This window comes from Sus scrofa, chromosome 14, assembly GCF_000003025.6.
Source record: "Sus scrofa isolate TJ Tabasco breed Duroc chromosome 14, Sscrofa11.1, whole genome shotgun sequence".
Lineage (NCBI taxonomy): Eukaryota > Metazoa > Chordata > Mammalia > Artiodactyla > Suidae > Sus > Sus scrofa.
Window position 1 is genome coordinate 127,621,317 of NC_010456.5, and position 70,568 is coordinate 127,691,884.

The following is a 70,568-nucleotide window of genomic DNA, read 5'->3' on the forward strand; positions in this document are numbered from 1 at the left end:
ATTAAATATCCCACAACAGGGGATTTGTTCAATATATTTTAATATATCCATACTTTGGACTATTTTGTAGCCATTATAAACATGGTTTTTGAAGAACACCTTCTGACACAGAAAAGTGCATAGTTCATGTATTCACTCAACAAACATTAGCTGAACACCTCCTCCATGCTGGGCTGTATCCTGGGCCAGACAGAGCAAGGAGCAGCAGAGGCAAGCTCCAACAGGCTCCCTGCTGTTCTGGAGCTACATCCTATTCAGGGGAATAGTTAATAAGCAAGTGGAAAAATACCCAAACAGAGGAATTCCCATCATGGCACAGCAGAAATGAATCTGACTAGGAACCATGAGGTTGTGGGTTTGATCCCTGGCCTCACTCAGTGGGTTAAGGATCCGGCATTGCTGTGAGCTGTGGTGTAGGTTGCAGACGCAGCTCGGATCTGGCATTGCTGTGGCTCTGGCTTAGGCTGGCGGCTACAGCTCTGATTCAACCCCTAGCCTGGGAACCTCCATATGCCGCGGGTGCAGCACTAAAAAGACTGAAAAAAGAAAGAAAAAAGAAAAAAATCCAAAAGGAAAAAGTCAAGCGGAGACAATGAAGTTGACATAGTAAAAGTTGTCTGGAGAGGGGAGGGGGCTGCTGTAGCCTGAGTGGTCAGGAAGGGCCTCTCATAGGAGATGACCCAGAACAGGGGCCACAGGAGAAGATGTGGAAGCATGTGGAAACCTTAGGAGAGTCAGCTTCTCTTTAGTGTCACAGATGGGGAAACTGAGGGGACATGACTTGTTTGGGAAGTCAGTGGCAAAGCCAGGATAGGACTTTGGGTCTGAACTCCCCTGGCCAGTGCTCTTCCTACGCTGTGGACCCCTTTAGCTCTCACTGAATGTTCCTTTTGAGCACTTTCATGGACCTAGGACTATACGAAGGATGGGTCGCTCCATCAGGCTGGTCCCCAGGATTCCTGGAAATCCCCCAGTCTGTATGGTGCTGTGCCCAGAGCCACAAAAAAGCGTCACAGACCCAAACACCAGGGAGCCACACCCATTTTCTGTGCAGGAAAATGAAAACAGCTATGCCCAGGAACGTGGGTGTGGGGGTCCCTGAGGTGTTGCCGGCAACAGAGTTGAAGGAGAGGTCACTGAGACCAGGCTGAACCCTCATTTACCCACAGACAACTTTCTCAGCCCCCATTTTATTGGGCCCCCAGCCCCTGAAAGGGAACCCGGGGAGCCTTGCATCCAGGGATGGGGCGGGGTGGGGGTGGGGGTGGGGGTTGTTCCAGACCTTCAAAGAAGTCTCAGCCCTACAATGCAGCCACAGGAATGATATGGGACCAGATTCGCTTGCCCTTGCTCATTTCTGTTCTTTGTTGCTCTGCCACCCCCCGCTGGCTTTGATCTCAGTCCCTTGGAGCTTGGCCTGAGCTTTGAGGTCCCCCGCTGGGCTGCCCCAGGCTGTAACTCCAGTGCACAGGGACGCAGTCTCACAATATCACAGTCTGGATCTGGCCTCCTGCCTGCTGGGCTATGGATTCCCCCCACCTCCACCCCCCGCCCCCGCTGAGGGACACAGGGGGAGGTAACAAAGGAAAAAGGTGACTTTGGGCCAGACCGGGGAGAGGTTTGCAGGCCGAGGGCAGCTAGGCAGACACACTTTGATGGGCAAAGAGAGCCACACATCCTGGCCTTCTGAGTGGCGTGGAAGACCTGAGGGGGTGGTGGGAGGTCATGGTCAGGAATCCAGGCTCTGGGTGGGAAGACCTGTTCACATTCCAGCCTAAGCCATTTATTCCCTGTGCAGCCATTGCCAAGTTCTTGAACCACTGTGAGCCTCTGTTTGCTCATCTGTAAAAGAGGGGTGATAAGATGAGATACGTCGAAGGGTTGCTATGAGAATTACATGAAGAGATATATGTGAAAGTGCCTGGCTCGTTGTATTCACTCTAAACTGTAGTGTCATGGATGCTGAGGTCTCAGCTGACTTTGGGAGGAATCAGAGCCAGCTCTTTAGAAGCACAGCCTACAGTGGTTCTTGGAGCCTTTTCTCTGCCTTCTGCATGACGGGACTCTAACTCCCACTTTCTTGGACCCTCGTTCTCTTTTCTCTCTGGCTCATAGCCCGGGTTGGATTTAACGAATTTTGAGGGACAGCCATCCGCCCTTCTTTCATCGTCCTGCTCCGGCTGCTTCTGCTCCCAGCTGCCCAGTGGATCTTCCAGCCCTGTTCAAAGTCCTCGATGACTCCCTGTGACCACAGAGGAAATAGCAACCTCCTCAGCTTTTAATGTAAGACCCTTGGCAATCTGACCTTTCCTTAACTTTTCAGCCTTAGGTGGATCTGGGAAGCTTAAGCCTGAGTTCGAATCTGGGCTCCACTGTGAAAACCTCGGGAAATGTATATAACCTCAGTGCACTTTGGCTTCCTTATCTATAAAGTGGAATCAATTATCCCTGTCTTATCAACTAAATAAGGATATTTGAGGATCAGATGAGGGGGTATGGGTATGCTCTTTCCACCTGAAAAGCGACTTACTGTTTTGGGGCCACAATGGTTTCCTTTGCCTTGTCACCCTCAGTGACCACGGTCCAGATGGTCATCATTCAGAGCCCAGGGGAAACGCCAGGTCCTCTGTGAAGCTGTCGTCATTACTCTGCCTGAAATGCTCCTTCCTCTCAGGTTTCCTATATCACGTTGCTTACCCTGCTCTCAAACACCTGTGATGGCCTCGCCACACACATCTTCCCATATCCGCCTCATGTCCTTAGACTGTGAGCCCCTGGAGGGCAGGACGCTACTGAAAGCCACTCTGATTTTCCCACCCACAGCGCTTCCTTACCTAGTCCCCCGGCCCCGCCCACGATCGGTGCTTGGTTGAGTACTTGTTGAAAGGATGGGCGACAGTAGGAACGAATAAATGAATTCGGGTAGAGTGAGGTGCACTAAAGCTGAAGAGATGAGTCTGATCCCCTCCGGAGCCTGTTTTACGGCCCCAATTTTCACAAATAGACAGGATCCAGGGCGCTCACGCAGAAAGGGGTTAGGAGCAGCAATCTGATTGGAGGTTGGGGAGGGGCCGCTGTGTGCTGCAGAGGAACTCTCGCGTTACCTTCTCTGGGGACCAGGGTTAGGGGTGGGGCTGGGCACGCAACCCGAGCGGACGCGCGTTGAGTCTGTGCCTCCCTCGCTCCTCGCGGGGGCGTCGCCACCAGCGCTTTCCCGGCGTGGGGTCAGGGAAGAGTGGGGTTGCCTGGGAGCTGTGGAAGGGACTCCTGGCGACCTGAGTTATGTTCCTCGCACGGGAGCACCTGGTTTATTATCAGGGGCTGAAACACACGAGAGAACAAAGGGCCCTGGGGACATTTGTGACCCAGCTGCTCCCTCTCCGTATGGAGCCCCGGCATCATGATTCTCAGAGCCGCCCTCCTCGACTAACCCCCCCGCCCGCCCCCCTCCCCGACTGTTACATTCTGGGGCCACACATTCCTCCCGCGATGTCGAATCCTAAGTATTTTAATGCCTGATATCTATCTCCGTGTGGATTTTTGTTTTATCATGAGGCCACTGGAAAGTTTTTTGATATCTCTTTGAAACAGATGTCAGCAAAAGCTTCCAGCACAGATCAAGGGCAGGTTAGGGCCTTTGAGATGGGTCTGAATGTCCCTTTAACATCGTTCAATCTAATACCCAAATATACCTCGATCATTACCCTGTTTTTATAAGAAGCTCTGAACCATATGTTCGGGAACTAATTAAGCATACACATCAAGCCCCGGGATCAGGTGGAGCTCTGTTTAAATATCTTAACCTTTTATGATTATCTTAATTTAGAGAAAATTCAAAACACATTCAGAAGTCTTAGAAAATGAACTAACTAGGATTTTACTGGCCGGTTTCTTTTCTTGATGTTGGGATCATTTCTTTACAAGCCCAGCCTGGATTCCTGGGGAAATCCTCTGTGCTCACAACTTCCCGAGAAATGTAGACGTTTGCCAGGCTGGGAAGCTCAGAAGGGGCCACACCTGACTTCTATTCCCCACACCCGCAGCTTCTCCCAACCTGAGACCCCGCCATTCCCCCACCTCCCAGCCCAGATGTCTCCTGTTTGCCAGAAGGAAGGGGGAGAAAAAAGTGGACTCTGAATGTGGAAGTTTATCTTTTTTTTTAATAAAATAATGAAGTATGAAATGAGTTGATATGAAATATTCTTGCAACCCATGTTTTTTGCGGGGGGGGTTGGGGGGTGGGTGGAATTGAGTTCAGGGCAGGGGTTGCAGGTGGCTAATAGGCAGTGAGAACATGATGGCTGCCCTCCTTTTTGATTCCAGGTGGATTCTGGGGGTGGGGAGTGAGGGCTGGGGTGGTCAATGGCTCTGTCTTCGTTTTGACCTCAGGTATAGGGGATGCATGATTTATAAGGCTTATTTAAAATATATTTATATGCACTTCCCAAATCTGATTGACTTTAATGAAGTCTTACAGTTTTTTAGTTGCTCATGCAATACATTTTTATTGAGCACCTAATATAGGCCAGGTTCTGTTCTAGGCACTGTAGATTCAGTGAGCAAGAAAGACAGTCTTTACAAGGATATCAGCTGTCTCTGAACCAGGTGACCAGGTAGAATACAAGACCAGACTGGGCCTCAAAACCCCTCTTTCTTAGGATTATTAAACCTTTTTTTCTTTTTCTTTTTTCTTTCTTTTTTCTTTTCTTTTTTTTGTCCATGCCCACGCCATGCGGAAATTCCCAGGTCAGAGATCAAACCCACTCCATATCAGTGACCTGAGCCACAGCAGTGACAATGCCCAGTCCTTAATCACTAGGCCACCAGGGAACTCCTGGGATCAGTAAACCTTTAGAACAGTGTTTCCAGATAAAGGATTCCTTGATTGCTCTAAGTGTGTCCCAAATATTACATGGGACACATTTATGGAAAATAAGTATTTGTTGTTTATCTGAAATCCAAATTGAACTGGATATACTGTATTTTTGCTTGATAAATCTTGCGAGCCTACTTTAGAAAAAGGATGGAGGGTAGTGTCTCAATCTTGGATGTGAAATGCTGATTTTGGAGGAAGGCAAGCAGAAAACACCCTTGTACTAGGCCCCTTTACCCATGTTATTGCATTAAGACCGCACCACAACTCCATGAAGTAGTTTCTATTATCATCCTCCTTCTGCCTATGAGTAGACAGGAGCCCAGAGAGGTTAAGTGACTCACCCAAGGTCACCCAGCTGAACTTCTAGCCCAGATCTGCTGAAGTTTGAAAGCTGGACTCTTTTCAGGGCACCCCAATGCCAAGCTGATGGTTATCTTTGTAGAGTTCTCATTTTCCTGGCCTGCCCTGACTTCTCTCATCTTCTTCCTCTTTTATCCACAAACGTTCAAGGAGAGATGCACTCCCGTCAGATCAATGTCACTGCCATAATGAAAACCACCACCCAAGCCCATGAAGGATGAGATCTGTCGAACCCTAATGAGAATGGTTCCGATTATGCAAAAAGCAACCTCATGGTTATTCTAATGTTACAAGTAAATATAAAACATTTAGAAATACTTGGCTTGGGCTGTTTTTTTCAAGTACAGATGTCTGACTCCCTGCCAGTTTGTTATTAAAAATGCTACGGTGGTTTGGGTACAAAGATTGCTGTAAAAATAAAAGCTGATGCACTCCGAGCACTCGTTTTGACTTTGCGGGGCAAGCCAGCAACGGAGAGGCGGAGCAGATGGTGCCTCATGGTGGCTCGAACATTCATAGCTTGGTCACTTCCCGCCTCAAACCCTGCAGGAGCTTCCCATGGTACCTCAAATCCCAAAAGGGCTCCTGCCTTGCTCCAGCCCTATCTGCTCCCTGTCCCTCTCATTTCCTAGCTTCTTCCAGCTCACCCCACACTTGCACTTGCTGCATCCCCTGTTCTCCATGTTTCTCCCTCAGCCATTCCTCTAGCTGCCTTCTTCCCAGCCTCCCTCCTTCAGGCCTTCTCTGTCCATCTTCTCCGACGTGGTCGTCCTTTTCTTGCTTCCTGTCACTCTTTCATGTCGCTTAGCTTATTTCCTTTGTTTTCCTTATAACTTTGAAATGATCTCGATAACTTTCTGTCTGTCCCACCAGAAAGTAAACCCCATGAAGACAAGGGACCCTGTCTGTTCTGTTTACACGCTTCGTCCTCAGCACATGGAGCAATATTAAGACACGTAGTAGTTGCTCAATAAATGTGTGGTGAACAAAGTGATGGGTTTACCGAAACACCTCAAGTCTTGCACTGCATAGTCCCCTCTGGGTCCATGGGCCACAAGGAAAGGGGCAGCTTCTACAAATGTTAATCGACTCAGAGAAACCACTGAACTTGCAAGAATCCTAAATCTCTGTAAGCAATGGTTTTGAGGCCAGCAGGAATTTCCAGGATGGTGCTCCAAACGTCAGCAATGGAAAACACTTAAATTTGCCATAGCATTAGCCTACGTAGAGAAGAAGGTTAAAGAGACAAAAGGATGAGGGGGTTTAAATGCACCCACATAAACATGATCACCCTAATAATCTTCCTATTCCAGGCAGACGTGGTGATGTGACCAGAACAATTTTGGGGGTACAGAGGGGGAGCATTCCCTGGAGGCTTTTCTCCTTATGTTGGCACTCAAGGCATCTCACACACTAGCATCAATCTCCCTTCCCTGATTTCCTCTAATGCTTCTCTTTCTGCAGCCTGTGTTCAGCTGGTCCTCAATTGTTTGTCATGCCTCTGCTCCCTGCATGCTTTCCCACGCCTGCTCCCCGCCCCTTACTCTCACTGTGCCTTTGACCTAGAATGCCCTTCCCCCATCTGTGCAGATCCAAAGCCCACTCACTGGTCAGGGCCCGGCTCGAAGACCGTCTTCTCAATCTTTTTCTGCACTCACCCTTACCTGGCAATGACCTCTCCCTCCTCTGAGCTCCCTGGATTTTTTTTTTCTTTTCCTTATTGTATTCTACTTGATATCAAGCCTGACCTCAAGCATCTCAAGGGCAGGAGCTATGACTTTATGTGTCCGTCACTGCCCCTAGCACACACATTTTTGTGATGGACACACAGAGCCTCAAGTCATTAGCTCTGGGCAACAATGGGGCAGGGTCAGGAAGCTATGGCTGATCAGAGGCCATAACGTTACTTTCTTGTTTCCTAGGACATTAGGAAGAAGTGATGTGACTTACAGGATGGGCCATCGAAACCAGTGTCTGCAGGACCTTACGTATCCATTCGAAAGATCCAGAAGACAAACTAAACTTTTCCTTTTCCATTCAGATGTTTTCCTGCTGGGTGGCCAAAAAGTCTGAAACAACTGAATTCCTGGGCGCTCCACAAACCTCTCCCAGTCCCCAACTTTCACAAGTGTTTTATTCCCAAACTCTGTCCAGATGAAAGAAAGGCCAGTGCTAACACTGAACACACGAGTCCAGGAACCAGAGGTATGAGTAGAAACAAAGACTCTGGTTTTGCCAGGTAAATGTTGTCAAATATATGAACATACAAATATATTTATCTCCAGTGGGTTGTAAACAGAGCGTGCATCTCATACAATGTCCAAATTCACTTGCAAGAAGATGGTAACTGGTTTTGGAGCATCCCACGTGTCTGAAGCCAAGGATCCTCCCTTGCTGCGTGATTCAGGAGATTTGGAAATGTTCTGCAAGCAATGTGGTTTTAAAATGAAGCCCAGTACAAGCTTTTGATCTGTATGTGATAGTCCGTGTGCATGAGCAACTCTACTGTATCGACAGCCTCAATTTAAACACTCCTCACGTACAGAATCTGGATTTATTATTTTGCTTTGGGAAACACACGTCTTTTGACTTTTCTACATCTATGATCCCTGGAGAGGTGAGGTCAGAGTCCTGGGGTCTTTCTAAGGTCAGCACCCAAGTGTAGCCTTGGCAGCTTTAGGGCCATTGGCACATGTGCCATAAACAATCGCTGTTCCAGGGGGAACCAGTAAAAATCTTTCCCTGAACGCATCGTGGGTCACAACAGGAGGAAACACTCCATCACGGAAAAGTGACACTAATGTATTCTATTAGATTTGCTTATCATGTTAAAGAGCATATTAAAAGGAAATGTTTGGAAAAGAGATGCCATAACCGGGTCTGATGGATTGAGAATTCCTAATTTGGAAAAAATGTGCTAAGACAACATGATTGATGTGAGTGACCTACTTTATTTTATAAGAAAGTATGAGTTGCCTTGGGCTTATTGGTACACATATTTGGAAAAAGTTGGTTTTTTTCCACATTAAGTTTTTATTAACATTTTCAAAAGCGCAGAAACACCATAGAAGGCTATAAGTTGTGACTTGTCAATGCAGATGTGTGTGTAGTCACTCGCTGCCTTAGAAAAATTTATCCCCTTGCTGGAAGGGTTTCTGAATGAGGAGTTTCTTGCCAAGCAAATACCTGTTGGGGGAAAAGATGATACCTTTTTGACTGAGAGAAGATGACAAGAAGGGGGCGTTTTTGTTTAAAACACAAATGGATCTTCTCCACCGTGTAGAAAAAATACACGGCAGAAAACTTAGAATGATTTCCATTTCATGGTGCCTCCTGGCGACCTTCCCGCTGCACGGAGTGAACAGGATTGGGCTGAGTTAACCGTTTTATTTTGACTTTAGAAGCTGGAACCCCCAGGGGAGGCTCCCCATTGTCAAATGAAGCTACTTGGTCTGGAAGTTGGGAATTTGGGGGTTATCCCAGGAAACAGAAGGAACTGTGAAGGCTCCAAGGAGGGTTGGTGGCTGACAGAATACTACTATTAAAATAATGTTGCCAGTGAGGTTAAGAACTTAAGAAATGCCTGTTGTATAATGTTCGTTGAGGAAGGGGAGATGTGAAGCAGAAATATGTATTTAAAAGCAGAGGTGGGAGAATAAGTTTTCTGAAGGCAACTTGTCAGCTTCGTCGCAAAAGCCTTTTGCATCCAGAAAGTCCACTTCTAGAAATTTCTCCTAAAGAAAGAATCATAATATTCATAAATATTTTGGTAATGAGGTGTTTACTCTAGAATCACAATATTGCAAAATGGACTCAACTGTTCAAAGTGAGAGGATCGCTTAAATAAATTCATACATTTAATGCAGTCATTAAAATGCTAATGTAGAATAATAACATGGAAAAAAGGTTGGATAACATTTTATTAAGTAGGAAAGGTGGATTAGAAAACAATATTCATGTTATGATGCTGTCTGTGAGATTTGGTATACATTCTACTTAATTCATAGACATATATGTTTGTCTACTTCAGTAGATATATGCACAGTGTTATATATTATGATACTCTTTAAGTACCTATGTGTGTGTATATATATATATCATACTTTTTTGAAGGACATTCATCAAAATCTTAACAATGTCTATTTCAGAAGAATTGATTTTACAGGTAGTGTTCGCTTCTTTCCTTTTTTATGTTTTCATTTTCTGTAATAGGCTAATAAGTCAAGCAGTTATTAAATGGAAAATCCAAGAGACTCCACTGATTACTTAATAGAAAAAATAAGAGAGTTTGCAAGGATTCCCAGACACAAACTAGCTTTCTTATATAATAGTAATAAGTTGAAAATATAAAATGAAAATTATTCCATTCACCATAGCAAAAACAAAACAAAGCATAAATCGCCCACAAAACTGAAAATACAGTGACTTATTCATGCAAGAAATATCTAAGACCTGTTTAGAAGCAAATATTGAAGTATATCAAAGGAAATCTAAATAAACTAAATACTGTATTTCTGCTTGGGATGGCTAAACGTTGTGAAGATTTCAATTCTCCTCCAAGTTAGTTTATAATTTTCAGTTAAATTTCTGATTAAAAGAACAAATTGATTCGAACTTTTGTCTAGGAGATTGGATGGATACATGAGAATAAACAATTTTTGTAAAAAAATAAAAGAGGATGCTTGCTTTATTGGATTTTAAAAGATAATACAAAGTCAGAATAATAAGCATTATGACAAGGTTGTAGGAAGATCATATAGATAAATGAATAAAATAGAGTGTAAGATAGAATAAAATAGGCTAATAAAATAAAGTGTATATATGGGAATCTAGTATCTGATAAAGATTGTATTTCTTGTTAGTGGAGAAAGACTAAATATTTTTCCATAAACAATGCTGGAATAATTAGTTACCCATCTGGAGGAGGGAAAAATTGAGTTTTCACCTCATGCCACATTCACACACACAAAATACATTGCAATGTAATGAAGATGTATATACATTTTGAAAAATTATAAAAATAGGAAAAGAAACTAAAAAAATAAGAATTCCATAATCTTGAGACTGAGAAGGCCTTTCTTGAAAAGAGATACACCTCAGAATCCAGAAAGGAAAAAATTAAAAATTTCACCTGCACAATTATTTAAGTTTTGTGTGTGCAAAACACATACCATAAACAGAAGATAAATGAGGGGAAAATGTATGACAAACAGTAGATTGAGGGCTTTATTATATAAAGTGCTGTTTTAAATTAAGAAAAATACCAGGTCGGGGGGAGGGAAAGATTGGGGAGCTTGGGATGGCACGGGCACACTATGGTATACGGAATGCAGGGTAAATGGAGCCCTGCGTATAGCCCCTGAAAATCTCCTCAATATTCTGTGATAACCTATATGGGAATGGATATGTGCATATGTGTAACTGAATCACGCTGCTGTACAGCAGAAATGAACACAACACTGTAAGTCAACTCTACTTCAATAAAAATTTCTAAAAATTTTTTAAAAGATATGAAAAAATAGCATCATTCCAAGAGAAAAATTGGGCTGCCACCCAAGCAAGCTTTTTGCAAAAGAAATACAATAGCCACTAAACATAGAAAAAAGAAAAAAGATGCTCAGCCTCATGAACACTTAAGCAACTTAAAATTTGAACACAATTTCATTTTCACCCATCACTACCAAAATTCGAAAAAGCAATGATAAAATGCAACATATTGAGGAGGTAGAGAAATATTTTGATCCTGTAATCTCACTTCAGGGATTACCCTGTGGAAATAGTCACAAAATAGTCCAATGCTGGGATACTCTGCAGTTGGTTGAAGGAAGGCGGCAGACCTAGGCATGGATAGCAAGAAAGCCCAAGAGAGCGATGTATGTGTGATCCCAAATTCCATTTCAGAAGCGTGCATGGTTAGTTGAATATTGAGAAGAAACTTTACAGCAGACTATCAAGGATCGTAGGATGGGGGAGGCACTGTCACCAACTTTTTCCTCTTCTGCCACATTTACATGTCTTATGATCATGGGTCACCTTTAAAATAAAAAACAAATGCACATCTGTGATAACCTATGCGGGAAAAAAATCTGAAAAAGAATGGATGTATGTACATGTATACCTGAATCTCTTTGTTGTATAGCAGAAATTATCACAACATTGTAATCAACGATACTTCAATAAAACTTAAAAGAACAAACAAAAAATGATGCACACCTGCCAGCTGTGCCCAGTGAAGGGAGGGGATCGCCCAAGGTGGACAGCACGTGAGGACCAGAGGCGCTGGTTCTCCTGATGCCCCAGATCCTGCTGCCCCTAAACACTGCTTCTTCCTGCAGAGTAGTGCACAGACCCAGCTAGAGCCTCTCCCTTTGGAGAAGCCTGTCAGTGCCCTGAAAATTCCTCTTGACACCACCTGTAGGGCTTACAAGACATGGGTTTAATGGGTTTCAGGGTGAGGTCTGAACCCATAGTAGTGATGGAGCCTCTCCAGCCCCATCTCCTGGGGCTGCCCAGCCAGTGCCAGTGCCAGCTTGCCCGCTTGCCTCATAAGGAAAATCTGGGGAGGGAATCTTCGGGCTCTGGAAGGACCCCTCCAGCCGACGAGTGGTGAGCGGGCCCAGAGTTTCTTCTGCCACCCCAGTGACCGCTCCTGCACTCACTGCACTCGTAAACCTCGCACAGCTGCCTGGCAAAGGGTCTTCCTGATGGGGTGCAGGCCATACAGGGGAGATAGCAGGAAGATCACTGTTTCCAAGTGTGCCACACCGTGAGCTTGTATTTGAAAGTGCTTTATAATTGACTTTTCCACCTTTTGCCTCATTTGATCTCCAGCATCATCTCTTGAAGGAAGAAGAATTGGTGTGAATGTTGTTATTCCCATTTTACAGAAGAAACAACTGAGGCTCAGGAGGCTGAGGCATTGGCCTGTCCCACAGCGAGGAGGTCTGGAGAGGGAATGAGAGGTAGGGTCATCTTGGTGCTAATTCTCTGCTCCTGCTGCACTGCTGCTTCTCTTCTGGGAAAACTCCTACCTGCCCACAGCCCATGGAAGCTAGTTCCCTTTGCTTGAGAATGGCTGGAGGCACTGTGGAGCTGCATAGCCTAGGATGAATTCTGACCCCCTTGCCTCTGACTCAGTGTCTAGCATGCTAGTAGCCTTGGTGGCTAGACCGGATATAGGGGGCCCTGGAGAAGGGCACAGGTCTGAGGGTTTCTAAAGGAGGGTATGGTCCTGCCCAGGGGAGGCTTCTAAGCTCTGAAGCCCTGCTCAGTAAGCCCTATGTTTGGTTGATTCCCACCTGTGCTCCCACAATCCAGCAAGGTGCCTGGCATACAGCAGGTGCTCATTGTGAGTTTGCTGAATCGGTGGATTGGCTGTAAAGACCCAGGTCCCATTTCCAGCCCTCCTAGAGCTCATCTGACCTCAGGCTATCCTTGCCCCACCCGAGACTTTTTTTCCCTCCTGTAACATGGATGTGGGTGTCTCTGGGACCTGGAGCCAAGCAGAATGGCTAGGGGCTCTACTACCAGCTTTATTTCAGAGCAAGGAGACTAGAAGAACAGAGGTCAGTTTTATCCAAGAAATATAGAGCCGGGGACCACAGCAGTGGAGGAAGATCTCCATGCTTCTGTCCTGAGTCCATATTTCTAGCAGTTTCATCAGCTTCAACATCTGCAAGAATTTGACTCCACCATGATTCCTTAAGGCCAAGGACCTTGTTTTTCTGCTTCTCTGTCCCAGCACATGGCAGGTGCTTGGGAACAAATGTGGTCTTTTCTCATAACAACTTGCCACAATAGAAATTAGAAGTTTAAGATTGGAAATGAAGTTATAGGCCATACAGTCCAGCTTCTTCCATTAACCCAGCAGCAACAAAGGCCTGCTCAAGGTCACAGAGAGAGACACCCACACACAATGGAGAAAATTTGGCCGGGATGTCTGAGTTGGTTTTCAGAAATCAGCCAGAGCTAAGGCTAGCTCACTTGGCTTGGTTTGGGAACCAGGGGACCCAGTTGGGACCCACCCATCACATACCAGAACCCCTGCATTGGCTCCAGCTGAAACTCAATTATTCCTGGGAGAGGCATGATGCTCTCATAATGAAATCATATCTTTTGCAAAGATCCTTGAGGCTACTTAACTATGAAATAATTACATGTGCCTCAGAACTGGGAGATCAAGGGTTTCTATCCAACATCCCATGATGCTCTTAAAAAAAGGTTTCACTATAAACTGCAGGTGGGGTGGGGAGAGGCAAGAGTTCTGAGCCAGGACACCATGTTTTAATTCCACCCTTTATGTTTTGGCATCATTTCATCTTTCTGTATATATCTCTATAGATATATTAAAACAATATTAGAGGAGATTTAAAGAGTAACAATTATCATCCATAAACATATTGCTATAACTCAATTATACCCACATGCATGTGTCTCCTTGTTTAATTACACAGGCAGAAATGAACGCACTCTCTTTGTCAGAAATTACCACCGTAGTTGTGAAAGTGCCCTGTCTACACCCCACCTCCATCAGTTCACCTCTCCTTTCCTGAGGTAACACTACTGTCAACTGTGTATCTTTCCAGACTTTTTCTCCGAGTTTCCATCTAAGTATTCACACTTACCTATATGTTAGGATGTGAATAAAACATAAACAAGTAGGGTAAATTTGAAACTTTAACTGGATCATTTTATGCATTATTCTGGAACTAGCTTTCCTTTAACAGGTCTTAGAAATCTTTCCACGATACTCTATACAGATAGCTACTTCCATTTTTTTTAATACTGACACAGTTTTCTGTTGTAGCTAAGTATCAAAACTTAAAAAAAAACAACAAACCTTGTCTCCCAGCAAGGAATGCTTAGATTGTTGCCAATTTTTCAATATTCTGAACAGTGAATAGATAGTTTTTTAGCCTTAAGCTTTTGGCCTCCCTCATGTGGCTGATGAGTCTTTTTATTCGTGTCAGCAGAATGCCCTACTGAGAAATGTCAGCTCCATGAAGGCAGAGATTTGGTCTGTTTTCTTCACTATTATGTCCCCAGTGTCCAGAACTATGACTGCTCAGCCTAAGTGCACAATAAACATCTGTTGAATGAATAATTGACCAACCAGGGGAGGATGCAGCTGAAAACTATTTTCATGATGAATGCTCGTCTAACACCTCCAGTTTTACAAAGGTATTTTTTATTTCCTGATCATATTCTAGCCTCAGAACAATTGTGTGAGGTCAGCAGATCCTGCATTCTCATTACCCCCAACTTACTGATGAAAACACTATCAGGAGGGAAAAACACTGTCTGGGTACATTAAGTAACAGTTTTCTAGTTCTCCAAACTGTTCTTGAAGGCAAGGACCACAACTCAGTCAATATTTTAACCCTGTTAATTGCAAGTCACTTGCAAATTTCCTTATAAATGGCAAATGCACCATGCTGGTTGAATGAACAAATGATCCCCCAATACAATAAATATGTGATTTTAAGTGGTTCCAATCCACTCTGCTTTCAATCCACTCTGCTTTCAAGACAGCAACCAAGCTGTTCTAAGCCAACCTCACCATCTGGTGGCTGGTGTGGGGAATGGCTTTTTCTTTCTTCAGTGTTGGGGGTTATGCTTTTTCCTCTGTTGCTCCTGGCTAAATCTAGCTCCGACAATCCTTCTCCTAGGAGGAAGGCTTGGTAAGAAAAAGAAATTCCTTTTCTTTTTGGAATTGCAAGTCTTACCCACTTCTATGCCTCCACTAGGCTGGGCCAGTGTTCAAACCTGCCTCCCAGCACTTGCAGAGATCCTGTTGCACCACAGCAGAAACTCCTCCCTCCGAAAGCAAAACCAATAACCTACCCTAGTCAGGACTGTGAAGTCAAGTGGTAACGCTCTGAGGGCAGTGAAAAGGGAAGACACATTCTGAAGAAGAACCAGATTTGGGGCCAAAATGCCCCATAGCCTCTTAGAGTCTCTCTTAGGTCTTCCTCTATTTCCTTATCCCATCAATTCTGCCTGCTGCAAATTATGTTTTCTCTCACCAGCTAACAGTCACTTCTATTTTTCTGTTTTGTTGAAATTATGTTTAAATTAAATTTGTTTAATTATGACAACCTCCATGAAAACATCTATAAGACCTTATGGCACTTATTTATTTACAAGGTAGTCTTTCTCCGCTAGATAAGGAGCTTCTTGAGGGAAGACATGATGCGAGTTTTTATTTTTGAATCTCAAATGTCAACATACTGCCTGGCAGATAGCAGGTATGCTTTTGGAAAAGGAATTTTGCTTTCTTCTCATTTTTTTACATGGCACACAACCACTATAACGCAATGTACTTATGTTCTTACCAAGCCTAAAATTACATAGCTTATGAGTAGGCATTTAATAGATTTTTGGGGAGGAGACACTTGGAACCTTGACCATCATTTATAACATTGTTTCTAGGAGGTTCAAACATCCCGAGTCCTAGAGAGTGATTAAGAAAGAAACTTCTTAGACGCCAAGGGACCCCTCCCTCCTGCCTCTATCAGGAAATGCAAACATGGAGTAATAGCATCAAAGAAGAGAAAGTCTGGTAAATGGTGGGCCCCAGCAGGATCTTAAGATTGTATTTCCTTTTAAAGAATCCAGCCGTCTTGGATTTAGAGAGGCTGGTGCATTGGGGCAGAAGTGGGGTGGGGGAGCAAGCCTGGTATTCTCTTCTGTCAGGTTGCAGGTGTTGTGTGTGGCTTGTTTTAGCTCCGCATCTCATGCTTTTTATTTATTTATTTATTTATTTAGTCTTTTTAGGGCTGTACCCGTGGCATATAGAGGTTCCCTGGCTAGGGGTCTAATTGGAACTGTAGCCGATGGCCTATACCACAGTCACAGCAACGCCAGATCCGAGCCATGTCTGCGACCTATACACCACAGCTCACGGCAACGCCAGATCCTCAACCCACTGAGTGAGGCCAGGGATCGAACCTGCAACCTCATGGTTCCTAGTCAGATTCGTTTCCGCTGCACCAGGACGAGAACTCCCATCTCATGCTTTTTAAAATGTTGCTTCTTTCCCACCTGCCCAGTTAGCCGGTCTTTTGCTATAGTATTTGTCCAGAATTCTTTCCTTTTCTTCTTTAATGAGGTATAACATTTTATAGTAAAATATACAGGTCTTAAGTTCAATGAGTTTTGGCATTTTTATGGATCTGTGTTAACCATGGCCTGAATCAAGATATAGAACATTTCTAGGACGCCAGAAAGTTCCCCTGTGCCCTTTTCCAGTGAACCCTCTCCCAAAGAATTAATATCTAGTTATGAACTTTATGTAAACAGAATCGCATAGTATATTTCTTTATTTTATTTCCTAGAACACATATTGTAAGCATGCACTTTTCAAAGTGTCAAAAATTAACATCCCCAAATATTTGACAGTGGTGACCTCTGGCCAGGGGGAATTTAAGTGATTGTTACTTTCTTCTTTATACATTCTAGTCTATCTAGTCTAGTATAGAAATATACATACAATGTTATGATAATGAGAACAAATAAAGCTTTTTCATAAGATGGGGGCTTCTGCAGAGTGAACAAGCAAGGTTCAGAATGAGTGTGGGGATGGACCCCTGGCTGTCTGAAGGCTGAGAACACCCCCCCCCTACCCCCGGCCAGCTTCTTGCTGGTGGTGTGGGACTTGCTTCATCATCTCAAGGTTAGAGACCCTTCAAGTCCTTTCCTATCTAGAGTCTCAGTTATCCCTTTGGATATGGAATTATTTGCTCAAAGAATTCTTCTAAGCTCACATTCTCCCCCTTAGATCTTAGCAAAGAGAAAGCATCTTCCAGACAAGTGCTAAAAACACTATTAAAGTCATAAAAACTATACACACACCATTTCAAACCCTCAATCCCACATTTGAGTGATAGTGATGCACGTAAAGCAAATGGAAATAGAGTCAAATACGCAAATGATAATAGAGCAAAGATAATAGAGCAAAAATGGATAAAATCTGTACATGATGGTCTCTGGGTAACTTTTGAATAGAGATAAGGGGAGCTCCTTGTTTTGTTTCTTTAAGTCCTACAATACAGATTGGTAGGTACATGGAGAAAGAATGAGTGTAAGAGAGGTGTAAATGAAGAGAAAGTTTTGAATCCTGAAATAACATTTGCAGAAACACTTAAAACAAAGAGAAAACAACCTAGCAATTTCACAACAGAATGCAAGGCTCTGTTGGTTAAATGGTCCCATATGTGGTATCTGCAGAGCTGTGAGGCTTGGAATGGGCTGGCCCAGGCCCGTGCCAGGGCTCTGTGCAAACTGGCTGGGCAGTGATCAATAGTTCCCCTGCACCGAGCCCGTTGCTGCCTCTCTAGATGGGAGCAGTAAGGGCAGAATCCCCCTGAAGGCTGGTGCGAGAGGTGACTACAGTGAGGTGTGAGCAAGCTCTCTGTAAACCATGTATATCACCCACATGCCAGCTGCTCATTTTCTTCCAGACCTGGAATAAATGCTCCGGAGAGATTGTGGGATCCAGGCTCTGTATCCTCTGGTCGTAGACTTTTGTGGGGACTCCAGGGCAAAGTGTTAACTCTTTTCTTACCCTGTGGGATTTCTTTGCTGGGGAAAGGGGGGCATTTTTGATGGGAAATAGGAGGTGTGTGTGGGGGGAATGTTGAAGTCAAATTAGCTTGCACTGGATTCCAGACCTTTTCATTTACTAGCTGTGTGTGTGGCCTTGGGTGAATCCCTTCACATCTGGAGCCCCAGTTTTCTCATCTGGAAAGTGAGAAGAGATGCACCTCAGTGGATCACTTGGAGGAATGGATGTAATGGATCCTCATAAAAGGTGCTTAGCACAGTATCCTCAACAGGTGCCAGGAATGGCAGAAATGGTCTCTTTCATGCAAGATGCTCCACTGGCAAATGAGCAATAGAAAAGACCCTCTCTTGTTCCCAGTACACCTGAGCAGCTGCTCTTAAACCAGGATAGTGGGAGCTCAGAGCAAGGGGCAGAAATATGGAACTCTGATGCTTCCACAATTACAAAAAGTTTTCCACCACCCTGGGCAGGGGCAAGATGGATCACCTGGATGGCGAAAATACTACAGATGGGCCAGATGTGAGCCCATCTGGGGGAGACCCACATCCACATGGTTGGCACTGTGATCCACCCTTCATCTGGAAGCCTTGGCATCCAGTGCTTGTTCAGACACCTCCCCTAGCAGCCAGGCGCTGAGACTGCAGCCCTTGGGGAAGGGGGAGGGGTCGGTTGTTTTATTTTTAGCAATGTGAGGATGGTTTCTCACTTTCCGGTCCCTGGCTCATCTTAGCACATACCCCGAGCCCAGTCAGGGACAGAGCACAAGGCTTTAAACCACACGCCTCCGACGCTGGGGGGATGGGACCAGATCAGAGGAGAACGCCGCCCGCCCGCCGGGACTCGCTGAATCCGGGGTTTTGTCTGAAGTGGGAAGCCCCGTCTCTGGGTCAGATTTGAGCCACGTTGCATCGTTTTGTTTTACATGTTGTTCGCCAGGTAGCCATTTGGAGGCTTCGCTTTTAAGAAAAAAACAACCCACCGCGTCCTGCATCCTGGCGGTCTCTGACCCCTCTCGCCCTTTCCCTAAGTCTTCCTCGCCCCTCACCCGTTTCCTCCTCCTTGGCCCCCCAACTTCTCTTCCCCACTCCCAGGCCTCGGAAGTAGACTCTTCGTGTTCATTCATCAGGCTGTAAAGTTGGGGCATTCCTCATTTTCGAGGTTTAGTTGGCCGGCCGGCCGTACCTGACTTTTGTCTTTTTCTCTCCCTCCCTAAAGTGGGTCTCCGGTGCGGGGCGATAACCTGCGGACCTCGGAGATCCGGATTTTGTTCCGCCCGGCCCTTGCCCTCCTGCAGGAGTTCCCGGCTGCCTGCTTTCCTCGGCTGGCTCTTAATCAATATTAGAAGCGGACCGTAGTTGGGACCACCTGATCTGCAAGCGGTCCAAGCCACGGATAGTTTTTCCTAGCGCGGGGTCGGAGGACGGCTGCAGGCTGGAGCAGGAACGCCCTTGACCCCGGAGCACTGTGCGCTCCCGCATCGGGCGCTGAGGCCGGAACCGTCAGCCCAGCGTCTGGAACCCAGAAGCTGGGGTGAAAGGCCTCCGCTGCTCTCCCAGACGCCTCAGCTGAGCATATGCTGCGCTTCCCAAATTCATTTTTAATTCATGACATCAGGGTAGGGACCATCGGAGCCTCTAAACAGCCTCTCTCAAAAACCAAAACAACCACCACAACGCAATCGAGGAGAGGAGGCGGCCGCCGGGTCCAAAACCTTGTCTCCTCTGTCCCCAGGGAATGAGCATTTGGAAAACCACTTTCCAGAGAGGACCTGTTGTCCCTTATGGCAGAGTTACCCGACTCCCCTCGTCCTGCCTTTCTGGAGCTGAAATTGGATCCCAGGGTATTTGTTATAAAGACATAGCTGGTGTCAAAGTGGTTTCGATTAGAATTTTTCTTTTAAATAACATAACATTAAAACGAACAAATATATACTTGCAGGGAGATTAGACTCCTCCAAATACTTTTACACACATACACAAAACAAATACATTTAAATGTGCACATATATCAGACCTATCTCCACATACGATATAATACATAAAAAGATGTTAAATAACTAATAGAATATTGGAAATAGAAGTTAAATATATACTAAATAGTACCTAATATGATGAAACAATATAATTAATATTCTATGTTAAATTATATATAATACAAATGGACCATATATATTATAGATCACATATGTTAAAAGGAAACGTCCTCTTGTGAAATATCCAGGGCGCTAGAGCTTGGGATCGCTTAGCCCCAGCGCAGCGTAGACAGCCTAAGCGGAAGGAGGGAGGCGCACAACGGTGGCCCAGATTCGTCCCTTGCCCCATCCTAGCTCCTCACATGCCTGAGTGTCTTGGAAATAAATGCAAAGATTCTAAATTGGAGTAATAGAGTTAAGGGAGCTCCTCGTACAGAGGTCAGACTCCATTAAGGGGGAGACACAAATTTCGGAAAGGAGACGGGGAGCGCATCCATTCCCACCGTTCACTGCAAGCCCTGAACCTTCGGCGTTTGGTCCCGCGAGTGTAAACCTAGGTGTCTTTCTCAGACACCTAAGACAGCTTTAAGTGTCATTTTTCCAATGCGGCCCTTTAGAGGCAATTTGGAAATTGAAATGAATCTTCATATGCAAGATTTGGACGTTCCGGAGGCCCTTTAAAGTTTTGGTTAGAAAGGCGGTTAGAAACCTTCGGATGGGCTATAAGGCGGCGATTCAGGGCAGAGGAAAAAGCATAGACAGAAATTCGATATTAACCGCGCCCTCGCAGGTAATGCAGCCTAAAGATAATCGCTGCGCATGTTTACTTTTCTGCTACCGCGGAATAGAAACACTTCGACAGCAAAGTTATCCTAAGGAATCACATGGCTTAAAAAGGGGAAAATATCTCGACTGCCCAAGTGGGCTTACTGGCGTACTAGAACAACGTGCATAGAAACTCGTTTTTCCGCAGAATTAGCCAGAAGCGGAACCTCAAAATCAATTGTCTGGAAGATGGGGGAGGGGTGTTTTAAACGAGGGCAGGTTTCGATGAGAACGCCCAGTGCCGCTTCTGAGAGCTACCCAAGACCCTCTCCCCACCCTGGGTTCCCGGATCGGAGGCCCCAGCGCACGCCGCGGGGAGCGCCTGGCTGCCGGGCCCTGCGCGGCCCAGGGGCGCGCTGCCGCGCCAGCAGCTTTTATTTGCAGTCTCTTTAACTCTCCGTTTCTGGTTTTCTTTCCTTCGAGCGCCCTGCCGCGGAGTGTTAGACAAGCCCTGGCGTCTGTGGGCTCTCACCTCAGAGTCAATATTATCTCAGATGGGCACAATAGACTGGAATGAAAAGCTAATATTGAACCAATGAGGTCCCTGCCCGCGCCGCCGCGATGCCACCCTTTGTTGCGCAGCTCAGGGCGAGCCGCTGGCGGCCGGGCTAAGCGGAGGGCGACTGCAGTCACGCCTCTCCTCCAGCCGCCGGGGGCTCCACGGGGTCGCGGGGGAAGCGGGGCACATGGGGTGTACCTACGCCCAGGATCGGCTGTACTCTCCACCCACGTGGAGAGGACGCAAATAGGGGAGCGGGTCTGGTGTGTCCAACCTCTGGGTGCTTGTGTGTGTGTGTGTGTGTGTGTGTGTGTGTGTGTGTGTGTAGGGTAGTTCTGCTGCGGCCCCAAACTAGAAGGCTCCTTTCCGATCGTCCTAGAGGAAGTAACCGATAATTACGGATCGCCAGGGCCGAGAATCGGGCGAGGGGGCTCTACTCAGGAGGAGGGGGCGGTCAGACCCTCTCTTTGGGTCCCTTCGGAGGCTCCCAGCCCAGGGCCACTCTTCTGTCCCCCAGCCTCTTCCCCGAAGGCTGAGAGGAGCCAGGAAGGCGGAGGTCGCTGGGCCAGGGCTTTCGGGGAGCCTTGCTGGCTTCCAGGGGTCTCCGGCCGGCTGCGCTCAGGGATACCAGACCGCCGGCGCAGGGCCCATCTGTGGGCGTCCCCGGAGGTTTCAGGGATGCTTTGAAGAACAACTCGAGTGCGTGCGGAGCGCACGGAGTCTCGGCCGAGGCCGCCCAGAGCTGCCCCCCAGCTCTTCCGCTTCCCGGTCGCAGGAAGGCCGCCACCGCCCCTCTCTAGTCCTAAAGCTGGGGCTTGAGTCTGCGGGAGGCGACCCGGGAATAGGCAAGAGGGCGTGGGGCGAGGCCCGGGGCTGGAAAAAAGTGGCCTGGAGGACAATGGTGGCCAAGTGGGTTCGAGGCAAGTATGAGGCCACCTGGACAAGCTTCGCCATGTGCGAGGGTTTGGGGGCCCCCCGCCCCCGGCCCCCCGGCCGCCTTCAAGGGCTCTTCGTTGCCTTTTCTCATTGGCTTGAACGCAGGTGCCCGGCAACGCGGGAGGTGGCGGGAGCTGCGGATGGAGGCAGAGCTGTCAGGGATCCTCTAGGAGTGACTTCTCTGAGCCTCGATTTTCTCATCTGGAAAATGGGTATCATGACTTCTTCCTCACGAGATTACGAGGTTCACTGAGATCGAGTTGAGCAAACATGCCTTTAGAAGCTAAAATTTGACCCTGGGAGAGGAACTGTTCTCCTAAGCCTTTCCAGCATCCTCCAGCAGGTTTCAGCGAGAGCTTCTGCTTCCAAGAGAAAAAGCCCCCAGTTTCTCTCTTTCCTCAATTGGCCACGATCTCCTTTCTAAGGCTATCCCCAACTCCCAGAGTATGAGAGAGAGAGGTTTCTGAGAGAGGGGCTGGTGGATGCCATGCTTCAAAAGCAGCACCTACACTGGAGAGTGGATTGCTGTTGATGACCGCAGGGTGCTTCTTATAGAACTGGACACCAAGTTACAAAGTCTGTGACCCGTGACTAGGGCTGAGCCTGGAACAGAAAGATGCCAGAGAAGGCGGCAGAAAAGTTGGCACATGCTTTCCCCCCATGCTGGTCCTATCCGTAGGCAGAGAGCCCCTGGCAACTGTCCGTGACCTTGTGGACCAATGAAGCCAAAGCTTTTGGGACAGTTGCAGGCGGCGGCGGGCGGGGGGGGGGCGAAGTCGGGGGGGTGACAACCCCACCCACCCACCAGCAGAGAGAGTCCAGGAGAGACAGAGCTGTCTCCTCCCCTGCCAGGCAGTCGCCTGCCCAAGAGCATCCATATTCCCTAATTCCTGCGTCCCTATGTCCCTCAGTCCGCCCCTGGCCTTTCCTTGCTTGGCTTTTAAGACTTTCATTTGAAGGCAGCCAAGGGAGAAAGAAACGGGCACCTCCTCTGATGGGTTTCCTTGCTTTCAATAATGAACCGGGACAGTTTGTGTGTTGAGAGATTGACGAGTTTCAACGTGGTAAACTCGATGGTCAGGTCTGCCTGTGGCTTCACGCGTCAGTGCGGAGTTCCTGGCTCTGAAATGGTGGCTCTCAAAACAGAAGGACTTCGGAGACCTAGACATTCGTCGGCTCCCGCTAATGTCCAGAGAAGGATGGCGCCTGTTTCCTGCAGCCGGGCGGGGCATCAGAGTCCTGGACCGGGGTCCCGGAACCTCCTGCGAGGGCTCAATCCCCCGGTGGATGCTTTGAACAGTTACGCACTGGTTTCTAAAGAACCCCGCGCGGACTCTCCGCATCACCTCACTGGAGGAATCAACTTGCGTCGGGACATATACGGGTCCGCGCGCTGCAAGAGGAAGGGGCTGGTCATCCGGCCAGGTCGCAGCCGTCCAGTCTGGCTGGTGATCCACTACTAGTTCAGCAATAACCACCAGGAACCCTGTCTTTGGAGGTCCTCGGCCAGCCACGAGGGGGCGTGAAGTTAGCAGAGCTGCACCCGAGACCCCAGGTCCTCAGACTCCACCCCAGGCGAGGCCAGCGCAGGCCATCACGGGCCCATTCTCTGAGCCACCGTGGTCACGCCACGGAGTTTGGGACCACAGGCACGAAGTTGTGGCTACATTTTCTTCATATCGCCCCAGCACAGGCGACCACGGCCTCCTCGTCTTTTTAAGAGCAGAACCCGTCCCCTCTCCCTTGCACCCTTCGGAAGGAAGTCCAACTCCTCGTGGAGCTGAAATTCTAGCCTGGGTGGTGAACTCCGTCCGAGGCGAGAGCTGGAGCTGATGGATGCAGGAGGGGAGCATTTCCAAGTCGTCCTCTCCCCTCTGTGGCCGGTGAGCCTCCTTTGCCTTCCTCTCCTGGCTCAGTCTGCGGTCCCTGCAAGGTCTTCGCAGTGGAGCGCAACCAGCACTCCCGGGGCGCACGCGGCTCAGTGGCTCCGCAGGGATGCTGCCCGCGCCCGGCCCTCGCCACTAGGCGCCGCTGCGCACACGCAGATACCCGCCGCGTGCCGCCGAGCCTGCCCGGCAAGCGGCCTCTAGGGAGGACACCAGAAAGAGATTTGCCATAATAATTTTAAAAAATGTTTTTAGGATATTAATTTTTCTTTTTGTTTTACCACCGCCGTCCTACGCATTTGAAGAGGCCGAATAACTGGGAATCACAGTGAGTTGGAGCAATTCTTAACCGGATCTTCCCATCCCGCGACACCTTCCGCATGCCTTGGGCCCCGGGAAAGGGCTCACCCTCCACTGATATCCGTGCTTCCCGCGCTGCCTGGCGGGGCGCACAGTGCAGCCTCAGGGTACTCACTCATCTGAATTTAGCTGAGCTCACTTCTTAGGCTGGACGTACAAGGCTATAGTCTGACATAAGCTGATATTTGATGAATGGCCAAGGATGAGTTCACTCCTCTCAAGCAACTGTTAAGATGCTGATATTTCCTTTTCAGAAATGAGGAAACCAAGGCTCAAGATAGGGAAGGTCACACAGGTAGAGACACCAGGCAGGACCTGGCCGCCTCTCTTGAGTTGTATGAAGCTAAGCTAGGCATCCACCCCAGTTACCGCACAGGCCTAGCAGGAGCGGGGCAAGGGAGCAGCACTGCTGTTTGTTCTTCCAAAGGTAGGGGGCCTGCTGGGAAACTCAGAGCGGATGGTATCAAGATCAGGAAAGATCTCTGCCCTCTGCCATCTCCCACTAGCCAGGAATCCAAGCCTCTTTCACCCCTAGCTTCCCTCTGGGCTTTGGGGTGTGTATGTGTGTGTGTGTGTGAAAGAGAGCATGGCAGGAGTGCGAGCATTATTATGTTTGTACAACTTTATTGTTCAGTCTTGAAGCTCAGCAGCAATCTCTGGAGGTGGGTAGGTAACGCTAATAACAACAAGATCAAGGACAGGAGCTAACTTTTATTATAGCTCATTCCTTATAGGCTAGACATGGTTTAAGCAGTTTGCTTAGCTTATCTTCTTGAACAACCCCAAGGGCCAAAATACTATTATGTATCTCAATTTCACAGAAGAGATAACAGGCAACAAGAGAGGTTAGGTAAATGCCCAGCCAGGCCTGACTCTTTTGGAGAGACAGGGAAGCAGGTTTATTAAGGTATAACATAAATACAGTTAAATGCACCCTTTGTAGTGTACAACTCTATGAGCTTTAAAAAGACATTCAGATGTGGTATGACCACGATGACCAGGAAGTAGAAGGGTTCTATCAGTCCCTCAACCAGCCGGGCCTCCTACCCTCCACTGGCCTCTCAGGCAGCACTGGCTGTGATTTTACAGATGACAAAATAGAGGTCAGCAGAGCTTGTGGGGTTGGGGTTGCCCCGGATCGCTCAGTCAGTCTGTGACAGATATGAGACTCGAACTTTCATCAGGTGTATGTGAGTCCAGCTGCCTGCAGGGTGTAGTTTCCTGAAGCTCCAGAGCACAGTCGTTGGGGTGCAGGGGTCAGGAGACTCTTGCTCTAAGAGGGAGCCTCAGAAATCCCCCCACTTCCCACCGCTCACACCGGTACTTAACTGAATACCCACCCTCCCAGGGCCACCAAGGAACAAAGAGGGCCAGCGTTCTGCAAGGCTGAAGAAGCCACCTGTAAAGGGAAGGTGGCCGCTGGTTCCCAGGAGGGGAGTCTAGAGGCAGCTCAGGGTCTGAGTCCAGGCTGAAGTGCCCAGTGCCCTGGCGTGCCTCCACCCTCCCAGCCAGGTTAATGAGTTACTTTCCTAGTTAATTCTCTCGCACATCAACGGGCAGTGCGAACCTTCCCCTCCTCGGTCCAGGTGCATGAATTAGCAGAGCTCCCAGGGCTTCCGAATTTGGTCCCTGACTCACTGGAAACACACTTCTTCCTCGTGGGGGCCCAAGAGAGGCCTGCGGCCAGCAGCACATAGGGACAGAGGAACTGGCACATTTTACTCCAGCCAGGAAGGTGGTCAAAAGACTCTCTCACTCTCACTCACCTGCTGGATAACTCCAGCCAGCCCCTGGGAGCGAAGCTGGCCCTTTCATGGCAGTTTGCAAGAGGCGGTGGCCTGCAAGGATGTTGTACACTGGGCACAGCCCTCTGCCCCAGCCAACTGTCCCTGCCTTGAGAGGGAGGCTGAGTGTCTCTGGGCTCCAGACTTGCTCACTTCCTTGGGACACCCCCCACCCCCCCACCACCACCGCGTGGGCCACAATCTGGCTAAATTGGGGAAAGGGTTGAAGGCGGTACCAACTGCACATTAGCGATCAGCCTGAGAGCTTAGGAGAGGGGAAATGCATCGCACACCGTGGCAGGCTCATCCCACCACCCGGACGTTGAATGCATCCCTTTTGCTCTCACATCCCCAGCCAAGATCAAGAATACTGACTGTGCGGTAAATGCAGCCAGGGTGGGGCTTTTCACGCTCCAAGTATTGCACTTGGAGCCTAAGGCCCAGGTGGAAGCTCTGGCCCGAGGACGAGCCTGCCCCTCCAGCCCTCCTGGAGATCCTCCCATGGAGAATGGGGTCCGCTCCCACGGGCTCCAGGATCCGGGATGCACAGCCCACCTAAAGAGTGTGTTTCTTTCCAGGGACCAAAGGCCGACCTCTACCTCCACACAGACTGGCTGGCTAGCACAGCCCAAAGACTTCCACTTTTCCTGATGGCTTCAGGTGCCTTGCTGCCCCGGAGAACACTGTGGCTCATGTCCCTCAGCCTAACTGGAAGAAGGATTTCTGAGCTGGAGGCAATATTTTTGCATATTCAAAATGTAACCCCCCTGTAAGGCTGGATCGAACACCCTGGATCCTTGTACCCGATAGGGTACCCGATAGGGGGGAAAACCCAGCCAAGGCCCCCACCCAGAGCCAGCATCAGAGGACCACAGCCTGAGCCAGGAGTAGATTTCTTGGGGTGTGAATGCAGAGCTGAGGCCCATACCTATCTTGTGTATGCATGTGTGTATGAGTGTGTGTAGTATATGTGTCCTGAGAACACTGGGTGAGGTAGTACAGATGATCTCATTGGGCTTTCACTAAGGTCAGATGCCCAGACAACCCCAGAAAACACATTCCTAACTACTTGCCTGGAGTGTTTTCCAAAAGGAGTTTGGACCCTCCTCCTGCCACCCTCCCCCAACACAGACTATCCTTGGAAGAAAAAAGTCGAGAAATTGACACAAACATAAATACACAGCAGACGAAACCACAGAGGATCAGGGGGAGATCCCAAGGCAGGGAGGGGGTAGCTGGGAAAGCAAGGGGACACGTCTAAGACTTGGGGACCTTCAACTGATGAAACTGCTGGTGTTGCAGTCTGACCTAACAGGACTTCCCTCTTCTCCCTCTCCCAGCTGACATTTTTTTGGGGTCTCACAGCAACCTAGTCTCCAAACACAGGCATTTCTTCAACCTTAAGAGAAATGACATGGGCCTCCAAGTAATAGATTTAAACGACGTCAGATTAAAAAAAATCATTAATTGTAAACGTGCAAAATACCTGCTGGTACTTCAATTTAGAAGAATGTAATTGGCAGAAAGAAAAAAAAAAGAGGAAAAAAGAGGCGACTGATGAATAGATAATAGATCTTTAACCACCAATAAACAGAGAGCAGCGCCAGCAGCCTGGGGGATGTGATCATAATTATGCCGCTGCGTGAGCCAATGGGGACGAGGGAACTCAGCCCTAAAATCATCCCAAAACCGAAGGCGAGCTCGAAAATGCGGACACGGCCTGGGACCGGAGAAGCGATCTGTACTCCCTAGTTGCAAGCCCTAGGTTTGCACAGCGATCCGCCGCCTGGGACAACAGATGGCAGAATAATAATAGAAATAGAGATAATAATAATAACTGTAATAATAACAGCAGCGATAATAACACCGACAACCACATTAACCGAAACAATAACGACAACGTCTCAGTAATAGTAGTACCACGTTAGCCTCTCCCTTGACCTTGGATCCCCCCCAGTCCCAGATGTTGCAGAAGGAATTGTGTTTTTTTGGGGGGTGGGGGTGGGGATGAGCACCCTCCCAGAGAGAAAAATTAAGTGCCTGTGGGAGAGTGGGAAGCCCGCCGCCCGGGGAAGGTTCAGCCGCTCCGTCCCAACTCGCAAACGGACGAGCCCAGCCAAGAATCGCGAACGCAGCGACCCCGGACCTCAAAGCTTTGCGTAGTTGGAGGACACCCTGCTCGGGCCTCTCTCCTCACCTAGGAAACCGACAGGAGTTTTGCTGGGGGTGGGGATTGGTCCGACCGAACAGCTCCGTTACCCTCGTCCGGAACCAACCCTTGCCCGCTTACCCTCGCGTGCTCCCGGGGCGATCCCAGGTCCTCTGATGCCGGGCCGCGGGGGGCAGTAGCAGAGGAGAGCTACGCACAAGAAATCTGTGTCACTGTGTCCATCTGTCCCACCAGCTTGGGCTCAGCAGGTTCAGGATCCAGGGGATCGCAGCGGAGGCCGCGCCGGCTGGGGACTCTGCAAGGACCGGGGTGCCCCGGAGGGAGTGGTGTTGGTGGTGGAAAAGGAGGCGGTGGCTGAGGGGGAGGAGGTGGGGAAAGAGGAGGAGGAGAAGAAGGAGGAAGAGGAGGAGGAGGAGGAGAAGAAGCCGAAGGAAGAGGAGGAGGCGAAAGAGGAGAAGAAGCCGCAGCGGGCGCCGCAGGAGCGAGTGAGCTAGGAGCGCGGGGTTACGGCGCGAAGAGGCCAGGCGGCCCGGCGGGCGCAGGAGGTTCGGCCAAGGCAGCGGCGCCGACTCCGTTCCACTCTCGGCCCGGATCCAGGCCTCCGGGTTCCCAGGCGCTCGCCTCCCTCTGACGCACTTTAAAGAGTCTCCCCCCTTCCACCTCAGGGCGAGTAATAGCGACCAATCATCAAGCCATTTACCAGGCTTCGGAGGAAGCTGTTTATGTGATCCCCGCACTAATTAGGCTCATGAACTAACAAATCGTTTGCACAACTTGTGAAGAAGCGAACACTTCCATGGATTGTCCTTGGACTTAGGGCGCCCTGCCCGCCTTTTGCAGAGGAGAGAAAACTTTTTTTTTTGCCTCCCCCGAGAAACTCCCCCCCCCGCGCGCCTCTAACTCCGATCCCCCCACGCCATCTCGCCCCCCCCCAAAAAAAATTACCCCAATCCACGCCTGCAAATTCTTCTGGAAGGATTTTTCCTCCTCTCTCCAGGTTGGGCGCGTTTGGTGCAAGATTCTCGGGATCCACGGCGTTCTCTCTCCCTCCCCCTCCCCCTCCTTTCCTTTTTCCTTTCCTTTCCTTTCTTTCTTCCTTTCCTCCCCCCACCCCCACCCCCAACAAACAAGTCCCCAATTCCCGTCCGTCCTTGCCGCGGGCAGCGGACAGCGGGCGGCGGAGGCAGCGCGCCGCGGTCGCCGGGAGCCGGGAGCCCCGGGCGCCCGCTCCTCGGCACAGCATGTTCCAGCCGGCGCCCAAGCGCTGCTTCACCATCGAGTCGCTGGTGGCCAAGGACAGTCCCCTGCCCGCCTCGCGCTCCGAGGACCCCATCCGTCCCGCGGCGCTCAGCTACGCCAACTCCAGCCCCATAAACCCGTTCCTCAACGGCTTCCACTCGGCCGCCGCCGCCGCCGCCGGCAGGGGCGTCTACTCCAACCCGGACTTGGTGTTCGCTGAGGCGGTCTCGCACCCGCCCAACCCCGCCGTGCCAGTGCACCCGGTGCCGCCGCCGCACGCCCTGGCCGCCCACCCCCTGCCCTCCTCGCACTCGCCACACCCCCTCTTCGCCTCGCAGCAGCGGGACCCGTCCACCTTCTACCCCTGGCTCATCCACCGCTACCGATATCTGGGCCACCGCTTCCAAGGTACGTGCCACGTCGCGGGGCTGCAACGCGCCGCATCCCTCACCACCCTCGGCCTGCTCGGGATAGGCGCCTGGCGAGGCCTGGACGGAGCTTCCTCCGGCTCGACCGTCCGCGCGCGCCGGCTACGGAAACAGGGCGGCAAGGGGCCGGGCACCGTGTTAGTCCCCAGTCTCCGAGCAGCGGCCGGTTTGGGGGCCGGCCTGCGGCTGCTGGTCCCTTTTAGGGAAGGGTGCAGACAGAGGACTTGTTCCCGAATGTTCTCGGGTCCAGGCAGGCTGTCCCAGGCAGCTCCGAGTGCCTGCCAGCAAGGAATCCGGAGCCCGCGAGGTCCCCAGGCTCTCCGTCTCCTCCGCGAGGCCCTAGACACCCAGGCTCCGAGGGGGCGCGGACAGGGCCCGGCGGCCAGGTTCGCCTTCGACTGCGTTCGATCCTGTTCGCCACCTACTCCGAGCCCCTGCATCCCAGACCCGCGACTTGGTTTCTGACCCTCTTCCGGAGACGAAGAGACCCTCGCGACCCCATGGCATAGTCTGCATAGTCTGGGGTTTGTTTTAATCTTTTTTTTTTTTTTTTTCCCCCGAGAGGCTCGGGAAGGGGCTGGAACCCGCGCGGGTGGAAACCTCCGGGGCTCAGCACTGTTCGCCGCGACCTGCTCTGTTCGCGCGGCGAGCGGCCGCGGCGGGAAGGCAGGTTCAGTCTGGTTTTTGTTTTTGTTGTAAAAGAAATGAACGAGGTCGGACGATAGACTGGAGGAGAAGATTTGTTTGAGTGTTTTCCATTATTGCTAATGTTTGGATTTTTTTCCTCTGGGTGGTGGTGAGAGGAAAGTTAAAACTCCAGAAAAAGGGGCGAGTAATTAGTTTAGTGATCAGTGCAGGAGTGGGGGGGGGGAGACCTACCTCCCGAGGCCTCTGGATCAATACTCAGAGGCTTGTCCCTTCATTAACCCTTTGTGTTCCTGCCTGAGCCTAGAATCAGGTAGATTCCCCCTCCCCCATAACTAAAAAAAAAGAAAAGAAAAAAATCAAACAAAAACGTTTTACTCTTATTCCCAGACCCAGTTTGTCTCCACTCCCCCGAACTGTTTTTCTTTGAGTTTTTGGTGAATCGATTTCCCATTCTAATGAGTCAACCCAAAACTCCCTGGCTTTTCTTGAAAAGTTTAAGGCTCCCTTTTCTTGTTCTCTGCCTGCCACGCGCTTGGTCCCCGCACCAGGCCCAGAGTAGCCCGGATCTTCCGGGGCCTCGAACAGTCCCATCTGGTGCCCGCAGCTTGGTCCCCCCCCTCCCCGGGTTTCGATGCCTGGGCTCTTGTCTCCTAGTTCTCTGCAGCAGGGCATCGGGTGAGCCGGGGCTTCGGAAGGCTGCGGCAGAACAAATCCTGTGCAAACGCCGGCGAGATTTCAGTTCCAGTCGGGCTGCACCGACACGCCCGGCCTCTGCACTTTGCTGGAGAAGAAAGACTTAACACTTAAAAAAAAAAATTGGTCTGGGAGAAAACTCTAGATAGCTACCCTTCGCCTCTCCGCCCCTTATCCCCAGGGCAAAGTTCTTCCAGAGGTTAGAAGGAAGGGAAAGCCATTTCTTTGGGTCCTGGGCGCCATCCCCGAGCCCAGCCTTGCTGCCCCCTCCTCTGGCCCCTGCACCCGGTGCGGCGCGGAGGTAGCGAGGCCCGTGGCGCCACGGAGGCTGCGAAGCCCGCCGAGGTCGGGAGCCTGGGGACTCGCCCCGCCGGGGCGACTGTTGGGTGGGTGCTGCACAGGTACGGTCCCAGCGGTCCAGGCCAGGCAGCTGGAACAGTGTCCGCTTCGTGCCTCTGGAGGCCCCCGGGCCCCCGTAGGCCCAGACGTACCCGCTACCAGGAGGCCATGAGCGCGGTGCCGGGTCAGCCCGGCTCAGGAGAAGCGCGCGGCCCTCTCTAATGGGACTTCTGCCGTGTTCCCCGCAGGGAATGACACAAGCCCAGAGAGCTTCCTTTTGCACAACGCGCTGGCCCGAAAGCCGAAGCGGATCAGAACCGCCTTTTCCCCGTCCCAGCTTCTGAGGCTGGAACACGCCTTCGAGAAGAACCACTACGTGGTGGGCGCCGAGAGGAAGCAGCTGGCGCATAGCCTCAGCCTCACGGAAACTCAGGTGAGTGAGCGGGCTCCAGGCCCGGCAACCGCATCCCAAATCTCTGGACTCACGCAGCCGCCAGAGCTCAGGGCGCTTTCGGGAAACAGGCGGGGAACTAGTTCCACGCCCTGGCTCAAGGTGTATACGTTTGGAGGTGCTCTTAGCTTCCCTGGGTTCCAGCAAGGGGCTCTGGAGCCGAGCCGCCCCAGGCTCTGCAGGGACGGGCTGAGTTACTCCTTCTGTAAGGCTGGGCTGGATTTGCAGCTCCTCCATAAGGCATCTCTGCACTTTTGGAGAGACTTTCAGGACACTGCTGGGGTCTAGGAAGTGTCAGCGTGTTTGGGGCTCTCGGCTGGAGAGAGGGCTGGGAGTGGGTTAAGGGCGGGTTCTGCGCAACCACAGGCTCAACGACTTGCACCGACGGCTGCAGTTACTACGCTTAGGGGGCTCGGGATCGGAGAGTCAGGCCTCCGAGCCAAGCATCCTGGGTGTGCCCCTAAATCAGAGAAACAGAGCTGGAAGGCTGCGGAGAAGGGGCTGCTTCAGGAAGCAGACCCTTCCTGCGCAACAGGGTCCCGAGGCGGGCCAGGCTCTGACCTGCCCCCGGGGCAGGGAGGGGGTTTAGGGTTACTGTAGGCGCTACTGTACGCGAAGCCGCAGGGCGGGGTCAAAGTTCCCGGCAAACAGTAACATTTTCGGGCAGATTAAGTTGTAACACTTTTTTCTGGGAGCCTCAAAGAGATCGAGGCTTTTGTTTTAAAACGTTCCCCCCGGACAAAACCGAGGAGGGCCTCGTGCGTGGGTGCGGGGGCCCGGCTGATTTCTCCCGGACAGCCGAGGCGGCGGTGGTCTTTGTCCGCCTCGCTGCCCACGCTGCCTGGAGTCTTTGTGTGCGTGTCAAGCCCCGAGCGCACCGACGCGCGCCTTGGGCGAGCGCCGGGGAGAAATGAACCGTCCTCCCCCTCAATTAGCAAACTCAAAGCAAATTAAACTCAGCCTTGTTCCAGCTCGGCTTTTTCATGGGGCACTTTGGGGGACTGGGGGCACTCGGGGAGAACAAGCCCGGACCTGGGCCTGCCATCTCAAAGGAGGGAGTAGAGCGGACTTCAAGAGCCTGGGGTGCTGCTAGTAGAATAGGGACAGCCCCCCAGGGGCATGGAAGGTGCAGTCGCCACCATTTTCCTCACCTGTCCCTCGCTGTGGGGATGCTTGGGCAAGGTTGCTGTCTGGTCTGGTCTCCGAATGGGGACCCTTCATCAGCTGCCCCAAGGGACGGTGGGGACAGCCACCTCACTGCTCCCCAGATCTCTAGCAGCACTCTGGGGAGGCCTGGCCGCGCGCCTCACCCTGGTGGGAAGTGATGTGACCCGGTGGGAGCTTGGCCCTGGCCTGGCAGGAAGATGGAGGGGCTCGTTCTTCTCTTGCTCAGTTTTTCTCTTATTTCCCCTTTATCCCACGGGTCTTTCAGAAGCTTTCACTTTTGAACCTCTTTAACAAGCTGGAAAGATACAGCTGGGTTGGTCCCCAGGGTCTGCCATCCCCCTGGCTTCCTCCAGAAGTCCTCCTGCCCCCAGCTGCCTCTGCTCACCTGCAAGAGTCCTGGGCCAGGAGGAGGAAGCTCAGGCAGATCCTGCCTACCTACCCAGGGCCCAGTTCTTGCAGAGGAGGCGCTGTATTTTGGCAGTGGCTGCGGAAACCCACAGAAAATAGAAAGCACATTGGGCCCTGCAGGAAGCTGCAGCAGCAGGAGTGAGCTCTTTCCTGCACCGGCTAGGTAGAGGGAGTCAGGGACGTGTCTCTTTTTATTTCTCCCCTACCTATTATTTTATAGGGGGTTTCCCAGTGTTCGCAAGGTTTTTGCACTCAACAGGATGTGGGTGTCCCAGGTGGGACAAAGTGAGCAGGGGTACCTGAGTCCTCTGACCCTCTGGGCTGGGGGAAAGGTGTCCCGGGAGGGTCCAGAAGGGCAGAGAGCCAGGTGGGAAACCTGCCTAGGAACAGGAGCTCTGCTCCCCAAGGGGAGGCCTGGGGAAGCTGGCTAATAGGACACACATCCAGGGAACAGGACTTTCATAGTCTCAGGCCCGGGTCTGGGCCAAGCAAGAGAGGAGGTGGTAGGAGGGCGCAGTGGAGGAACTAACTCGCCCCATCTGCCTCTCCTGCAGGTAAAAGTATGGTTTCAGAACCGAAGGACGAAGTTCAAAAGGCAGAAGCTGGAGGAAGAAGGCTCAGATTCTCAACAAAAGAAAAAAGGGACGCACCATATTAACCGGTGGAGAATCGCCACTAAGCAGGCGAGTCCGGAGGAAATAGATGTGACCTCAGACGATTAAAAACAAACAGAACCCCACGAAACGGACAACACGGAGCAAAACAGAGACAGGGATAGGAGGGGAAGAAGAAAAAAAGAAAAACCACACAACCCTACAAAACAAAAACAAACCGCACACACACATTCACCGAGAAGGGGACAGGGAGTCAGAGGAGCGGCGCGTCGCAGACGTGGGGCAGCCAGAGCGCAGGGTCCTGATCCGAGGCCGCGCAGAGATGGCAGAGGAAGGAGGCTCCTTGATGAACATGCAACCCTTGTCTAAAGAGGCAGCTGAGTGAGTGAATGAGACAGTGAGAGTGAGAGAGAGAGAGAGAGGGGGAGAGAGGGAGAGAGATCCAAAGGTGGCAAAGCCGAAGGGCTCTGACAAGGGGAGCTGTCAGTCAAACGCCAAACCAGCGAGACAAGATGATTGGCAGGTATTCCGTTTATCGCAGTCCGATGTTTTTTTTTAATGATGATGATAATGATGGTGATAAAAGAAAAAACTCAACCAGGCACAGGACTTTATTTTGCACTTCGAGTGTTTTTTTCCCCCAATCTTTAAAAATAATTAGTAATCTTAACAATCGAAATTCCATATCCAGCCCCATCCCACACCTTTTCAAAAACTTGAATTGCATGTAGCAGTTGTTGGGCGAATGGTGTCTAAAGAGTCTAAAGACAGAAAATGAATTGTCATATGCTTTTCCTTTTAAAGACAGGTTCTGCGTGTTCTTATTTTGGTTTTTTTCCGAAACGTGCAGTCTGTAAACACTTTTTGATACCTTCTGACTGTCAAAGTGATTGTGAAAGCTAAATGAAGTAGGCTCAGCGATAGTGGTCCTCTTACAGAGAACCGGGGAGCAGGATGGGGGGCTGGGGGTGGCGGGGGAGGGTGCCCACAAGAGGAGTCAGGACTTGTGCTGGAAAAAAAAAAACCCTAAATTAATTATATTTCTTGGACATTCCCTTTCCTAACATCCCGAGGCTTAAACCCACGAAGTAAACTTCTCCTTTTAGTGGTTGGAGATATCGGCCGAGTTCAACCATTTGCCATAAGGGCCATTTCAAACTTTAAATATATCTATTGCAAAAACCGAAGGACTGTAGTTAGCGGGGATGATAAGTTATGGCCAAGGACACGGCGGCAAGTTTTCAAGCACTGAGTTTCTATTCCAAGATCATAGACTTACTAAAGAGAGTGACAAATGCTTCCTTAATGTCTTCTATACCAGAATGTAAATATTTTTGTGTTTCGTGTTAATTTGTTAGAATTCTAACACACTATATACTTCCAAGAAGTATGTCAATGTCAATATTTTGTCAATAAAGATTTATCAATATGCCCTCAGAGTAGTCGTCTTGGGAAACTGAAGTGAATCTTTTAGAAAGAAGTATCTCTTTAACTTGAGTGTGGTCCTAACCCAACTAGATTCAAGAAACCCAGGCTTCCCACCCACAATAGGGCCAGACTGATGGATTCCTGGGCATTTTAAAGAGAGAAGAGGGTGGAAAAGGGGAGAGGATTAGGAAAACTTAAGTCCTTCAGAAAAGGAATGGGAGAAAAGTGTTCCAACCAGACCTCTGCCCACAGCAAGAGCTAAAGAGGGGGTTTAATTTGAATTTCAGGTTAAAAATGCTCACTACTCTTAACCTTTAGCTATTAAAAAAAAAAACCTGGAATATAGTTATGCAATGACCAATATTCCCCTCAGGATTGGATTAGCAGAATCAGAAAACCTAGGACTTTTAAACTGTATTTCTGAATTCAAACCCCAAAGTCCAAATGTCCCTGCCTCTTCTCTTCTCCCTCTTTCTCTGTCTTCCTTCCTGTTTTCTTCCCTCCTTCCCTTTTTTCCCCTTTCCTTCTTTCTTTCAATCTTTCTTTCTCTTTCTTTCCTCCCTCCTCCCCCCCTTCTTTCTTTTTCTTTCTTTCTTTCTTTCTTTCTTTCTTTCTTTCTTTCTTTCTTTCTTTCTTTCTCTTTCTTTCTTTCTCTTTTTCTTTCTTTCTCTTTTTCTTTCTTTCTCTTTTTCTTTCTCTTTTTCTTTCTTTCTCTCTTTCTTTCTCTCTCTTTCTTTCTTTCTTTCTTTCTTTCTTTCTTTCTTTCTTTCTTTCCTTTCTTTCTTTCTCTCTTCCTCCCCTCCTCTACTTCCTTCCTTCCTTCCCTCTCCCCATCCTCCCATCCTGGCTTCCTTCTTTCTTTTCCTCCCTCTCTGGCCCCAATCAGCTGAAGGTGAGGAGGCAGCCCAAGGGCCTCAGCAGCCTTATAAGGCAAGCATTCTGAGAAACCTTCAACTCTTAATTTTAACTTTAAAGAAAAAAGTTGTAACCAGTCTTGGAGGAAATTTAACTCCCCCCTTCCCCCTTCTGGGGGTACGAGGTTGTTTTTGCATGCTTCATTTGCTTCTTATCCTGATAGGCTGCATTAATCAGTTTTATTTCCATTGATAGAGAAACCTCGTCTGTTCTGTTCGAGCTACAAAGCGTCCTGCGAGCTTTTGTGAAAGTGCAAATCAGTTTAAGCAATTATCATACCAGGAATATGAAGGGGAAAGAGGAGGCCTTGCCCAGTGGTCTCCTTTAATCTCTTAATCCACAGATCCAGGGGGGCTGCCTGGACATAATTTAGGACAATCTCCCCACCCTTTACACTGTGATAAGGCCAAGTTACAATGCAGGGCAAAAATACAAGCTTTGTTAACATCCTGCCTTGAAAAGTTAAGATTAGACATTCCGTGCACGTGTGGGGACTATAGGGCACTATGGAAATTTTTCTTTCTTTCTTTTTTCCCCCCTCCCCTCCTCTCTTCTAAAGTAGAATTCATTCTTGGTCTTTCTCCCTCTTTCCTCCCCCCCTTATCTCTGCTTTTCTCTCTCTCTCTCTTTTTGCTCCCTCTCTGTTTCTCTGGAGAACCCTAGCTGTTCATAGTGCATTTCCGCACAGATTCCTTGGGGAGGTGTGGGTGTATTGGGGAGAGACTGGTATGCTGCTGGAAGATGCTGGGGCAAGAGGGGGCCGCCTCAGGAGATGCCAGCTTGCCTCTCAAAGGGACAGGTGCTGCCCTGCATATCCTGGAAACTCAAGTGGAGGTTTCCAGCCACTTGGACAGGGGGACCTTCATGTCCTGAGGGCTCCGAAGTCTTTGCTACAGCATCGCTGCACCTCTTTGCCTTCAGCGAGTTGCCTTTTCCTTCTACTCACTTCCTCAAACCCAGAATGCTTCAAACACAGGGTACAGACCTGCTAAAATTCAGACTGGCCTTTCCTGAAGAAAATTTCCCATCTTGCTGAAAGTCTTATTTCTGCAAGAACCATATACTTTTTTTTTTTTTAAGTACAAGAATGGGGGAGGGCGATGAAGGTTTTTTTTTTTTCTTTTTTGGTAAATGTCCTATGTAGTGTAACCGCAATAAAATCATCAGAGAATACTATTAGCTTTGAAAAAAAAAAACTAAAAGCTTTATTACAAACCAAGCTTTGAAAAAAGGGGGGATTAGGCGGCTGAAAGGGTCCCACAATGGTAAGAAGAAAAGGTTTCATGCTAATGAGGTTAATGCCCTTTGTATCTCAGGCCTCCACATCTTCATTACGCGCTATCTCTGGCTGCACGGAGCGGCTCAGAGAGCCGCAATCCACTCCAACGCCCCCCTTCCCGGCCCAAAGAAGGATTTGATAGCAGCTCTGTTCAAACTAGATAATTATATCTTTTCAAGTCGGAATTAAGATAAAGAAAGTGAAGCAGAGGCGGCTCGCCTTGATCCACTGCAAACAAATTTGGCGCACTTTCGAGTCCTTCCCCCGCCTCAAAAAGGCTGGACAGTCAGCTTATTAGCCGCTCGTTTGCTTTATTAATTCATCTATTTAAAGTGGCAGGATTAGAGCGTCTAATGTGGACGCGGGCTGCCGTGGCACTGAGGAATATAAATATTTGCGAGATGCCATCCCACGATGACTCTCCGGGCGCGGGGCGCGGGGCAGGGCGCGGGACGCGTGTGCCTAGCGGCTGCGTCCCTCTCCCAGTGCGCGCGTGCTGGGCTGGAGCAGGGAAGCGTGGGAGCTGCGTGCTGCGGGTCTGCGTCCTCCCGGTCTGCGTCCTCCCTCGTGGTACCTGGGTGCCAGGCCTGGATGCCCCTGGAAGGGCTCGGCGGACATCGAGGGCCAGGTCAGCGTTCCTCTCGGTACAAGGAACTGCATGCCTGGTGCCTTGGGTGCTGCCTGTTACTCCGAATGTGGACGCAGGTTACACGTTTGTCCAAGTCCTGCTCCCTTGTTGATTACGTGTGGGCCTTCCCTGTGCATCCATCCCCTTGTGCCAAGTGAGTCTGGGGAGATGAGGGGCGTGGGTTCTCACTTCGCATTTCCCTGACAGAGTCAAACGGAAGGTACAAAGCAAGGGTGCCCTGGCTACATTCTCCTTCCTGTGAGGTACACGTGGGCGCCGCATGCCTTCCTCCTTTCGGGTCGGATTGCTCCGCACAGCAACGGGCCGGCTGGGCGAGGGTGAGGGCTGAGAGCGCTGTTCAAGGAGCACGAAACTCCTGGGGTGCTCAAAGCCTCAGACGTCCAGACCGTTACGCCTTTCTCCCTCTTGTTCTGAGTGTCCGGTGCTCCTGCCTCCCTCCAACTCTGTTCCTGGCAGCCGAGCGCAGCCGGAGCGGGAGCTTTGGCGGCGGCCTGGAACCTGCCGGGCCACTTTTGTACTGGGGGCGGATTGTGGCAGGCGGAGAGCCGCGCCAAGCGGGCCGGGCAGAAAGGGGGCTCGGGCCTGCGCGCGGCCTTGGAAACCTCGGCTCCTCCCCGTCCCCGCCTCGAGTCGCAGGAAACAAAGTCTCGGACGCGCAGGCCGATAGGGGAGGAACTCTGACGGGTCGGAGGCCTGGCCCTGCGCCGCGGTTGGGGAGATCGGGGCTGGGTTCCCTGCACCGAGGCTGTTTCAAGTCGGAATAAGGGTGGATGTGAGTTAGGGCGAGAGGCCAATAAGGGTGGATGTGAGTTAGGGCGAGAGGCTGTGCTTGCGGGTTCCTAGAGGTTGGTTGAGCGTATGAGTTTGGTCTGCGAAACAGTTGTGTTTGTGTGTCTGAGCCAGGATTTAAGTCAGGATGTGTAGGTGCTAATTGTGCTAACGGCGTGCGTTAGAGGCTGGAGAGGCCAGTGCTACGTGTGTAGATTGTGAGAGTGCCAACATGTCCAGCTTTCCTTGTGCCTCTGGATTGTATTGAGTGAGGGCAAGAACCAGCTCCTGTGCGGCTGTGATTAGAGTGCCTACAAAGGTGCAGTAATGCAATTGTGTATAGATGGCGTGTGCCAGCTTCGGTCGCTGCGAGCCCGGCTGTAGCCGTGGGTCTCAGAGGATGGGAATGGCCTCAGTGCATATGTACTTGCGGGAACATAGCTCTGTGTTTGGGTGGCGGTCCCCTGCGATGGCTCCCGTGCGGGCACCAGGGCGGGATTTGTGTGTCTCGGAATCTGGATGTGTGGGTAGCGAGAAGGCGCAAGTTCAGTGATTGTTTCCGCAGCGCGCCGCCCGTTTCGGAGTTGGGCCAACAGCAGCCGTTTTTGGGGGGGTAACTGCGCAGTTTTCCAGGCCGGCCTTTCTCATTCCAGCAATCGGCATTTGGTTTACTTGGGTGCCGCCAGGCGGGAGAAGAAAACGGGCCTGCAGCGCTCAGGCGCGGTGCCCCGAGGCCGAGTTGAGGGGCCCCGGTGGGCGCCCCGTCGCACCTCCGCTCCTCCTGCGCCCGCCGGCCGGCCGCGGGCTTTACTTCCCCCAACCAGGCCTTCAGCGAGGGGGAAGTGGGAATTTTGAGAACCCGCTCACCCAGTTGTGACCGCGCTCGGGGAGGTGGCTGCTCTGGGCTTGACCCAGTACCAGGAACCGAGGCGGTGCCTCGTTTGAAAACGAAAGGTCCATTCATCAGCCGCGCCCCAGCGTCTAATTGGTCTTTTGTTCTTTGGTGCCTGTTGCCAGGCGGGGGATTGGGGGGAACTTGCGAAGGCCCCGGGGCTGCAAGTAGGGGTGCCCGGCGCTCTCCGGGAAAGGGTCTGGGTGCGGCAAAGGCGCGTCGCACTCCTCCGAGGGGGCGCCAGAGCGCGCCAAAGATCACGCCCACGTGCAAGGATGCTCGGCTGGAGGCTGGTCTCTGAGCGCCCGGGGGCCGGATCCTCTGAGCTGCTGAGGCCCACGACCTCGTCCCTGCCCCCACCTCCACCTGCAGACTGAACCTCCACGCCTTTGGGATTTCAGACCTACCTTCCTGCCTCTCCCAAGTTCCCAGCTCAGGCGCTGGCCTTGGGGCTGGGTTGGGCTCACGTCCTGCCTTTCCCTTCGTGTTTCTGTCGCCCTGCTTTAGCCGCGTACCACCGAGAGGCTCTGGGTCCCCCTCCCAGGCACCAACCCCGCACTCTCGTGGGGCCAGCACCCTGCTTTGATGGGCGGGGGAATTGAGAGTATTTTCCTGCCCGCCAAGGAAGTGGGAGTTGACCAACTACTAAGAGTCGATGAGATGGAGGAGGAAACCTGGGTCTCCACCACCCCAATTCTACCTGGCTCTCCAAATTGAGACTCTCTCTCCCTCCCTCTCCCTGTTTCCCCCGCAGCGTACACATCAAGCCTCCTGTTCCCCCTCTCTCCTTAACACCTTCGGCCCCAATGCTCGTCACCAGAGGAGGGTCCTAGAGAAAGCGCAGGGGCGAGGTCTCTTCCTTTTGCATAAACCCAGGGGCCAAGACGCACCTGAAGGATCAGGGAGGTGCCTGGAATTGGGATGGGGCCGCGTTTGGAAAACGGTCCAGGGCCCCAAGGCCCGCCTCTCCTCTCTTTTCCAGGGAGGACTGGCTTTGCCAGGCAGTGGTCTGGCTGCCCAGCTCCCCACCTCTGCCCGGCCCCAGGCTGCCCCTGCCCCCAGTCCGCTCCAGGTCCTATATATACTGGGTCACCACAGCCCTCGGCTGGACCCTGACGTCAGGAAGAACTTGATCTTGCCTGCTTCGCTCCTGCTTCTGAAACTGATCCTTGAAATGAGAGAACAGACTCTACACAATTCCCATGGCCTTGACATAAGGTACAGCGATAAATATACACCACTAATGAGCAATTACCATATAATCACCTTCCAATTAGCTCGCATAATGATGAATTAAACATTCTAGCAGGCGGGATTAGGTTTCTTACTTTGTATATTATTTACGAAGGCTATAGCTTCTGCAAAGAACCAAATATCAAATTAGATGGGGAATTTTCACTTGGGGGTAATTATGCATTCAGGCCAGCGGCTGTATTCTGGTCACTTGTCAAACGAGGCCTCCTGCAAGGTACTGACCAGTTCGTTTGGACGTTTATTTCCTCCTTTTCCTCTTTTCTTTTTAGTTTGCAATTGCCTTTCCCTTTTCCTTTTATCACCCTGGCGGGGTGGGAGGCTGGGGGCTTGGGGTAGGGTAGGCGGGGTTTAGGGGAGGGACTTCGGTTTTTCCAGGGGAGGATGCGGCTCAGGCCTCAAGGCAGCGCCTGGCTCTTGGGCCCCGCTCGCTCTGGACTCGGTCCCATTCTTCTGGCCCGGAAGGACACCGGGGCGCGCCCCGGGAGCCGTCGAACGTTTGGAGAACAAACGCGCTGCGCTACTGCGGGGCGAGGGGCCAAGGCGGTTGCTCTCCCACCTCCACCGCCTGCATCCCGCTACATCCTCTCTGCCGGACCTTCCCTGCGCCCCCAGGGGCCTCGGAGCCGTCTGTTCTAACTTTTACCCCAATCTCCACCCTGGTAACCGCGAGAGAAAGAGGGCGGGTGGGGAGAAATACTGACACAAACGGCAAACCTCCACCCACCCGCAGCCACCTCTCTTGTTCAGAAATGAATTTTGGCAAGAGATTAGCTCCTAATCTGATCTAACGCTGCTGACATTTGGGAAGAAGATGAAAATGGCAGCTCAATTTCATTCAGAAACGGGGTCACTTCGCGGGGCTTTGCTCTGCTCCCCAGAGAAGGAGGATGCCTCCCCCATCCCTCCTAAACCAGAGGAGCTGGCCTGGAGCTGGGAGGGGGCAGGGAGGCCACGGGGACTGCTCGCCCCCATCCCAGGTCAGTGGGTGCCCTGGGTTGGACCCTGCCCTGTCCGGTTGAAAGGTGGGGATAGAAGGATGGTATAGTTTGGGCTTGGTCCTCCTCCCCCTGCCCCCACCTTCAGGGCGCTGTGCTTGAGCAGATGTGGGGGTCCTGGGCTCCATCTAGGCCTCCTTAGGTTGGAGGGCCTCTTTCTCGTAGGGAGGCCCAGCGGGAGATAGGAATATCTCGGGCCTCATCAGAGGTGAGGTCATTAAAGCCAGCTGTCCCAAGGCCTACCTGGTGACTTCTTTGTGCTTTCTGGGTAGGTACAGGTGTACCTAGGGGATGGAAAGTGGGACCCTGCCTTCTTGTCAGAGGGTCTGGCATATTTATTTATTAAATTTTTTGTTTGTTTTTTGTCTTTTTAGGGCCACACCTGTGGCATATGGAAGTTCTCAGAACAGAGGTCTAGTCAGAGCTACAGCTGCCAGCCTACACCAGAGCCACAGCAATGCCAGATCTGAGCCGCATCTGTGACCTACACCACAGCTCACAGCAACGCCAGCTGCTTAACCCACTGAGCGAGGCCAGGGATTGAACCCGAAACCTCATGGTTCCTAATCAGAACTAGGTTCCACTGTGCCATGATGGGAACTCCAAGGGTCTGTTATATTTAGCAATCTGAGATCTGATGTGGTGTCTCCCAGTTTGGTTCCAAGAGGCTGCAGGCCTGGGAGGAGGGTTCCAGGGTTGCCCTACACTTCTGAAGCCCTGTCTCTGGGGTGCAGGGCCTGGGATGGGGGCCGAGGGCGTCATCATCAGTGCATGATGAAGGGCAAACCAAGGAATCTGTGTCTGGGTCCCTGGGAGTGAGCACGGTAAGGAAGAGAGTTTGTGCCTGAAGATGGCCATGGACCTTGCATGCTGGTAGCTATGGGTGCAGGAGTGGCGGTACATGAATGTGGCTTGGACAGCATGTAACCTGAACACAGGGACACATACATAGATGTGTAAGTGTGCATATGGCCTTGGGGCGAAGAGGCTGCTGGAGCCTGTACTGTGTCTGCAAAACTTAGGAAAGGGTTTTCCTTCTTCTGGGTGGAAGGTGACATGTGAGCCGAATTTCAGTGAACAGCCCCACCCTATCCATCCCTACCCCACCCCACCCCACTCCCAGACCTCTTAAGCAATGCACAATCTGTATTCCATACCTTTGGGCTCTGGTGGGGATTCTGTATGTTGGGTGTGATATTATGGAAAGTGGCTTTATGATGGAGAATCCTCTTTGTTCTGAATGGTCCCTCCTTCATTGGCTGGGGATTGCCCCTTGCTCCTTTCCCAGCACGAGGTTTTGGATGCAACAGCCACCACTCTGTGCCACCACAAAGTTCCTAAATGTCATGCAAAAGGCTGGCAACCACAGGTGCCTTTGCACGTGTGAATGAGGCTGCATGACAGAGCTAGTTCACAAGCGCAGATGAATGAGCATGTATGTGCTTGTGGACATTTGTTTGCATGTGTGGGAGAGGGCTGCAAGTGTGTGTGTGTGTGTGTGTGTGTGTGTGGGTAGGGGCATAGGTGTGGCCACAGCAGGGAGGCATGGCTGTGTGTGTTGGTAGGAGCCATGTAAGGGCTTGGGGAATGCAGCTGGATTCCCTGTCCTGGCTCCCCCAGCCTCACAGGGGTCCCCCTGTGCCTTGGGAAGGGCTCCCTGCCCTTCCCCTCCTGCCCCCCTGTCCCACATGCTAAGTGACTGCAATTCTGTCTTCCATGACAAGCAGAAATTGTGTCTAATACTGCAGATGACTTCAAGTGGAAGGCTGCTATTTTCTTAAGAAAGCAATGCCATCCTGACTCAGAGCTGGCTTTCTCTTCTAGTTGTCTAGGGGCAGCAAAGGGCCTTATTCAGCTCCAGGGACCTTGGTGGGAGGAGGAGGGGGGGTCATTGCTGAAGTTTATGGAAAGCCAGGGTATTTTCAAGGCTCCTTTTCTCTGCCCACATCCTCTGCTCCCCTCATCCCCCAAATCTTGAGTTTTCTCAGCTGAAAAAGAGGTGAGATTTAGAATGTGTCACAGGCCAGGCCCTCCTGTCAGTCTCAGGAAGGCTGATGAAGAGTGTGGTTGGGCTGTGTGCACTTCATGTAATGTGAGTGTGTGGACCAACGACAGAGGTCCCAGTTGCTCATCGCTCTCTGAAAAGGTTTTGTCTGAGCAAGTACAGTGTAATCCCCAGGAAGAACAGTCTAGAGGGGTCACTTGATCCCTGGCCCCAGGGAAGAGAAAGGTGGGAGCCTCTGGAAGCCTCTGGGAGTTTGTGTTGGGTTTGCCCATCTCAGGAGCTCCCTCCCCATCTCCAGCCACTGGGCCAGATTGGAGGTCAACCCATCGACAGGGCCTGAGTAGCCAGTGCTTCTGCTCCAAACACGTACCATGTGCCAGCATTTCATTTTTATTTTTTAATTTTTTTTTCTGACCCCCCTCCACCCCATGCAGCATATGTCCCTGACCAGGGGTCAAATCCTAGCCAGAGCTTCAATTTATGGCACAACTACAGCAATGCTGGGCCACTGGGCCCCATCAAACAGGTGCCTCCACAAAGACAAGCTGGATCACTAACCCTCTGTACCACAACAGGAATTCCCACATGCCAGCATTTTCTGAGCCTCTCTCAGTCTGTGCCCTCCCCCTGCCGTAGATCAGATCCTTGTTATTGTCTTCCTGCCCCCCGCCCTCACTGGCCTCCCTCCCCGGTGCAGATGGATGGGGGATGGATGCACGGGGGAGGGAGGGGGCCTTGTGTCCTCTTCTTCCCAGGCCCTTATTTGCTCTCTTCTACCAGTCAGAGGAAGGAAGCTGGGCTGGGGTGGAAGTTGCTGTAAAAAGAGAGGAGGAGTTCCCGTGGTGGCACAGTGGTTAACGAATCCGACTAGGAACCATGAGGTTGCTGGTTTGGTCCCTGCCCTTGCTCAGTGGGTTAACGATCCGGCGTTGCCGTGAGCTGTGGTGTAGGTTGCAGACGCGGCTCGGATCCTGCGTTGCTGTGGCTCTGGCGTAGGCTGGCGGCCACAGCTCCGATTGGACCCCTAGCCTGGGAACCTCCATATGCCGCAGGAGCGGCCCAAGAAATAGCAAAAAGACAAAAAAAAAAAAAAAAAAAAGAGAGAGAGAGAGGAACCTCAGAGCCCCCTCCCCACCCAGAGCCTGTGCCCCTGTGCCCCTCCTGGTGCCTGGCTGATGGTGGTTTATACCCATGTCGCCATGTCTGTCTCCAGCAAGAGTGGAGAGCTGCCTCCCAGAGCCCGGCTCTTTCTTTGGATGTCTCTTTCCTCTTTCTCTCTCTTTCTCTTCCTTCCTTCAAAGCTTCCTTTAACCCACTGAGCGGGCCAGGGATCAAACCTGCATCCTCATGGATACTCGTCGGGTTTGTTTCTGCTGAGCCATAATGGAAACATCTCTCTCTTTCCTTCTTTTATTTATAGATGTTTAGTCCACAAATGTACTCATTCATGTGATGTGACATATGTATGCGATTAATTATTAGGTATTGTTTACTCTAGAGAAAGATTTGAAGCAATCTAAGTGTCCATTGTTAGGGGATTGGTGAAATAATTTGCCCTGGGATAGAATGTTTTGCAGCAGTTACAAAGAATGGGGCATGGTTTTTGTTCTAGAAAGAGAGGATCTCTGAGATACGTACATGTTCACTGATCAAAGCAAAAAGCGTATTCTTGCACCGTCATTAGTGTAAAAAAAATGAGGGGTGTGTATATTTGTTTGAAGTTGTTTATAATCTTTCTGGGAGGATACAAAAGGAACTGGTATGGGTGGAGCCCACAGTCTGTTTGTTTGTTTGTTTGTTTTCCTTTTCTAGGACCGCTCCTGTGGCATATGGAGGTTCCCGGGCTAGGGGTTGAATCAGAGCTGTAGCCGCCTGGCCTACCCTAGAGCCACAGCAACACGGGATCTGAGCCGCGTCTGCAACCTACACCACAGTTCACGGCAATGCCGGATCCTTAACCCACTGAGCGAGGCCAGGGGCCGAACCCGAAACCTCATGGTTCCTAGTCGGATTCGTTAACCACTGCGCCACGACGGGAACTCCCGCTGGACTTTAATGCAAGAAAGCATTGGTGTTTTGGGAAACCAAGAGTCGGGCAAAGTCACAGAGGTTGGCCAGGCCAGCTTCCCCTCTGAGAAGGAATTCTACGGAGGGCCTCACTGGTGTCACCCAGTCTGGGCTTGGATGTTTCCAGGGCTTGGAAGCTCACCACTTCCCAAAGTTGCCTTGTCTCTTCAGAAACAGCTCTGAGTTTTGGGGTTTTCCTTGAGCTCTGAGGAACATCTCATCTCCTTGGAGTTGACCTGGTGACATGACAGTCATTTGAAACATTGCCTCCTGCATGCCTTCTTCCCTCCAATTATTATGAAAAAGCACACACTTATAACTCTAGGAGAGTGGACAGTGTAATGGACACATTTCCCATTTTCAACAACAGTTACGCTCATGTATTCAGATTCATGCATTGAAATCCTAAGCCTCAGGACCTCTTAGTATCTCAGAATGTGACTTTGTTTGGAGATAGGGTCCCTAGAGTAGCAATTAACATGAGGTGGTTAGCAGGGGCCCTAATCCATTCATGAGGGGAGTTCTTATACAAAGCGGACATTTGGACCCTGATGCCCAGGTGGAAGAGACAGAGATGAGGCAGCATCTACAAGCCAAGGAAAGAGGTCTGGAAGGAGCCACCCTCGTTGCCACCTTGATTTTGGACTTCTCACCTCCAGAACTGTGAGAAAATAAAGTTCCGTTGAAACCATTCTGAGTGTGATAGTTGCTTCAGCAGCCCTTGCGAACTAAGACACATGATAGACTCGAGGTCACTCTTGTTCCATCTGTCTTTCTCAGGCACTCCCCATCCCATCACTATGTTGAAGCAAAATTCTGGACATCATGTCTTTCACAATTTTAGGAGGCATCTCAAACAGAATTCCTTTAGAAGCTGAATCACACTACCGTGATTTCTTGATCATTCTCCCCTCTGTGAGGTGATGGACCCATTTGTGTTACCCCAGCCCCGGGGTGTGAACTCCCCGTGGGTACAAGTGTCAAACAGCCTATCTGGGATAGAGGGCAGGTGCATCTGTAAATGCTGGTGCCCTCCTCCCACTTGGAGGAGTTCCCTTCCAAGAAAGTCTGTTTTGGGGAGCAATCTAGATGTCTCCCCATTCCTCTATGGGTACTGTGGCTCTTGATGTTGACCATCTGACTATTCTGCAGATCTTGGCAGGACTCGAGGGGTCCCAGGAGAGGGGGCTTCGCTCCCTGCCCTGGGGCTTAGGTGCCTGTGCTACTTCCCCTACTGTGTCCTCTTGTGGAGTGCCCATGGGACACAGCCTGGCAGAGCTACTGTCATTCTCTAGAGTTACCTCTCAGCTGGGGAGGGACCCACCAGGACGGGTAGCTTGGGAGGGTCCTCCTAGCTGCTCTCTGGACCTTTCTGAGCTTCCTGGCACCCACATAGCTTCTGGGGAACAGCTGGGCCAGGGCTGCCTTTCTCCATTCTGGCCTCTGCTAGGGTCCGTGGCTCTGGAAACCACAGCCACGGGGCCACGGCCTCTTGGAGCGGAGCTGAGCGTGGCTCCCCATTCCACCCCCCTCCCCCGGCCTTGGCTGCATTGTTAAGTAGTGTCCCTGGCAAGTAATTACACCCACCCCAGCTCACTTGCACCCTAAGCAAATTAGGTGCTGATCCAAAGGTGTCATTAAGTGGTGGGGAGTGCAGTTTAGCAACTGCAAGGGCTTTCCTCTCTAGGGCAGCAGTCCCAGGCCCCAAAGCTGATTCTGAGACCGGCCAGAGGGCTGTTTTGTTCCATCACCCTCCCTGTTCTGAGTCTAGGCAAAGAGATACCTCTCAGCCAACCTCTGTTGGATTTCTAAATATTGGAGGCGTCAGGGTGCTGAAAGTAATTAGCATTCTTTAGGGACAAAATATACAATGAACCTGCTATTGTTTCCTTAATGACACGTCTTCTGATTTAAAACGATCCCTGGGTGTTGGTGATGTGTACATTAATTATCCCAAACAGTGCCTATTGAAAGTTGGGAAACGTGTCTCTTGACCTCCTTCTCTGTTTCAAGGGAGCCAACCTCTCGAGTTTCCTCTGGAGCCTTGTCGTTACCTGCGCTCAAGAGGTGAGGGAGAAATGGATACCCTGGGGCTGTGGTGGGGCCAGGTTGGCCCGTGGGCTTTGGGGGCCTTGGAGGCCTTGGGGCGAGGAGGGCGGCGGGGGTGGGGGGGGCATCAGAGATGGATCTACAGCCCCAGAAGGTGGCCCAGTGCGGGAGGGACGCAGAGGCCAGCAGGGAGCAGTTGTGGTGTGTGTCTGGAGTCACTGGCCCCTCCAGTCAGGACGTCCCTGTGCTGCCCGGTCTCTCCCCATGGCCACAACCCACCGACCATCTCTCACGTTCTTCCACCCTCCAGGGTTTTGGGCCCTCCCAGCAGCATCTGAGAAGCCCTCTAAGGTCAGGCAGCAGGGGGTTCAAGCCGGGCTGAGAGGGTCCACGGGTCTGCAGCCAGAGAAAGGGCCCTGAAGCTTAGTCAGGGGTGTGTGGATGACACTGTGGGGGCCGAGGGGAAGGGAGAGGCCCCCAGAGAGCTGTGTGTGTGTGTGTGTGTGTGTGTGTGTGTGTGTGTATGAGTATGCATGGGTGTGTTTATGTGTATAACAGGTGTGTATAAGGGTGTGTATATTTGTATGGATGTATACGTGGGTGTGTTATGAGCATATATGGATGTGCATGTGTATATGGTGTATGTCTGAATGTGTGTGGATGGGAGGGTGGATGTGGATATATAGGGGTATGTATGTGCAAGGAGGTAGACAGGTTTATGGTATGTATATGGGTGTGCGGATATGTATGTGGATGTGTATATAGGTGTGTGTGTATGGGGGGGTCTATGGGTATGTATATGGGTGTGTGCACATGCATGTGTATATGGGTATATGTGTGCATGGAGGTATGCAGGTGTGTGAGTACATATATGGGTGTGCGTATGCATGTATATTGGTGTGTATGAGCATGTGTTTGGGTGTGTGTGCATGTATATTGGTGTGTATGGGCGTGTGTATGAGTACGTGTATGGGTGTGTATGTGCATGTATATTGGCATGTATGGTGTGTGTATGAGCATGTGTTTGGGTGTGTGTATGCATGTATATTGGCGTGTATGGTGTGTGTATGAGCATGTGTTTGGGTGTGTGTATGCATGTATATTGGCGTGTATGGGAGTGTGCATGTATGTGTATGGGGTGTATAGTGTGTGTATGTGGAGTAGACAGGTGTATGGCTGTGCAGATGTGGATATGTATATGGGTGTGTGCATGTATGTATATGGGTGTGCATGGGTGTATGAGTGTGTGTAGCTGTGTAAGTGCATTGGGGGAATGGAGAAAGGGTGGGGAGATTTCCCACTGCGATTTTCTTTTAAGTTCCTAGTCTCAATCTTTGCTCACAAGGGTCTAAGGTGCCTCCCTCTGTCCCCTCTTCCTGTCCCATCACACCTTGCTTGCCCTTTTAGGGCAGCTGCCAGGCCTTCCACCCCCAGGAAGTCTGCCTGGATTTCCCAGCGGCCCTCTGGGGCCTGTCCCCATCCAGAGTCTGCTATCATTTCCTCATCCTGCTGCCCTCAATAGTTGCCTCTCTCAGCAGGTAGAACCAGCCTCTCCAGTGGGCACTAAGAACACATGTGGGAGCAGGGCTGGTCCTCATCCTTCTTGGTGGCTCCTGGGTGCCCAGCTCAGGCCTGAGCTGCACAGCCTTCCTCCTCTGGTCCTCTTGCTGCTTCTCCTCCCTGTTCCCTCTCTGGCCCCCGTATTTTGGTTTCTCTTTCTTTGTCACTTCTGTCTTTCTCCGTGTGTCTACCTTTTCTGTCTCAGAACAAAAAAAATACTTGAGGTGGCCCACAGGGAATGTAATAAACTTAATTATGATGCATGTGAAAAGTAAACAAATTACAATGTAAAAATAGAACAGGAAGAAATTAATAGGGGGGCAACCATTAATGAAAAAATTCAAGATGGTGTGTGTGGGGAGTTCCTGTTGTGGCTCGGAGGGTTAAACACCTGACTAGTATCCATGAGGAAGCGGGTTTGATCCCTGGCCTCGCTCAGTGGGTTAAGGATCCAGCGTTGAGGTGTAGGTCACAGACGTGGCTCAGATCTGGTGTTGCTGGGGCTGTGGGGTAGGCCAGCAGCTGCAGCTCCAGGTTGACCCCTAGCTCAGGGGGTTCCATGTGCTGCACCTGTGGCCCTAAAAAAGAAAAGCAGTTGAGAAAGATGGTGGTGACGGGGGAGGGATTTAGAGTTGGGATAGGTTACAAGATCCTATCATGGTTACTGTCAGCAGGGATGGTGACTGAATGTGCTTTGTGCTGGGCTCTGAAGTTTATACGCCTTATGTCCTTTAATCTTCTCCATGGTAACCCCGGGGGTGGGGGCTTTCCCACCCCATTTTATAGATGAGGACACAGGGTGCCGAGGAGTTGAGAGTCTCGCCTGAGGTCACGTGGCCAGGACACGCCAGAGCAGGGGTTTGAGCTGAGGGGCTGTTTGGCCTCCAACAAACTAACTGCAGCCTAAACCAAAGACCGCCATGTCCAGCCCCAGGAGGACGAAGCGCCCTTAGGGAACAGGGTGCCAGGAAGGGCAGAAAGGAGGCTTAAGAAGAGTCCCACCCAGGAGTGTCAGGTGGGAGATGAGGGGCGACGGGGCCTGTAATGGAGGGGAGGGCCGAGCAGGCTGATCGTGTTTTTGGAAGGAGTGGGGGAGGGGGTGGCACCCGCAGACCCAGCCAGAGGGTCCTGGAAGTGAGACCTCCACCTGGCTGGGCAGCCCAGGTAGCCCTCCCTGCAGGAGGCAGGGGACCTTAGACCCACCGCCCTCCCTCCCCCGCACAGGGAGGCCTCTTCCAGAAAAGGAAAAACAGCCTTGTCTTGGGGCACACCTGGCTGCCCCACCGGGGCCGGGCATTGGGTTTCAGGAACATTCGATAACATGCCTGGGGCAGTCCCCTGGGGAGGGGGCTGTGTACCCCTCTCTGCCCGTATCCAGTCCCTTTTACTGGCTGCTCACCAAAAAGCTACTTACTTTCCTGAAAGCCAGCGAGTACACAGTACACCTGTGTGGTGTCGGGGGCGCTGGGACAAACAGGCTGCTGAATTAAGTGGCTGCTCTGAGCTGAAGAGGGAGGGCAAACAGGGGTGGGGGGCGCGGGGGCTGCGTAGGGAAGAGCCATTCAGGAGGCAAGAGGGAAAGTGTCTTGTCTCAAGGGGCAGGTAGAAACGCAAGGTTGACAAGGTAGAAACAGGACCACTTCCATCAGTCTTAGAAACTCTCTTAGCGTGCAGGTTTAAAAATCTTAGCTGAGAAATTCCCTAGTGGCGCAGGGGGTTAAGGATCCAGCATTGTCTGTTGCTGTGACTCAGGTCGCTGCTGCGGTGCAGGTTCGATCCCTGGCCCCGGAACTTCTGCATGCCAAGGGTGCAGCCAACAAAACAAAACAAAACAAAACAAAACTTAGCTGAAATTAATGACTTGGGCAAGAGGAGGAGTGGCTAGGAGATACAGTTGCTCTTGGCTTGGACAGGAAGGGTTCAGACTCTGGTGATCAAATTATGGCCCATCTTAATGGACCCTCATGCCAGCCATTCAGACTTCTGAAAAACTGGCTATGGAACCTGGTTTATTTAGCCTGAGGAAGCCAGTTTCCTATCATGGTTCAAAGTGCATGTCTGGTTAAAGTGGTCACCCATTTAGCAGGTGTGTGACCTGGGGCAAGCTCGTTGGCCTCAATTTCTTCATCTATAAATGAGGGCAATAATAAAACTTGCAACATGGGGGTGCCATGCCAATTAAATGAGCCTAGCATGCAGTGGGAACTCAATAAAAGCCAGCCGCTATTATAGTTACTTCTGCAGTTGGGGAGCAAATGGCTGGCATGGAATTTGCAAGAGTTCATCTTTCTCTGGACTGTGCCCTGCTATCACAAAGAGTCAATGTGTGGCAGGATGAGCCCTGGGCTGGGGCCAGGAGACACTGATTCCAGTTCCAGTTCTTTCACTGATGGCTGTGTGACTGTGGGCAAGTCTCTTTCCCTCTCTGGGCTTCAATTTTCTCACCTGGGCAGGGAAGGAGTTGGACCAAAGGACTTCTCAGCCTGGTAGGTCTGTCTGTGAGATACCTTGAACATCACATGTAGAGTGGAGGAGCCTCTGACTGGCCTCAGGGAGGCTCGGCCCGAGGGATCTTAAATGATAAAGAACCATTCTGATGGCAAAGGCAGCTGGAAAGTCTTCCCTCTTAGCACCTCACTCAGAGCCCTCGTGGGTCTTCTCCTGGCCACTCTGTTTTGTTCTGAGTTGGGTGGAGAGGACTCATTTCCCTGCCCTGCACAGGCTTACACCAGCACACACAGGGTACCCTTCCAGGGGGCATGGGGGCACGTGCAGGCCACACATAACACACATGCAGAGCTGCTTACATGGCCCATGTAGAAACTGCACCATATGGTGTGGTGTGGCTGGTGGTCTCAGAATGCCTGGATTCTGGGAGGAATGTTACCAGATTTAGCAAATAAAAATACAGGATGCTCAGGGAAAAGAGAACACAGAGCTCTAACAGGGCTGATATTTTGTATTTTTATTTTAGCCTTTTTGCCTTTTCGAGGGCCGCGTCCCACAGCCTATGAGGGTTCCCAGGCTAGGGGTCGAATCTGAGCTGTTGCTGCTGGCCTATGCCACAGCCACAGCAACGCAGGATCCGAGCCACGTCTGCGACCTGCATCACAGCTCATGACAACGCTGGATCCTTAACCCACTGAACAAGGCCAAGGGTCTGAACCGGCAACCTCATGGTTACTAGTTGGATTCATTAACCACTGTGCCACGACGGGAACTCCAGGCTGATATTTTGTAATTGATTGACAAAAGCTGAATCCTAGACCTTTAGAAGGTTCTGCCACCCTGACAGGATGCAGGATGCTTTCAGCAAATGTAAGATGTGATCTGTGTGTGCAAAATACCTGGCAACCTGTCCTGGAGGCCCCCAGGTCTGAGAGGAGTTGGAGGGGTGACTCCAGAAGGCTTCCTGGCGTGGGAGGAGCAGTTCATTGGAAAAGGTCCGGAGCAGGGCTTGGGGCTTTGCTGGGTGAGGGGGCCTGGCTGCGCTGTCTTCTGAGAGCTGATCCCCTCCCTCACCAAGCAATGCCCAGTGCTTTGCCCACTTTCCATTGGCCTGTGGCCTGGGGGGTGAGTGCCAGGATGCTGCTGTTCCAGGGTGGGCCTGACTTAGGGACGCATTACCTTGTCGGGAAGAAGGAGAGTCAGAAGGACCCAGCTCAGACTTCATACCAACCCTTCAGGTGCCTAAGCTAGGAATAGCCCCTTCGTTTTCTTTTCTTTTCTTTTTTCTTTTCCTTTCCTTTTCTTTTCTTTTTTCTTTTCCTTTTCTTTTCTTTTCTTTTTCTTTTGCTGGCTTTACCCTCAGCATATGGAAGTTCCCAGGCTAGAGGTTGAATCGGAGCTACAGGTGTTAGCCTACACCACAGTCATGGCAATGCAGGCTCCGAGCCACATCTGCAACCTACCCTGCAGGTTACAGCAATGCCAGATCCTTGACCCACTGAGTGAGGTCAGGGATTGAACTCCCATCCTCATGGACACTATGTTGGGTTCTTAACCCTGAGCTTCAATGGGAACTCTATGGCCTCCTTTCTAATTCTTTGTTCATCAGCTTTCAGAGTGGATGGGAACCCTCCCCACTTTGCAGATGAGCCAACCGAGGCCCAGGAAGATTCTGTCTAGGCCTCTAGGCTGTTTGCTGTGCAACTGGTAAGAAGCCACTAGCCTCCACTGAGCCTGAGCTGGCTTGTGGGGCTTCAGCCTACCCAGGATGGGTAGGGGCTGCATTTAGTGGGCACCACTGTGCGTGGGGGACCCATCAATCTGTGTGGCAAAGCTGAGGTTTGGGGAGGGAGTGTTGGTCAACCTACCTCTCTACCCTCCCTTTCACCTGCGCGATCAGAACAGAGCGGGGCAGTCCCCTCAGGAGACAACCTGCCTCCAGTCTCAACACAGGAAGTGGTGAAAGACATGGACTTCTCGTGCAAATTCCTGCTTTGTCCCTTTGCTTGGGCAAGTCATTGCTCTCCCTTCCTCTCCTGTGAAGTGAGAACATTAGCACCTGATAGGGTTGTTGTAGGGTTGAGTTAATGCAGGCAAAATACTTCACCCGGTGCACAGCACACACAGAGGCGTGGGAGCTGATTGCTGTTGTTGATTAATACTTATCAGAGTGATGCTGTAACTACATTCTTTCCACGAACATTTACAGAGCAGCTTCAGTGAACCAGGTCCTGTGCTAGGGACCAAGGAGGTCCTCAGGGCAGGTCTCGAGGGCTTCTTGTCCCTAGGAGCTGCTGACAGTCTGGAGGAGCATCAAAGTAAGACACATACAATGCGTTTAGTGAGCAAGGCAAGTTGGTGGTAACCAGAAGTCCTGTGACTTGATTTTTTTTTTTCTAACTTTGCTCTACTTTTTTTTTTTTTTTTTTTTTTTTTTCATGCAGTGGCTTGATGTGGGATCACAGTTTCCAGACCAGGGATTGAACCTGGGCCCGCAGAGGTGAAAGCATTAAATCCTAACCACTAGACCATCAGGGGACTCACATGACTTGATCTTAAAGTATAGGATGATTTTGATGGAGAAGCCTGTGGAAGTCAGGGAGGGCTTCCTGGAGGAGGTGAGGTTTAGGCTCTGGTTAAGAATCCTGTGCTCACTGGCAGGCCTCATAGGAATGTGCTCTTGATGAGTGGCCCTGCCTGTGTGCCCAGGGGCTGGGCAGAGGCACCAGGAGGAAGGAAAGGGAAATAAGTGGCCATGGCTGGACTGGAGTTTGGAAGAGCTGGGAAACCTCTTCCCTTGTTCCATGACCTGTTCTATGACCTCAAGCCCAGAGGAGAAGAGACAGGCAAGACCCAGGCATCTCCCACTGTGTGGTCCTCTGCAGACACACTGATAGCCAGTGACACTCATTGCTCACTGCAGGCTTTGTCCTTCTCCACACGGGTAAGACCTTCTTCTCATCTTGGGGCTTCTCTCTGGTTGACCATGTATCACAGTGACCAAGGCTACTACAAAAACAGAAAAAGGCAAGAGAACTCTATCTCCTCCCAGAGTGGGACACTTCCTGTTTCATCATGTCCCTGCCACCTGACTGATGGGATCGGACAGTCCAAGCTTATTAGTGCAGGCATCCCTTCCAGCCAGCAGCTCACCTGGGGACGTCACGAAGGGCCTTTAGCTTTGACAGTGGTGGGAAATTTGGCTTCCAGGGAGAAACCATCTGAGAGGGCTGAGCCTTGTCGCAAGGCATCCCCTTCTGCTCAGCCAGTGCCTAGGGTCCCCTTCCCCAGGGAGGAGGCCCTTTGTGGGTCCTGGAGGCCAGCCACGGACCATCTCCCACATCATGGACCAGGTCAAGGCCCTTGATGGTTGTGGGGGGAAGAGATCTCAGCGAGGCCTACCCTGACCATTTACCTGATAGGAAACTGAGGCCTGGGGAGCAGAGGGAATTGCTCAAAGTCATGGAGCATGTCAGGAAAAGAGTGGCTGCCATAAGCGTGTGGGTGCAGGAGGTGGAAAGACGAGGCCTGAGCCTCGCGATGGCTGTGTGACTTTGGATGGCACATGGCCTCAGCCCACAGGACAGCGGAGGGAATTGAGGGAATACATGTCAGTGACTCGTGCCAAGCCTGGTGCAGACAGAGGGTCCCACTCTCACTGGTCATTGCTCTTTTTGTTTGGACCGTCATTAAGCCCATACCGCCTGTGGGACCCATCAGTTCGCAGCGGGGTCTTCTGTCTGTCTGGGCGAGCTGCCCAGCAAGCGTCATGCTGTGACTCTACTCCGGCTTTGTCCTGTGGCCTGGAGCTAAATGGTGGAGGCTTCTGGAGGCCAGGCCACTGGGAGGCAGAGCTCCGGCAGGAGGGGGAATGCTCCCTGTGGGCAGCAGCAGCACTGTCATTGCTGTCACCACCTACCTTGGCTGGGCTCCAGAAAGCGCCAACTGAATGAATGGAGGATGGAAGATCTGCCTGTCGGTTCCTCCAGAACTGGGCCCCCGCCCCCCGGAGCTCGCATCTGAAGCAGAAGGAGCATGAGTTTTGCAGCCAGTTGGCCTCCTTCTCTGTCTGCAAAAGGGGTGCTGTTTATCCTGCCGGCTGGATGGGAGGATGCGTGCAGTGCCTGTGGCGCATGGCTGGCAATTCCAAAATGGGAACTGGATTGTGCCTCACCTCGCCTGCACCTGCACAGACATCCAGCCCCTCCCACGATGCCCCTCACGGCCCCTTGGACAGGCAGGAGAGGCGTTTCCCCTCCCACTGGGTGTGCAGGTGAGGAAACTGAGGCCCTGAGAGGGCAAGTGACTTGCTCAAAGTATCAGCAGCAAAGCCAGGGCCCCGGGCCACACCTCTGGACTCCTAGGCCAGTCCTCATGTTGCTATGATGCTTCTGGATGACATTAAACCAGCCAGCAGTTTCTCAGCCCTTCTCTTCACCAGGCCAGGGGATCGGGTGCGTCTTCCTCCTCCAAGGAGTAAGCAGCCCTTTGAGTTGAGAGTGCATTGGGTTTCCAACCCAGGGATCTGGGTCCAGCTTTAAGCAGGGCTCCGAGAGAAGGGGGAAGAGGTCCCCAATCACAGGACGGGCTCTGTGGGCAAAGGGCCTGCGACCCCAGGCTGGGGATCCTGTTCGGGCTGGCTTCCGGGGGAGATGTTCGTAGCTTCCTTTTGGGGCTCTCACTCAGCCCAGCCGGACAGACAGCGCTCACCACCTGGCTCGGCGTCCTGGTGATTAGGCTTTAATGAGTTGGCTGCAGAGAGCTCAGTGGCCTGGGGCCATTCTCCCAGGCCTGCAGTATGCACCTCTGCCCTGGTTGAGGCTCTGGGTTTTGTGTTTCGAGCCAACCTGCTCCTCGTATATCTATTTGGAACCAGCAAGCCCCCTAGAGCATTTTATGGGGTTATTTTGAATTAAGAGTTTTAACAGCCTGCAATGCAAACCTAGAAGCCTTTAAGGAGAGAGAGCAAACGAGGTCGGCAAGGGGGAGAAGGGAGGAAATCCCAGCTGTGCTGTGACGCGGGGCTTGGTTATGTCCGTGACAGGAGGCTGGATCTTCCAAGACAGGAATCCCCCCATGGCTTACAAAACACTCTTCTGTAATTCTATTTAAACCACACAGCCGCCCTGAGAGGTAGTGATTGTTGGTTTTCCTGATTACGTTGATTTTACAAAGGATAAAACTGAAGCTCAGAGAGACTCTGAGGCTTGTTCAAGATCACACAGCAAAGAGCAGGCAGTGCTGGGATCCTGGCCCAAGCCTGGTGTTTCTTCCTGACACCACAGTGTTCCCCTCCAAAGGGTTTTTCCATCTTCCAGTTAAATGCTAGTGGTGGGGGAGTTCCCGGTGTGGCTCAGTGGGTTAAGAACCCATACAGGTTCGATCCCTGCCCTTGCTCGGTGGGTTAAGGATCCGGCGTTGCTGTGAGCTGTGGTGTAGGTCTCAGAAACACCTTGCATCTTGAGTTACTATGGCTGTGGTGTAGGCCAGCAGCTACAGCGCCCATAGCCTGGAGAACTAGCTATCAGAACTAGCATGGGAACTTCCATAAGCCGCAGGTACCGTCCTAAAAAAAAAAAAAAATGTGGCCTTGGCTCTTAGTGAGGCCTGGGGCCGGCACAGAGGTGGGGAAGAGGTCACCTGAGAATGTGCTAGAATCTATTTGACACTGAACCATGATCTTAGAGGACTGAGCTCTCACCTGCTCTTCTGAATGACAGAGGTGGGAGGTTGGGAGTGGACCCTGGCTATGGAGCGGGGCACAAACGCGCTTGGTACCGCCTTGGGTTGGAGGCAGAGATCAGCCTATAGGATGCCACGAGGGAGTGCTTTCAGGAACAAAACCTACGAAGGGGTCAGGGAGGCAGGACTGGGTGGCGGGAGATTGGGCTTTGAGGCAATTGTAACAGAACCTCCAGCTGAACCATGGGGACCTCTGGAGAGGGCTGGTCCTTCAGGGATGCTGTGAATCAAGGCCAGGGGAGGCTCATGGTCCTGTCCCACGGCCCAGTCACTGGACACTGGCCGCCCCAGGAAGGGTGTAACCTTGGAATAGGCGGCTTACTCCAGAGGAGGGCAAGGTCTGGAGAAGGACTCAGCTGTGAGGGGTCCGGGCTGTGCAATGTCACAGGCACAGGTCTGTGCGATTGATCTCTTCTCACCTGGCATTTTCTTGTCCCTGGTTCATCCAATCTTTGAGTGGAGACGTTGCAGAAGGGAAACCTGCTTTCAATTCTGTTTAAGTCCACGTGGATTTCCTGAGGGCTTCAGATGGGTTGGGCTTTTAGAAGCCTTGAGGAGAACGAGAGATAAATAAGATGGGGTCCTTGCAAAACTTTTATCCCATTTGCAAGACGTAGCCTTTTTCTGTGAAAACTGGGATGACAGAAGAACTGATATTTTGGTGGGTGGTGTTTATTAAGTACTATGTGCCAGGCACCAGGTCAAGTACTTCGCAAGCATTAGCTCAGGCATCTTCTCAACAATTCTGGATGGCTAGAGTCTTGTCACCTCATTTCCTAGATGCGTTCAAGGTTTTCCCCATAAATAGCTGGCAAGTGGTCAAACTGGGATTTTATTTTATTTTAAAAAATATTTTCATATGCATCTTTTTTTTCCTTTCTTCTTTTTGGTCCACCCCATGGCATATGGAGTTCCCAGACCAGGGATCGGATCTGAGCCACAATGCTGGATCCTTTCCCACTGGGCCGGGCCGGGATTGAATCTGCATCCTGATGCTCCAGAGATGCCGCCGATCCTGTTGTGCCACAGTGGGAACTCCCAAACTGAGATTTTATTTATTTTATTTTGGTCTTTTTAGGCCCACACATGCAGCATATTGAAGTTCCCAGGCTAGGGGTTGAATTGGAGCAGCAGCTGCTGGCCTACACCACAGCCACAGCAACTCCATATCCAAGCCAAATCTGTGACCTACACCAGAACTCATGGCAACGCCAGATCCTTAACCCACTGAGCTAGGTCAGGGATGGAACCTGCATCCTCATGGATACTAGTTGGGTTCCTTACCACTGAGCCACAGCGGGAACTCCTGCAGTGGCCTCTAGATCCTGTCGCTTTGTTACCTGGCGAGGTACTGCTAAGGGTATAGCAACTGCTCTCTAGGAAACAAACAAACAAACAAAAACAAGAAAAAACTCTCTGAATTGGGGTGTTTGCTAATTGCAAATGCTTCCACCCGGGTCAATTGGTGTTACTAAGGTGATGCCACTGAAGGCAGAGATGGGGAGTGAGGCACAAGAGGTTCTCATAAGCCAGTGTGATCTGGTGCCAGCGGTCCCCTGCCAGTCACTTTCAGGCCTCTAACATCTCTGTGGCCAGAGCTGGATCCTAAGGGTCCAACTCGTACTGTGTCCATCCAGGGAGAGAAATGATTCCTTGGATCCATTTGTCGGGGTCCCAGTGGGTGTCATACTGACAAGCTGAGGACATGGGTTCCTTGTGCAAGTCGGCTGTTCCCACGGAGGGGACACCTCCCACCCCTGGCCTGGGACATCACACTGGCTACCACCCTCCCCTGGGTCTGATAGTTCCAGGTCTGGACCTATGCTGGCCCACCCCTGCTCTGAAGCCATGATAACCTCTCACACTTAGAGAGCGCTTTACAGTTTGCAAAGAACTTATCCACAGCCATCTGCTCATGCATCCTGCCCAACCATCCTGTGAGGTTGGGTGTGTGGGTGTGAGTACCATCAATTTACAGATAAGTCATCTAAGGCTTGGAGATGTTTACAGACTCGCTCAAGGCCACACCAGCAAGCACCTGGTGGCAGAGCAGGGCCTAAACCCCCTGATCCCCATCACCCATTTTCTTCTGTTTTGGGCAGATTGAATCTCACAAATATTCCAGAGCACACCCTAAATTGAAAGCTGGGTTAAAACCCACATGCCTGGATTTATCCTTTTAATTTAGAAACATTAGTATTGGGTTATCTACCCAATTCTTCATCAGTCCCCATTGGGTGAAAACAGGGAGATTTGGGAGGAAGAGGGGACCTTCGCCACCCTTCTTAGGCGATTCAGTCCCTCCCCGGCCAGTCTATTCTCTCCCCAGCCTTTTCCCCAAACCCAGACACTGCAAGGCCCAGGTGACTGCAGAGAAGCAGGCAGAGGTAATATTTCAGCCCAAGGTGTTTCAGGTCAACAGCTTCTGCAGTCAGGATGACACAGGTATTTACTACAGGAAATCCCTGGCAGGGACCATCTATGCTTCTCAAAGAGACAGCAATAAAGGCATTTTGCCTGGAGCATGGGCCTTCTGAGGCTGATCTGTTGGAGGCTGCATGAACATTCCTGCAGAAGGTGGAATCTGTTCTGATGAGGAAGTGGTGAACAGCACCTCCGGGGTTAGGCCAGGGAGATTTATACCTGTGACCTGCGATCCGCTGTCCTCTCGGCTCCAGGATGGAACAGCTGCAGTGTTTGACTGGACTCCCAGGGGAGATAAACCTGCCACCCACTTGACACACCCACCCACTCTCTGTGAAGTCTCATCTTTGTTTTCTTCCAGTGCAGTTTTTTTTTTCTTTTCTTTTCTTTTTTCTTTTTCTTTTTTCTTTTGTATTTTAGGGCCATACCTGTGGCATATGGAAGTTCCCAGGCTAGGGGTCCAATCAGAGCTGTAGCTGCCAGCCTATGCCACAGCCACAGCAAAGTCAGATCTGAGCTGTGTCTGCACCTACACCACAGCTCTTGGCAACGCTGGATCCTTAACCCACTGAGCAAGGCCAGGAATCAAACCTGTGTCCTCAAGGATACTAGTCAGATTCGTTTCTGCTGAGCCATGACGGGAACTCCCCAGTGCAGTGTTAAAGCCTGGATGAATGTTTCTAAAACTTGCTTAGGGGTGGGGGGAAGAGATTTGTTAAAAATGCAGATTCTGGAGTTCCCGTTGTGGCTCAGCAGGTTATGAACCCGACTAGTATTCATGAGGATGCGGGTTCCATTCCCAGCCTCGCTCAATGGGTTAAGGATCCAGTGTTGCCATGAACTGTGGTGTAGGTCACAGACGTGGCTTGGATCTGGCATTGTTGTGGCTGTGGCATAGGCTGGCAGCTCTAGCTCCAATTTGACCCCTAGTCTGGGAAATTCCATGTGCGGCCCTAAAAAAGCAAAACAAAACAAAGCAAAACAAAACAAAACAAAAAAACAAACCGGGTTCCCAGGTCCTCTCCCCTAACTTAGTAGGTGGATGGAGTGAAGAAACTCTAATGTTAACAAGATCACTCATAATTCTTATAATTAGATAAGTGGGATGGAATAAATTTGGCAGATGTGGCCAGTGCTTCTCAAAATACAGCAGGTGTCTGAATCAGTGGGAAGGCTCTGTTAAAAACAGTGCTGACCTCCTTTTGTGAGCCTGAGAATTTGCATTTCCAACACACACCCAGGTGAGGGGGGTGCCACTGGGGTGGGGCTAACACTCTGAGAGCCAATGGTGTAGACAGATGCTGGAGCCAGGCTTGACTTGTGTAAGCCTCAATTTCAGCATCTGTAATATGGGATTGGTCGCAATATTTACATCCAAAGGGTTATTATGAGGATTAGCTGAGTCAATATTTGTCAAGCAGTGTCTGGCACATGGGAAATTAGTATTTCGTAAATGTTTGTGAAAAAGATAAAATGCCAGCTAAGGTTACAGGTAAACGTTCTTTCATGCACTCAGTGATACTTTGTGACACACTGTGCATTCCTCCAGCATGTCATTTATCTGTGCAGGTCTTGAAAACCATTCTATGATCAATGTCAGGACCTCGTCCTATGGTCCCAGCATCCTGGACTTAGTCTTCATAGCCTTCATCCTGATCCTTAACCACACACCCACACCCATTTGTGTGATGGTCTAGCAGCTACTTCCTGGTGGACAGTCAGCTTAGTAGGGGCAGACTCTGTCTCTGTGGCTTGTCCCTGCTAAGTCCCCAGCACATGGTGCAGAGCTTGGCACATTGTAACTGCTCAATAAATTTGTTCGATAAATGGATGATGGATGGATGGATGGATGGATGGATGGATGGAGGCATGGATGAATGGTGAGCAAGGATCAGCCTGGGTTGCACACCAGCCTCTTCCAGGTGACCATGGCAGACTCCTGACAGGCTTTCTTGCCTCTATTCTTGGCCCCTTCAGTCTGTTTCCCCCTCTGCACCTGTGGAGGGGGTTCTAAAACTCAGACCTTCTATGCTTACTCCTCTGCTTAAAACCTCTCCTGCTGTGTCCCTCTTTCAATAATGTCTTCTATGGGCATGTGTGGTCCAAACTTCATGACTTATGAATTAATTCATGTCTCTACTTACAAGTAATCAGTTACAAGGCTGTCAATCAGAACTGATAAGAAGTGCTAATAAAATTTCTGCTCAAAGCAAAGCTGTCTTACTGACCAATGCAGATTTACCATGTGTAAATGTATGGCTCCTGTTAGGCTTCTAGAATTGCTGAAAATAGCTCATGGATACCCCTTCCTTATAACTGGCTACTCAGACTCAGGGCTCAGGGATGCTTGATGGGAAACCATGTGATTCAGGGGAAAGGGCATATTTCTGAACCTGGAATAGAGGCTCACATACTTGGTCTTTTTTTCTCCTTTTTTCTTTTTAGGGCCCCACCTGTAGCATAGAGAAGTTCCCAGGCTAGGGGTTGAATCAGAGTCACAGCTGCTGGCCTGCGCCACAGCCACAGTAACTTGGGATCCAAGCCATGTCTGCAATGCTGAATCCCTGACCTACTGAGCAGGGCCAGGGATCTAACTGGCATCCTCATGGATACCAGTCTGGTTTGTTTTCCCTGGTCCACAATGAGAATTCTGCCTTTGACTTCTTATCTGAGTTTTGTCTCTTGCTCCTTCCTACGGGCTGTCTGTTCATGGGGGGTCTCCTTGACTAGGTCTCCGTGACTCGAGGGCCAAAGTCTAGCCCAGCACAGAGCGTGCCCAAAAACTATGGAATAAATGAATGGCACTGCATAATGTACAACAGGTTTACTTTTAAATTATTTTCACATTATTTTTCTCATAATTTGAGTTTTTCAAATTTTAATGCACAGGTGACCCTTATAAAGGCTCAGCATGGAGTTTCTATACCTAAGTGTTTACCTACATATGATAGAATGCTAACATTTTACTCACTGGAAATCTTAAAAGGGTTGAAATAAAGGGGCCAGGACAGAGGATTTCCTTGAACAGAGCGCTCAGAATGTGGTACATCCCCCCATTTCATCTCTTCCTGCCCACCGCCCCCCATGGCTTCCCCAGAAGCTGGTATTTCCTCCTCACTTCCAGCCAAAGGAGACAGGCTCAAGGGAATCACTCAGAAAGTTTGACATATGTCCCTAGAACTGGGGACCTGGGTACCTGAGCCTTCCCATGAGGCTAGGGGACCTCGGGGTGGCTGGTGGGGCAATGTGACCTCCAATTTTGAACATGTGAGTTGGGGGGAAACTTTTAAAGCCCAACGGGATGTTTTGAGTAGCGGAAGGAGAAACTCCCAGCAGGGATGTTTTGGACAAACCCAGGAAAAAAGCCTCCCCTTCAGGAGAAAGAAGGAGCTTTGAACACTGCAAGAGCCAGCGGCATGTGATTACAGGGGAAAGAGGAAATCCTCCCAACCTGTGGGCTCACTGTGGTTGGAGGACAGGGAGGAGAAGGGGGAGCCCACCCTGTCACCACGGCAGCCTCCCTGGTAAAGAGAGGGTAGGGGTGAGTAATTGGAACCCTGCCCTTGACATTTTAGTCACCGAAGTTAGACTGCGTTGCGGACTCCCAGTGGCCACAAGACTGTTATTGAAGAGTGGCCAGAAGAGGGACAGGAGCTGCCTGAGATTTAATCCCAGGGCAGAGAAAAAACATCCCTTGAAGCTGGCTTGAAGGGACAGTTGGGTTTGATGCGGGGAGGTTGGAGAAAATTGTTCAATATAATGGCTACACTACCACATTGACAGAGACATATGAAAACACATTCACATAGTACACATAGAGAGCATGGATTTGTGCCTATACATGACACAGGATATAGGCATATATATAACATGTATCCATATATACAAACTACTATTTTTGAGAATCCATTACTGCGCATGCTCTAAACCAGGTATCCTTATGGACATTAGTTTTAAATTTCAAATGAGATAGATACCATCCCTTTTTTTTTTTTTTTGTCTTTTTGTCTTTTCTAGGGATGCTCCTGAGGCATATGGAGATTCTCAGGCTAGGGGTCTAATCAGAGCTGTAGCTGCTGGCCTACGCCAGAGCCACAGCAATGCGGGATCCAAGCTGGGTCTGTGACCTACACCACAACTCACAGCAATGCCAGATCCTCAACCCACTGAGCGAGGCCAGGGATGGAACCCGCAACCTCATGGTTCCTAGTTGGATTTATTAACCACTGAGCCACAACAGGACCTCCGATATCATCCTATCTTACAGATGATAAAACTGAGGATCAAAGGCATGGGATCTTTTATCCTAAGATTACATAGCAGGTGGCAGAGCTGTAATTGAAGCCCAGGTCCCCTCCCTTCTCCACACTGTATCTTTGTCTCCCCTACTATGTGCCTGAGCTGGGTTTGTCCTCAGGGTCCAGGTCTTTTCCAAAACCTTATGTGGCCTGTCGATTGGGCAGTTCCTGTGTCTCTATTCTGAGTGCTCTCTCTATGCATAGATAGGTTGTGAATATTTGACATGCTATTGGCGCAGGCTAATAGACTCCTTTTCCCTCTTGGTTTGACCAGGTCTTGGGTGGCTTCTGAACAACACAAAGTCACATGTCTAAGGCACATGAAGAAGGCAACAGGGCTGTGGAAGCCTGGGGGACCAAAATAGTGCGGGGGTTGGGGGGGTGAGGTGGGTATGGCATAAAGACCCAACTCACAGCTTGAGTATGTGGTCAGATAGATCTGCTTGTACCAGTGGAATTTCAGTGTAAGCTTGTCTCCCTCCTTCCATCCTCTGGTCCTCTCTGCATGCTGTCCATGTGGTCAAGAGAAGCCCTTTATTTCTGGAACTTCTGGGACCTTGCACAGCCCACACATGGTCGTTCATCCCATCTCATTGGGCACCATTTTGGGTACCTAAATCTGATCTCCCTGAAGCAGGCTGTGGCCCCATAGGGCTGCGCTGGGGGAGGTGGAGGGGGAGCTGCTACACTGGCATTTTATACTCTGCTGTAGTTGTCTTGACATTCTCTGAATAAGGGGTGATTTCATTTTCTACTGGGCCCTGCAAATTATGTAGCCGATTCTGGAGGGGGGCACCTTTGTCCGACAACCTCCTGGGTCCTCCACAGGGCCCAGAACCAGGCAAATTCAGCCCAAACCCTGCTAAGCATGACATTATTAAACAGCAACAGGCCTGGTCAGGGTCAGGGTGGCATGGGCTCGGTGACTCCTCTATGCCTTATGTAGGAAGGGACCTGGTTTCCAGGCTTCCACCAAATGCAAGAAAAAAATCCAATATAAACTGAGCTCTACCCAATATTCTGTGAAAATCTATGTAGGGAAAGAATCTGAAAGAGAATGGATATGTGTACACATATAACTGAATCACTCTGTTGCACAGCAGAAGTTATCACAGCATTGTAAATTATCTACATTTCAATAAAACTTAAAAAAAAAAAAGAAAAACAAACAAAAACTGAGATCTGTCAGGAAGGTACTCTTCTTAACTAAAGAAAAGAGATAAAATATTCCTCCCATTCTTCCACCAGAGACAAACCCCAGAAACAAATACACAGAACCAGGCATCTGGCCATAAAACCTTGAAAACAGAGAGAAACATCCCCTTGGGTAATAAGTAATTAGCAGCAGGTATTTTACTAAAAGGATTGGAGGGATGCAAAGCTTCCCTGGCAAAGCGATTGATAGAGAACTGGTACTTCCAGTGGACTCTGAACAAGCACAATAAACAATGAGAATTCATGTTCTGCAAATCCCAAGGGCCCAAGGTACCAGATGACCAACCATCTGTATGGTCAGGGGCTGACCAGGAAAACAGAAATCACGTCAGGTATTTATAACAGAGGGAATGGAGCCCAGGGAATTTGTTCTGCAGGTGATATAGAGGAGCCTAGGTTGCAAACAGGATTCGGTGAAGCACGGGGAGAGTGGTCTGGGCAGGAAGCCACGCCCATCCAAAACAAAGGGCGGAGATGGTGCTACGGGAGCCGGGTCTGATCTGGAATCCGGCAGCCTGTTCAGAGAAAGCTGAAGCTGCGAAGACACCCCAGGCAGAGAAGTAGGAGGAGAAACACTAAGGCTTCCTCCTTTGCCCCACCCTCCCGTCCCTCGCTTGCGCCTCCCATTGGCTGACACAGGAGCCTGGGAAATGCCGCCTATTGGGTCGTCCTGCTGTAATACAGAGCAGGGAAAGGGTGTAGATTAAGTCTGAGAGCAAACTGGCCCAGGGCTGGCACCCTAGCACAGAGTGGCAGCAGACACTGCACCTTAAAAGACGACTGGAATGTCCCAAGGCTGCGTGAACGTCTGATAGGTTTAACCACAACGGTAACGCCAGTCATTTATTGATGACACTATGTGCCGGGTGATACTTGATTTCGTGGAAATTTTATGACAACCCTGCGAAGTGGGTGGTCTTACACCCATTTTACGGATGACGAAACAGGCTCAGACGTTAGATAACTTGCCCTAGGTCTCAGTCACTACAGGACTGTGTCACTCAGAACTTGTCTTCTAACTACCGTTACACCTAATGTGCCTCTGCTTTGCTATTCCTGGGCCCCGTTGGGGGAGGGTTGGTGATAGCAGAATTCCCTGCAAATCATTCACAGTTTGTGGTTACAATTGTATTCAAGGGAGCTGAGCTGGAAAAGGTCTAGATTTTTTATTGGTGGACTTAAGTTCGGCAAATTCTTCTTCTCAGCAAATGCTTTTGTTGTTCACATAAGGTGTCACGTTAGTGGAACCTCCAGGTATTATTTTGGCCACATATCTACACCGGGCAGATCCCTTCGGACAGTCTCCTTGAGGTTCTCTTTGAGGTTCTGGTCCCCAAAGTGGAAACCTGGAGTGAGCAGAACACTTTGAACAAATCTTATTCTGCCTTATCTTTTTTTTTTTTTTCTTTTTCTTTTGGTAGCAATTCCAGGGGTTGTGTAGTGGAATCTCATTATATTTTTAATTTGCATTTCCCTGGTGACTAAGATGTTGAGCATCTTCTTATGTGCTTATTACCCATCTGTACATCTTCCTCTGTGAGGTGTCCGTTCAAATATTTTGCCGCCTGTGTTTTTTGGGTTTTTTTTTTTTTTTGGTTGGGTTGTCTTTTTATTGAGTTGTAAAATTCTTTATATATTCTGGATGTATATTCTTTGCAAGATATTGATATATATGTATAAGTGTACCATGTGATATATATATGTGTGTGTGTGTATACAGAGAGAACCTTTTTTTATTGGCCATGCCCACAGCATATGGAAGTTCCTAGGCTAGGGATTGAACCTGGGCTACAGCAGTGACTTAAGCCACAGCAGTGAAAATGCCAGATCCTTAATCCACTGAGCCACTGGGGAACTCTGCGAATCTTTTCTTATATCTGTTGCTTGCCTATTCTTTTTCTTAACAATGTTTTTGGAAGAGCAAATGCTTTAATTTTGATAAAATCCACTTTATCCTTTTTTTAAAAAATGATTCGTTTTTTTTTGTGTGTGTGCCATCTAAGAAGTCTTAGTCTACCTCAAGATCACAAAAGTTTTTCTCTTCTTCTGGATATTTTATAATTTCAGCTTTTATCCAGGCCCACGATCCATTTTAAGCTTATTTATTTACTTATTTATTTATTTTATGCCTGCACCTGCAGCATAAGTATGTATATAAAATTATCTTATTTATTTCCTTGTCATTCTTTTAGTGTCTGTAGGATATGAATTGATGTCCCCGCTTTTATCTGTCTTGGCAATTAGGAGTTTTTTCCTGTCTTTTTTCTTGTTCAGTCTACCTAGACGTTTTTCAATTTTATTGATCTTTTCAAATAACCAACTTTTGATGTCATTGATTTTTCCACTAATTAACAATTTTTCATTTCATTGATTTATGCTCCTATATTTATTTTTCCTTCCTTTTATTAGTTTTGAGTTTAATTAGCTCCTCTTTAAATTGGAAATGTAATTTATTTGAAACATTTTTTTCCTCTCCAATTTAGATACCAAATTTATGAATTTCCTTTGAGTACTGTTTTAGCTTCCTACTACTGATTTTGATATGTATTATTATTACTCAGTTTGAGTATTTACTTCTTGTGATATCTTTTTAAATCCATGGATTATTTAGAAATGTGTTGTTTAATTTCAAATACTTGAGGATTTTCCAGGTATCCTTTTGCTATTGATTTATAATTTAATTCTATCATGGTCAGAGAACATACGCTACATAATTTTCAATCTTTTTTTTTTTTTTGTCTTTTTGCCATTTCTTGGGCTGCTTCCGTGGCATATGGAGGTTCCCAGGTTAGGGGTCCAATCGGAGCTGTAGCCACCAGCCTATGCCAGAGCCACAGCAACGCAGGATCCGAGCCGCGTCTGCGACCTACACCACAGCTCACGACAACGCCAGATCCTCAACTCACTGAGCAAGGCCAGGGATCGAACCCGCAACCTCATGGTTCCTAGTTGGATTCGTCAACCACTGCGCCACGATGGGAACTCCAATCTTTTTTTTTTTAAAGACATGTTTGATGACCTAGCATGTGGTCTATCTTAGTGAATGTGCACTTGAAAGGCATGTGAATTCTGCAGTTGTTTTATGAAGAGTGTTCTATAAATATTGGTGAGCTCTAATAAGTTCAGATATTCTATATTGTTACTGATATTGTATTCTGTTAATTAATGAGAGAGGAGTTTTACATTTACCAACTATAATTATGGGTTTGTCTATTTCCCTTTTCAGTTCCAATACCATTTGCATTATGTAATTTGAAGCTGTTATAGGTGCATATGCATTTAGGATTTATATGTCTTATCGATGTGTTGGTCCCTTTATCATTATGAAATGTCCCTCTTTATATGTGGCAACATTCCTTGCCCTCAAGTCTAGTTTCTTTGATTGTAGTATAGTTTTCTCAATCCTCTTACTTTTTTTTTTTTTTTTTTTCTTTTAAGGGCCACACCCACGGCATATGGAAGTTCCCAGGCTACAGGTCAAATCTGAGCTACAGCTGCTGGCCTACAACACAGCCACAGCAACTCAGCATCGGACCGCATCTGTGACCTACACCATAGCTCATGGCAGGGCCACAACCCCAACCCACTGATCGAGGCCAGGGATTGAACCCGCATCCTCATGGATAGTGGTAGGATTCATTTCCACTTTACCACAAGGGGAACTCCTCTATCCTCTTACTTTTAATCTTTCTTTGTTTTTATATTTAAAGTGTGTTTCTTAGACAGCATATAGTTGGATTTTGACATATTTATTTAGTTTGACAGTATCTGCCTTTTAATTGGTATGATTATTCTATTTAAATTTAATGTAATAATGTTATGATTGTATTAAGTCTGCTGTCTTACCTTGTTTTCTCTTTGTCTCATTTGCATTTTTCCCTCTTATTCTGATTTTTCTTGGATTATTTGAGCAAATTTTAGTACTTTATGCTGTCTATAGGCTTATTAGACATATCTCTTTAATTTCTTTTTCTCTTTTCTTTTCCTACTGATTGCTCAAGGGTTTATAATATTCATCTTTAACTTTATTACAATTCATCTTCAAACATTATATCACTTGGTATACTATATGAATCTTATAACTGTATATGTCTTTTGAGCTATATTATCATATATTTCACTTGTACATGTGTCTATGTGTCATAAAATAAACTTTACAACATGGTGTCACTCTTTTCTTTTAGTTAATCATCTTTTAAAGAAATTAAGGATGAGGAAAATACTTTGTATTTATCCACATATTCACCATTTCTGACATTCTTCATTCCTTCATGGAGATAAATCTGAATTTATATCTGGTATCATGTTCTTTCAACCTGAAGTAATTCCTTCACTATTTCATGGTAGTATAGATCTGCTG

At 50.0% G+C, this 70,568-nt stretch overlaps 1 protein-coding gene and 1 long non-coding RNA gene across 5 annotated transcripts; one reads left to right on the forward strand and one right to left on the reverse strand.

Moving 5' to 3' along the window:
* On the reverse strand, positions 542-28,490 carry LOC102164998. Of its 3 annotated transcripts, none has more exons than XR_001301217.2 (4): positions 28,354-28,490; positions 11,450-12,180; positions 2,835-8,970; positions 542-2,242 (listed from the first exon to the last, which is right to left on the reverse strand). It is a non-coding gene; the product is annotated as an uncharacterized LOC102164998 (long non-coding RNA). The 3 variants fall into 3 exon arrangements; XR_002338715.1 differs by having other exon boundaries at positions 542-1,842; positions 2,531-8,970; XR_002338716.1 differs by having other exon boundaries at positions 543-1,842.
* On the forward strand, positions 28,359-35,656 carry EMX2 (empty spiracles homeobox 2). 2 transcript variants are annotated; one of them, XM_005671489.3, is made up of 3 exons: positions 28,648-29,880; positions 31,829-32,013; positions 34,161-35,656. In XM_005671489.3, the coding sequence occupies exons 1-3, from the start codon at positions 29,475-29,477 to the stop codon at positions 34,326-34,328; spliced, it is 759 nt and encodes a 252-aa protein (XP_005671546.2). In that variant the 5' UTR covers positions 28,648-29,474; the 3' UTR covers positions 34,329-35,656. The 2 variants fall into 2 exon arrangements, with proteins under 2 accessions (XP_020929067.1, XP_005671546.2); XM_021073408.1 differs by lacking the exon at positions 31,829-32,013 and having other exon boundaries at positions 28,359-29,880; positions 34,161-34,264.

What these genes read in the sequence shown, in the direction of transcription:
- EMX2 (XM_005671489.3), top strand. Translation starts at nt 29,475, where the DNA reads ATGTTCCAGCCGGCGCCCAAGCGCTGCTTCACCATCGAGTCGCTGGTG. An exon ending in TCTGGGCCACCGCTTCCAAG is followed by an intron (nt 29,881 to 31,828) that starts GTACGTGCCACG and finishes TGTTCCCCGCAG; the next exon opens with GGAATGACACAAGCCCAGAG. An exon ending in TCAGCCTCACGGAAACTCAG is followed by an intron (nt 32,014 to 34,160) that starts GTGAGTGAGCGG and finishes CCTCTCCTGCAG; the next exon opens with GTAAAAGTATGGTTTCAGAA.